Source organism: Rhinolophus sinicus, chromosome 14 (assembly GCF_057876585.1).
Source record: "Rhinolophus sinicus isolate RSI-liver-muscle chromosome 14, RSI-T2T, whole genome shotgun sequence".
Classification (NCBI taxonomy): Eukaryota; Metazoa; Chordata; class Mammalia; order Chiroptera; family Rhinolophidae; genus Rhinolophus; species Rhinolophus sinicus.
This window is the reverse complement of record NC_142514.1, coordinates 122,815,887-122,887,975: the sequence shown is the minus strand read 5'-3', so window position 1 is coordinate 122,887,975 and position 72,089 is coordinate 122,815,887. Positions and strand designations below refer to the sequence as shown.

Sequence of the window (72,089 nt, the reverse complement as noted above, 5' to 3'; positions counted from 1 at the left end):
CTATATATGGCAAGGACAGAAGAATGTGTTTTGTATTATAACACTGGCCAAGCAAGATTTAAATAATGTGTCATTTTGTGGAGCGACACAAGTTAAAAACAATAGAACCTATGGCAAGGTGTGGACGTAAAACGTCTCATTAATGTAACAGTTAAGTTTAACTATAAAGAAAGAGCAGGATGCTGTATGTGGGAAATGTAAATATCCAATATGCCCTGGAGGAGGGGAAAACAGGATGGGAGAGCACGAGAAATCGCTATGATAGATGCTCAATCACTGTGGGAAGTATTTCTGGAAAGAGCTTGACCGTGATGTGAGGCAATCAGTTTCACTAGGGTATGGACATAATCTCGGATTTTTATTAGTAGTATTTCTCCCTCTCACTCTTTCTCTCCCCTTCCATCTTTTTACAGACCTTATTTCTTTTTCTCTTTTTGGATAATACTTAATTCTTTTTTTTGTTATACTGATGTTTTGTGTCTAGAAGGCTTTATGGTACATGATGCACAACCAAGCACGCAATGTACAGTGGTCGCTTGTCTAACAACTGATCTGAAGACACTTCTAGTTCAGTGTGTACTCCTAGACTAATGCTCAAACTCCTTAACATGGCTTGCAGTACCCTTATTTAGATCTGGTTTACCATTTTCGCATGCTCAAATTTCAGTATGTAAAAGAAACACCTGGAGAGTTTGTGAAATAAATTCCCAGGCCTTGTCCTCAGAGGTTAGGTTTCCTACATCTGGGGTGGGGCCCAGGAATTTGCATTTTAATCACTGACCTCAGGTGATTCTAAACCAGGGTTCTGCAGACCACTTCCTGAGAAGTGCTTCATAGAAAATAGAGCACTGAAGCCTAAGTATTTACTCGTCATGCATTCTTGTGAACAGATTATGTTTTCATCTCTGGATCTTTGCCCATGTGGTTGTCTCACGCTGAATCATTATTATCTGTACCAGTTTTCTACCCCCACTTCGCTATCCCAGCCTAGCTAACTAGCGCTCATTTTTAACTCTCACCGATGTCACTTTCTCTGGGTGACTTCCTAAAGCTTAAGCCTTCAAGTCTGTTGCTAAGTGTACCTCGCAGGTGTTCCCCTAATACTCATGGATAATGCCATTATGATAGCACTGATCTCAGCATATGCTAATTGCCTGGTTACTGGTTCTATCCATTACTGGACTAGAAGACATTTGAGTGCTGGAAATGTGTCTCTCACGTTGATAATTGCACACATTTTCTAGTGTAGTGACTAGAACAAAATAAGTGCTAAAAAAAATGCTCACTGAAAGAAAGGTAAGGGTGGGTAAGGGCAAGAGATCAGAAAGGTTGTGCAGGGAATCGATAGGACTTTCCCAGTTGGCAGCTGGGTGATATTCTTTTAAGTGTAAAGGGTACAATTAAAAGGAATTGGACATTCTATATGGATCCACATTATATTGTTGTTTAATGTCTTTAAACTCATCTGCATCCCAACTGGATCTTCCTATTCATTTTCTACTTCTCTCAGAAACATCACACAAATATAGCAAAGACAACAAGAAATAATAATAAAAATTTTATCTTCAGTGAAATTAAGAGACTGTGTCACACAACTACATAATATCTGAAAACATAGTAGAATGTCATGGACTTTGCAGAGTAGAATAAGCCATGATGGCAAAAGGAAACACCAAAAAATGCAGACTCTGTGGTCCTTAGCATCCTTGGAAAGGCTGAAGAATTAGGTGGAAATAATAACATGGACTAAAAATAGGGGTATTGGTTAGAAATCTGTCAAAGAAGAGTTAGAACAATACTTCCAACCTCACAGTTGGGTGTCAATCTTTCCTCCAAACCAAAAAAAGATGAAAGATTTATTTGTTGGTGAAATTAGACCAAAATGGATCTACTTCAGCAGGCAAAGAGAAAGGGAAAGGTTGCAAACCAAAAAGAAAATTCATATTAAATGGTGACAGTCTTATCATCCCTTCCCCCATTTAGCTCCTGGAATGCCTGAAACCAGCTTTATGCTATTAGGCAAGAGGATGTTGTCTCTTTCTCTGGAAAAAACAGAAAAACCCAAAATTAAGACCCACGGATTTGATATGCAGGACAATCACCAATTAAAAAGCTGACTTAATACCCACTCACTCTACAGCAGAGCTATGCCAATCCACAGGGAAATACATGTCCACTTTTTTAGTCTTAAATATGAGTAGCAAGGATGCCAAGACAATTCAATGGGGAGAAAGAAAAATCTTTTTAAAACAAATAGTTCTGCAACAACTGGACATCTGCAATGAAAAGAAGCTCATTCCATTCACAAAAACAATTTGAGATGGATTGTAGACCTAAATTTAAAAGAAAAACTGTGAAGTTTCTGGGAAAATACCTTTATTACAGATTTCCTTAAGAGGATGCAAAGAAGCACCATTTTAAAAATTTTAGATGAATATCTTTCCAACACATATTGTGATTTCTATTTTAAACAGGATCTAGATTATATTTCACTCTTTGAGCTAGTTCGGGATCCTCATTATAGACCTTAGATATGGTGCCAGCCTCCCAGGTGACATTGCCCTGGGAACCTAGTAGGTATTACAGGACTATTTGTTCATAGTAACCTGAGACTGAGGTGTTTTGTTTTCCTTGTTTATTTTGTTTTACTTTCTATATCTGATTAAAAAAAAGGAAATTCTCTCTACAATTGGGATGCCAGCTGTCATTTCTTATGTCTGTCTTAGGTTCTAAATTCAACCCTGGAAGGCAGGAGCTTGGGAGGTTATAAACTTTTTTCTTATAGCTTTTTGGTTTTTAACTTCTTACAATAAGCATACATTTTTTTTAATAATGAGAAATATTATAAAGAAAACAAAGAATAATACAATTTATACCCTGTTCTTTTCTGTTACGGCATTTATGTTATTTTAAAATTACATATTAGTTTACATGTTTAAAATATTTATGTCTACCTTCCCCCAAGATTACGACCTTCATAAGGGCAAAAACTGTTGTCTTCTTACAGTATTGGATTTCCACTGAGTGCCCAACGTAAGTGCTTAGCATAGGAGCAATTCAATAAATACTTGTGGAATTAATGAGGGAACAGTATCAGGCAGACCTGGAAATCAACTAAACTTCTTAGACGTTCCATAAAGGAAGAATCAGAAAGCTCTGAGTAAAGAGTTTTGCTCTTTGTAATTTGCATGTGTTTTAGAACATGGAATTTGTGACATCTGTTTTGAATGTTCTGGGTTCTTTTTGTCTACCTCTTGGTAGCTACTCTGGTTTCTGGTACGTAACCACTAAAGAAATTTGACAGATACATGGTTCGAAATAGGTCAAGTGTAACACTGTTTGACTTGCGTTGCTCAGTAGTTATCTCAGGCTATATAATCAACACATAATATGCTGAGCGCCAGCTCTACGTTTAGTAGTGTGTAGGTGTTATGTATAGTAGGAAATAAAACGTAGGGTCTCTGCTTTTAGGAAGCTTATAATAGTGGCTGAGAAGAGTGGAGGATTTCAGAGGAGAGTCTGAGACAGAGTTTAAGCTTCTAAGGGGACTTCTTTTATGTCCTCTCACACAATACTTAATTACAGTGCAGTGTGGTTCCTAGGCTCATTTGGTGCACGCGTCACAATAAGGCCTGGTAAGTGCTAACTAAGCACAGTTCTAGGTACTGGGCATACAGGGATGAACAATACGAAATAAGCTTCTATACTCCCGATGCTTATATTCTTGTAGAAGGAGACAGACAATATAGAAATAAATGATATAAGAAAAATGTCAGAGAGTAGTAAGTACTACTTAGAGAAGTAGAGGGATAGTGCAGTGACTATTTTAGTTTGAGTAGTTAAGGAAGTCTTCTTTAAAGAATTGACATTTAAGCTGTGAGTAAGAAGAGGAACCAGTTGTGCAAATACGGGGGTGTAGTAGACAAGACATAGTCCAGACTGAGGAAGGAGCCAGTGCAAAGGCCTTGAGACAGGAGCAAACTTGGCCTGACAGAGGAACTGAAAGGTCAAGCAGTTGAAACTTAGTGGGAGAGGGGGAGAGAGGAATGAAATTAAGTAAGAAAGGTGGGCAGGTCCAAATCACCCAGGCTCTGGAAGCTTGGGGAGCAGTGGAAGAACAGCTTGGTGCCACTTTCTGAGTGTCATGGAAAGCTGCTGAAGCACTTTAAGCAGGGACAAACATGATAAGATTTATGTTTACAAAATACTGCTCTGACTAATGTGTGTAGAATGGACAGGAGCAAAAGCAGAGGCAGAAGAATGAGTCCTAAGCTTACCAGGGAGAGATGCAGGGGGCTTGTATTAGGTCAGTAGTGGTGGAGAGAGGGAGACATGGATGGATTCAGGAAGTGCTTCAAAGTAGAACCAATAGGATTTACTGATGGTTTTGAGGTATGGAGAGAGGAAATTGAAAGAACCATTGATAGTGCTAGATTATTAGCTTGAGCTACCAATAGTGTTATTTTGTCAGGGTGCAGTCACAGCTGCTAAGAGAAGAAAGTGTTTCAAGGAGAAAATAGTGGCTGCTATGTCAAACATTTCTGATATGGAGAAGGAAGTTAAGAATAGACAATCTCTGGGTTCGGGAACGTGGAGTCATTGTTGACCTCAATAAGAACAGGCGTAGCAGTGTGGCTGGGGCAGAAGCCCTATAGCAGTGAACGGAAGAGACAAGGTAAGGGGAAGCATAGGGACAGTGTGACTATAATCAGCATTTTCAAAAAGTTTGCTATTAAGGGAATTATGGGGTTGTTGTGGGAGTTGGAAGGAATATTGGCTTGAGATCTTTTGTTATTTCTTTTAAGATAGAGATATCAGAGCATGCTTGTGTGTTGACTTGGATGAGTTAGCAGAGAGAGAAAGACCCATAATGCAGGAGAAAGAAGGAATAATTACAGGAGCAGATTCTAGGAGAAGGTGAGAAAGTTGAGATGCAGGGCAAAAGCAGAGCTATCAACTTTGCAAGGAATGGAAACCCTTTATTCAAACTGACATGAGGTGAAACAGTACTTCCAGTGCAGACATATTGGGAGTTTAGATATTAGAAGAAAAGGGAGCTTTTTGTTTATAATCTGCTTCTATTTTTTTAGTAAAATATAAGACAAGGTCAAGGGTGGAAGTGTGCATGAAATTTGAGGAGAGAAAAAAATGAGCAACAGTTTTGAAGAGTAGAATATTATAGATTTACTTTAATGCCTATTTGTGGTCACATAGTATATGGTTGTTTTTCTTTTCTTTCTTTTTTTCTTTTCTTTTAATTTAGACATAGCAAGCTGTGAGGATTGCAAGCCCAGAATAAATGATAGCAAGATTTGATCAAGTTGGGACTTACTTGTAGCCTGGTTGGTGCTACAGAAGGAAGGAAAGGCTGGTGGTTTAAGAGTGTTTACAAAGGTATGATTATAATAATAGACCGTGAACTCTTCACTAGGTAAGGAGGGAAGAACATGAATGGGTTGACTGACTGTAGCACCAATAGACAGGTCATTGTGATGAGAGTAAAGAATTTTTGGAGTAAGTATATCGAGAGGAAGTGAATTAGAAGTATAAGAGCTAGTAATCAGAAAACAAGGCACCTGAAATTTCAATATCAGAGAAAACCAGAAGGTTGACGGCATATGTGGGGTTGGATAAATAAGGTGAAATGAAGGGGTAGATTCCTGGAAGTGAAGAAGTTGAAGAATGGGATGGCCAGAGCGATGGATAGATTATCCATGTGAATACTAAAATTTTAAAATATGATGGTGAGAATGGTACTACAACAGACGACTTGGGCTGTAGTTATCCCTGAAGAGGGGAGGACTAAGGGGTTGGTAGTTAATAGTAACGAGGACTAGTGAAGTGGTTAAAGGAGCTGGGGATTTTGAAGGTGAGAGGAAAACGATCTTGAAGTAACAGTGGAAAACAAGGATTAGATGTGAGAGCCAGGACTCAGTAAGGCAACAGGCGGCGGTAGAGCTGCCAACATTCTCTAACTTCAATGGTACCATTTTCATGGGTGATATTGTGAACAGTACCTTTCTGGGCTGTGAGACACAGCCAGAGTGCGAAGGGCAAATTCAGAGAAGTTGAAGACATGGGCATTTTCCAGTGACACAGCACGAGTTTCAGAGGGCCCAGTGGAAAGGGTTAAGAGGTTCAGACCCACAGATATACAGAGATATCAGGGGAGGAGGGCCCAGCAGGTCATAGGTAGACTGGGAGACCCCAGTTCCTGTGTTTTGTGAATACTTCACCCACAGATTGACTTAGATTCCTAAACCATTTGTGCTGTTCAGTATAATTTTCTAGGCCTCTTTTTTTTGTTTTTGTTTTTTTGATAGGATTTTACATCGTGGGATTGGAGACACCTTATCTCCAGAACTCTTATTTTCAGCCAGCAACAGCCTGAAATAATTTGCGTGCAAATGTTTTGGAGTCAGACAATCTCCCCAGAACAGCAAGGTCAGACAAATTGTGTGATTTTTGGCCATTGCTGCTCTTCTGCCTACCTCCAGAAGCAAGTAAAAGATCGTATTACTTGGATCAATGCCCAGCTGCCCGTGGGGGCACAGTTGTCCCAAACATTGTTTTCTTGAGTATTCCTCCTGTTACCAGTCCCTGGGTATTTACATGTGAGCTCACCCTGGGCCTGCATCCCCGAGAAGTGTGTACACAATGTATCACCCAGTATATGGAGCACCTTTCCATTCTTTCCAAAGGTGGTGACTGGTTTCATTTTCCTAGAGCTTTTCAAATCACCAAAGAGCCTGGTAAATGGCATTTGCCTGTTTTCAAAGCCTTTGCAAATGAGGTAGGAGTTGTTGAATTGCTAAGAGACAGAGCCCTGAATCTAAAATCCTTCATAATCCGAATCTCACGGTACCATGCCACTCACTTATCACAATTATAATTCCACAGTTGTTGTAGGATTTTACAAATAACACATGTATCTACACTCTTGATTGTGAGTTTCATGGAGCAGAGACCGTGTCTTCCCCTCCCACTCAACCACTATTTCCAGTACCTGGGACATTGTGGACAACGTTTGTGGATTACAACAATGGAGGAATGCCTGAACCTCCTCTTCCGACGCCATGGCCTGCCCGGTAGCTTCTCACCCTCTCCCTGTGCTCAGGGTCCTCAACTTGTCTCCTAGTTGCCACATAGATCTGTCTCACTCAGGGTGCCCTGGGCTCTGAACCACTCTCCACTGCCTTCCTATGAAAATTAAGTTCACACCAAGCTAGCAAGGGCCTCAGGTATATTCTGCCCACTCAAAGAAGACCTGTCAGTGAGCACATCCAGGCACCATCCAGTCAAAGAACCCTATCCTGCATTCAAATCCTCCTTCCAGCATTTAACTAGCTGTGAACTTGGGTGGGTGACTTAACCTCTCTGAGCTTCAGTTTAGTTTCTGGCCAAATGATGATAATAGTATCACTAACGTCATAGAGCACTTGGGACAACTCAGTGAGATAGAGTATATACAGTTGTTTAACCCCAGGCCAGGGGTTGAGTAAACTCCCAATGATTAACTGTTATGATTATTGTTACCATGATACTCTGGCAGTGAACAGCATTTCTAGACAAGGCTAAGGGTTTTGGGGGAAGATGCAAATAGCCCCAGACAGGGTTCTCCTGATTCCAGAGTTTTAGCAGCCTCTCAGCACCTGTTTGAGGACCGGAGAAGGGATGATCTCATCCCTCTGTGTCTTTGGGAACACGTGGTGATGAAAACTGCAGAGAATCTCTCTCAGGGTATCAGATGGGCTCCAAAGGGCAAAAAGATAAATCTAATAACTGAATTGTTGATAATTTTCCCTTAGCAAGAAGTTTAAAGGGACCACCATTCTTTTATCCTTTGCTGATATAAAAGTGAGGAGAAAGCATTTTCTCTATCAGACTTCTTTTGTCAAGCACAGAGAAGGTGGTGTCTGGCTCCCATTTTTCATAGAAGAAAAGTGACATGAGATAAACCATGGTAAAATCCTAAATTCCATGCAATATCCTCCTTTCCGTCCCTGCCCTTCACTTCATTATCTTTATTTTGCCTTTATTGAGTGTACACTCATTCAAATACCACCAAGCTCCCGTTAGATGTCAGAGGTATCAAGCTTGGTGTGTAGATACCAAGATGAACCAGGCAAAGACTGTCCTTGTGGCTTCCTAATCTGCCATGAAAGATGGCAGCCAGTGGTATGTGAGGTTCAGGGTAAACGACAGGACTGGTCCTCAACCAAGAGGGGAGGTGAAAGGGGAAAGGAAACGGAGAAAACACGGACTGAGCGCCTACAGCGTGCCACGCACTGTGCTATACACTGTCCCATTTGATCCTCATGGCGACCATATGAAGTAGGCAATGTGATTTTGATTTTACAGACATATAGAAAGAGAAATGAAAAAGTGGAATTTAGTGGCAGCACTGTGACAACAAGGGGGACGACAAGACTTAATAGTGCTTTTTCTGAATACCGTCCTTATCTTGATTTCAATTCATTTTCCTATAGTAATAATAATAACAACAAACACCCATTTATCTTTTAGTATGTGCCAGGTACTAATTTTTATACATACAAACTCACTCAATGTAGCTGAGGTGGGTTTAACAATCCCCATTCTACAGGTGGTCTAATTAAAGCACAGAAATGTCGAATTATTTGCTCAAAGTTGTGCAACTAACAAGGGAAGGGAGCAGGGCTGAAACAAACTCTTGGAATCCAAGCTCTTCACCACTTTCTATAGTACCTGTTTTCCCAATGATTTTCTTGTCACTCTCATTACCTGATTTTTTAAGTTCCTTGGTGGTCTAGTGGTTAGGACTAGGCGCTCTCATTACCTGATTTTTAGAAATTGTTTTTATGTCTGTCTGTAGATCTCAATTCGCTTTTTTTTAAAGGAAAAATACAAAGAATAATAATTATATATGTAGTGTAAATGCTTTTTTTCTTAATATACAACATGAAGGAAAGGAACACAAACTGGGAAAGAGTTCTCCATTTTATTTTCCACTCACTTCTATCCTTCCAAGTAAGGATGAGTACCTTGACAAACATGTACACGAATACACTCAGAATTCTAGACCAAACTGGGAAAACCAAGCAGAGAGCTTACACTTAGTATACACTGGAGCCCTGGCAGCTGAATTAACCTAGTGCTTCCATGGCTCTTTGGCTTTGCTTCTTGAATCCATTTTTTTTTTTTTTTTTCACCTCTTAAGGGCTCGCTGTGCATATGTGTGTGCATGTGTGCGTATGTGTGTATTGGGGTGTGAGTTTTGTTGACTAGACTGTACATTCTCTGAGTTAAGGAATGCATAAATCATTTTAGTGTGAAACATACTCACACTCCACACACACACACACACACACACCCTTTCCCCAAACAGAAATGTGAACAAAGAAGGTGTTTATGGCAATCACTACTGGTGTCCACCCAATGACCCTTTTCCCTTTGTGTTAAGTGAATAAGCCCAACATTTATTTCAGGTGGCGATGTGCTGTTTCAAGACTCTTTCCCAGCCTCTCTCACAGCTCAGGATGGTCAATGAGACCAAGGCAGAGGTGTTGGGTGGGAATTCTAGGACATCTTCGAAGAAGTCCATATCCGGCATTTCCCTTTCCTTCTTCCTCCTTTTTGCCAAGAATGTGAATATGATGAATAAAGCTTTGGCAGTCAACTTGGGGTATGAGGGAAATTTGAAGATGAATGCCCTGAGCTGTGGTTAGAGAAAAACAAAAACAGGAAGAGCTGTCACATCAGCCCCAGGCTGCCCAACCCAGGAGTTCTTTTTACATGACAGTAGGATAAAGTTTTATCTCCTTCAACCCACTATCCTTTCTGGTCTCTGTGGCTCGAAGCCAAACACAATTTCTAGCTGATAGAGGATTCAATAGTTTGCTAAATTGAAACAAAGCAATGGATTTTCCAAAAAGAATTTAAATATTGCATCTTCATTTTTTTTGAATCAAATAGTGAACCCCAAAATTATAAGTCAAGAAGAAGATAATAATGTATGGTCAGAGATATTAACTGGATTTATTGTGGTGATCATTTTGCAGTGTATTTAAATATGGAATTATTATGTTGTACACATGAAACTAAAATAATGTTATGTCAATTATACCTCAATTAAAAAAGGAAGAGTATTTTATTCTACAAAAAGATAATTACAACTTTAATGTTCTGCCATCAGGAAGAAGAAAATCTACCAGATTTCCAGTCTGAAATGTCCGTTCAGCTTACCTAAGTGTTTTTCCCTCACTAATTCTTTTTTTCTCTTGGGTTTATTAGCAGAACCTATCAGTTTTACATAGCATGTTTAGAAATTCCATTTGCTTTCATCTGGCTGGAGGCTTCCTGGGGCTCTTGGCATTTTGGTAACTCATGAGCACTTAAGGAAATCCTTGATTCCTCCTTGTGAAAACCAAATGCTTTTCAACATAACTGGTGTTCACTGAGTGGGTAACGAAGTGGAGCCTGAAAATACAACAGTGGCTAAGTGGATGTGTGAAATTTAAAGGTCTTATTGTTGAGACTTCCCTGGGAGACCATGTTTTCCTCTCTCAGGATTCCTCCTGGTACATCATTAATTCCTCACAGTGGGAAACTGGAAACAGGGAGAGCCAAGGAAGCAAGAAGAGTGAGGGAGTGAAAGCACTTACAGTGCCGTGGTGTGCCGGCAAACTTGAACAACCAGCTTGGGAGAGTGGGGAAGGCTAATCTGTAGTGTTTGCCAATTTCTGCGGTGTAAGGATGCTCACTGAGGCTGATTTCAAGACACCGGCGATTTAAGAGCTGGCTTGTAAATTTCCTGAGAATTTAACAATTGGCTCTCAGAAGACGTTGGAGCTTGCTCAGCAATCCACTCAGCAATCCACTGTCGAGCCACCGTCTCTCTCAACCTTCCCACCAGCTCTGGGAGGAGATTTTCGCAGGGTGACGTTAAAGGTGTTGGAACTGAGGCTCAGAGGCAGTAAGTAAATTGCTTGGAGTCCCTAAACCAGTTGGGAGTGGGGCCAGGATTTATACCCAGGCCTGTCTGATTGCACACTTTAAGTTCTTAACTCCCATACTGAAGGGACGTGGATGAAATGAAAGGAAAGGAAAAAGAAGAAAAGTAGAAGAAAGGAAACAAGAAGGGGCCGTTTTGAGCTCAGGCTAAGCACAAGCAACATACTAGACTGGGGGCCATGGGGTCAAACCTGGTCCAATAAACTGTTTTCAGATTGTTTGATGGTTTTTACATTTTTAAAGCGTTGAAAACAAATGAATAAAATAAGACAAAAAAAGAACATATGAGCAAGACCAAATATGGCCTCTAAAGCCTAGAATATTTACTTTTAGGCCCTTTACCCCTGCACAGGCCTGACATGACTCTTAGGCCTCACTAGCCTAGGTCAGCTGTAGGAGAAAAAGAAAAGGAAAGGAGACCAACCCCTGTAAGGATCTCCTACAGCCACCAGCCCAGGACATGGCTTATCTAATCCAATCCTTAAAATGACCCTAAGACATGGTTTGTACTTGCTGTCCCCATTTCAACCAGAGGAAAAACTGAGGCTCAAAATAAATTTGCTTCCCTAAATTCACAGCTAAGAAGTGGCAGAGCTCAGACTGGGACTTAGGTCTCTTGAGTTCTAGACCCAAGCCCCGCAAGCAAAGAGCCTTTGCCCCCAGAAATCAGTCTCCAGATTCCGTGTTTGTGAGCTGCTGACCAAGAGACGATGGCTGGCAGGGGAAGAGGTTGTATACCTTGTGAACCAATATAAGATCAGATAATCCCTACAGTAATTTTAGGAACCAAGGGCACATCAGGTGGCACAGAGGAGGAAGTGATTAGTTCTCTGAGTGAGCTGGACGTGAGGTTTCCAAGAGGAGGTGACAACAAGCTGATCCTGAAATGAAGACGTTCCCTGCACGGGACAGTATGAACCATCTCAGGGACTCATGAAAGGCTGGGCACTCTGGGAACTGGTAGGCAGTCCTTTGTGCGTGTAGCATACAGGTCACTGTGGAGAGCTGGCAGGGCATTTCCCTGTGCAGCGAGGCTGGAGCTTGATGAGAAAGGGCTGAGCGCTGAACCCAAGGTCCTGGCACCTCTCAGTTGCTAGGGGCAAAGACCATTGAGCAGATAGGAAGGGGAATGGAAAACAACATAACTTATTTGGAATTAAGTGAGATTACATATGTGAAATATATATTGGACATTTGACTCAGGGTGTCTAATATAGTAAGATCTGCCACTAATTGAACCGTGTTATAACTAACTGAGCATTAAGTTATTTTGTACAAAATATTGATTAAATAGCCAGGATTTCCCATAAAATTGATATTAATCTTTAATTGACATTAATCGCAGTGGAGTGCTTCCTCTCCCCCCATCCCCAGTGGGAACACAAAGCAAAGGCAGCCAGACAGCTCTCACCAGGACTGGCCCATGATGGAGCCCCGATCTTGGACTTCCAGTCACCAGAACCCGAGAAAATTAATTTCTGTTGTTTAAACCACATAGTCAATGGTATTTTTTCTTTTTTATGGCAGTCCAAGCAGACTAAGATAACCTACTAGAGTAGAAAAATAAGAGAAAGATGACAACACTCTGAGTATTGAAACCTGAGACTTTGAACCAAGAAATTAATGACACAAGTGTTTGAAAAGCTGAAAAGCCAGCAGGGGACAATGAGGTAACTCAGAGTTTTACGACAGCAGAAGCTCCTGCCATCCCAAAACTACAGGGACAAAGGGAAGTGGGGTTCTGAGGGCCCAGGGGCCAGGGCACCCATTGGAAGCTGAGACATAGTGAGCTGTGTGGAAGAAGCAGGGACTTTGGAGGAGATAAAGCTGTTGCTGCAAACAGAGAATGAGGAAAACAACCTCACCTCTGCCTCTCTCCTCCCGCCAAACTCCTCCCAGTACCTCTCAGTGGCTGAATCCAACTGAGTCCAGGGGACACTGGCACCCAGGAAACACATGGTGATAACCCCTTAAGTTACACAGCACAACAGGGAGGTGAGGGTTGGGTTTGAGAGCAAGTGGGCTAAAGGCTGACGTATGGGTGGAGTCCCGCAGGGTCTCTTCTTATAAGGACACGAATTCCACCATGACAGCCCCACCCTCAGGACCTCAGCCAACCCAAGTTATCTCCCAAAGGCCCTACCTCCAACTAACATCACATTGGGGGTTAGGATTTCAACATATAAGTTTTGTGGGGACACAATGTTCAGCTTATAACATAGATATTATTTGTCTTATTTAATGCTGCTTTGCAGATTGGGAAACTGAGACTAGGAGACGTAGAGTAGCTTTCCCCAAATCCTAGCTTATGAAAGTGTGATTCAAATCCAGGTCTAGCTGCCTCTAATGCTGTACTATTAACTATTACAGCCGATTGCTTCCCAGTGCGTCTGCATAAGGAGCCGGTAATCAGATATATACTTGATGTGCTAACACAATTCAGACAAATTCCTATGACTTGAATTAGCTTGGGGGAAATGGCCTGTGCTAATAAAATCATAATCTGATTGATGGGGTACTTTAAAATAGAGAACTAACATCTGTATATCTGTTTACAGTTCACAAAGAGCTCGCCTACCCATTATCTCATTTCCTCATTTGATCTTCGCAATATTCTTATCAGGATAGAAGGACAGATCTAGAAAGAAACTAAAGGTCAGAGAGAGCAGGTGAATTGCTACAAGTCACACAGCTAGGAAGTGACAGAGGGAAGGGGCACTTAAACCCAGACCTCCCGATGCTCTCCATCACACCAGGTAGAACTGCAATGCTCTTTAGAGATCAACCCGAGTGGCAAAGGCCCATTGCATGGGAACGGCTACTACTATTGTTAGATGTTCTGTGTGTGGTCAGATTCATTTACTGGCTTTTCAGATAAGGGATCTGAGGACTTGCCAGTGTACGGTGCTGCCTCTTTGAAGTTACCTACTTCAAGGGACTCTCTGTTAGCCAGAAAAGGGGTAAGTATGGTGGGTGAGAAGGGTTTGCAGTGAGCCCGTCTATCTGAGGCACTTACTTGGTGGCAGCTGGCTCCACTGATATTTCAGTGATCCTGTCTGTGTAAAAATAGATTCCTCTGAAGCACTTGAAAGCATTTTGTTCTCTTAAAATAGGTTAAAAAACATGCCTCGCTTTTGTTTAGCACTCCTAATTTGCTTAGCAAGACCCCTTTCTTTTTAGATTCTAGGGTCTGCAGCAGACAGTGAATTTAAAAGTCTTTAAAATGTATTGGGAAAACTGAGGAATTGTGAAGTTCAAACGTCTTGTTGGGCCATAGATTATTTGATTAACTGATATGTTAGTTATTTGTACAACAGCAACAACAAAATAAGAATGGACTTTTTCTCTGTGCATGTCACTGTATGGGGCAGTTTTAGGAAAGATGGATTAACGAAAAAAGGGAGTTTTGTCCTCAAAAAGAGTACCATCTGACATAGAGGATTAGACATGTGTACCACTTCTTGTATCTCAAAATTAACGGTGATAATGTAATGAAAGACATATCACGGGTGATAGCGGTAATTGAAGGCGTGCCTTTGGCAGTGGTCATCTATCTTGACTTAGAACTAAAATAGTGTGGTTTTAAAACATAAAAAATAAATGAAGGCTCTGGTGACAAGCTCTAGTCCAGACCATCTCGGGCCTTTGTCCTTATCCATCTGGCTGGCGGGAAGTTTCCTAAATCAAGTATTGGAGACCTCCTCCCTTAAGGAAAACAAATACAGAGCCTCCCAGGTCTGAAGGAGAATTCTGGGCCTCCTCCTGCTGGATGCCCTGTGTTTCTGTTTCACTGAGAGATTCATTCTTTTGAGGCCACAGCAGGTGGTTGGTTAGGAAGGGGTTGGACCCTGGCCTTCTTGGTCAATGTTATGCACTGAATGTTTGTGTCCCCCCAAAAGTCGTATGTTGAAGCCCTAACCCCCAGTGTGACTGTATTTGGAGGTGGTGCCTCTAAGGTTAAATGAGATCATAAGGGTAGAACTCTGATCCCATAGATTCGTATCTTTATAAGAAGAAGCACCAGAGAACTCACACTCTCTCACACACATACACACAGAGAAAAAGCCATGTGAGGACATAGTGAGAAGCTAGGCAGAGAGATCTCCCCAGCAAGCTAATGGGTTGGCATTCTAATCTTAAATAGTTCTAGCTTCTAGAACTGTGAGAAAATACATTTTTATTGTTTAAGTCATCCAGCCTATGGCATTTTGTTACAGAAGGCCAAGAGGACAGTTTGGGAGGAGAGCTCACCTGCAGTGTATGAGGTGTGCTTTGTGGGAATTAAGGCATCGGTCTGAGTGCGCTACACGGGCCTGGTAATTTGACCAGCCTGGGTCAAAGTGGGGATGGGACTCGAACGAGACCTGGAGCATGGGGTACAGACATAGGGGAAGCAAACCAGGCTGAATGAGTGTTTTTAGGGTCAGCTTGAGGGAGGCATTAATTTCAAGGTTCTTTGTGGTGGGGGTCAGTGTCAGAGCTAAGGATCAGGGGAATCCCTGAGCACAACCAGGGGGTGTGGTGGGATGGGGACCTGACTGAGCAGTGCTCTCCTGGCTTCTTTCTGCTGGGAACTGCATCTTCCTCCCTCCTTCTAGCAGGTGCCCTCTTCCTCGCTGAGCAACCTCTACCTCCTCTCTTCTCTTTGATCTAAACTAAGTGACTTGCCTCTCTCCCTCCTCTTACAATCTTACTGGCCCCCTTAAAACACAAACACATACAAATGCAAACATATGTATATGCAAGTCTTCTTAGTGAAAAATTATTAGTCTTCAGTTAGATTTTGTGCAGTAGTGTTAACTTACAAAATTTTGTGGAAAAGTTATGCTATCACCAGGGATTGATCTATCTATCTATCTATCTATCTATCTATCTATCTATCTATCTATCTATCTATCTATCTATCTATCTATCTATCATCTATCTATCTATCTATCTATCATCTATCTTTCTATCATCTATCTATCAATCTCTCACCCTTGTTTTAGAGGGTTGTGATGGATAGACTCTAAGGCAGCCCATGATCTGATATTCATGTCTTAGTACAAGCCCTTGCCCTTGAGTGTTGGCAGGACCATGACTTACTTCTAACCAATGGAATGTGGCAAACATAATGGACATAACTGATTATGGGCAGGTGATTACATAAGAGTGTAGTGTCTGTCTTGCTAGAGTCTCTCTCTCTTTCTCTCTCTCCCTTGCTCCCTCCCTCCTTTGGTTGCTGACTTTGAAAAAAAGAAGCTGCCATGAAACCTACAGATTCAAGGAAATAAATCCTATGAACAACCTGAGGGAGGAGTTGGGAAGCAAATCTTTCCCCCAGTCAAGAACCACAGCACTGCCCGTCACCTTAATTGCAGTCTTAGGGGACCCTAAGCAAAGGATCCAACTAAGCTGTGCTGGACTCCTGGCCCACAGAAACTGTACAGTAATAAACCTGTGCTGTTTTAAGCCACTGTGCTTTTGATAATTTGTCCGACAGCACAGAAAACTAATACAGAGATTCCTAGAAAGAAAGAGAAACAAAAACACCGAAGTGACAAGAGAAATAACAGATATACTTCCATACTGGCAATGTTTTATATCTATTGTCAAGCATTTACTAGCAAACTGGCACCCACCCCTCTCTTTCCTCAAGTTTTTGTGAGGGCTTTATCAACATCCATCCATCTATTTATTCATTCAATGAACATTGATGATGTATCCATCACCGTAAGGGTTTCTGCCACAATTGGGTTTACAGTCCTGCCAGGTGCTTCCACATATATGCAAACAATTCCGTGACACGGCACATCAGCGAAGTGTCCTGAGAGCAGTAGAATGCGTGTGTATACAGCGTCTGTTCTTTCTGGTCATTTGCTCATTGAGCTTACTTAGGTTCTGTTGGAGAACATATGCAATACATTAAAATTATAAAAATAATTGTACAATCACCTTTATGATAAAGGGTATAAAAGAAAAGTACAGGGTTATCTGAAAGCATTTAGTGGGGCAGTTATACTAATGAGAGGCATCAGGGAAGGTTTTCTGCAGAAAGTAGCACATAAACTGAGTCGTGACACATAAGTAAGAAGCTTGCCAACAGCAGGTGAGGGAAGAGTGGGTTGTGGTGTGAGATGCTGTCAGAGGAAATGGCATGTCAAAGAGTATGAGACAAAAGAGAGAATTTGGTGTTTTCTAACGAACTGAGCAGAGACCAGTATGGCCAGAGCATGGCAGAATAGTGCGGCAAGTGGGTGAGGAGGTTGGCAGTTGCAAGCCCTGGTGAAATCATCTGTGACTTTATCTTTATGTGGAGAACTTTTAGGTGTGTGGCTAAAGGATCATTTTATGTCTCCATCAGGGTATTAGATTTCTGGCAGAGTGTGAGGGAGAGCACAGAAAAGGGTAAACTGACTTCATTGCTGTGGGAATTAGGACAGAAGACAGACTCCTTAGGTACCGTATTTCCCCAAAAATAAGACCTAGCCGGATAATCAGCTCTAATGCATCATTTGGAGCAAAAATTAATATAAGACCCGGTCTTATTTTACTATGATATAAGACCTGGTCTTACATCCTATCCTATCCTATCCTATCCTATCCTATCCTATCCTATCCTATCCTATCCTATCCTATCCTATCCTATCCTATCCTATCCTATCCTATCCTATCCTACTGGGTCTTACATTAATTTTTGCTCCAAAAGACATATTAGCGCTGATTGTCCGGCTAGGTCTTATTTTCGGGGAAACAGGGTAGGTGGCAAATAAGTGCAGCTCACATGGAGAGAAGTGGGAAATTATAGAACCCAGGCCCGTGGGAGAAATTGAGGGAGGGAAAGAGCTATCGTTCACCGTTGAGAGAGACACCACTAACCTCTCAGGCATCCAGCAAGTAGCACTGCAGGGAGCCTTTGACTGAGGCATTTTGGTAGGTTTTGTGTTTTACGAGAAATAGAGTAGACTCTATAACCATTTCATGCACCTGGAGTTGCACAGCCAAGTATAGTATAACAGAGACACTTTCCAAACTTGAAGGCTAGAGACCTGGGTGTCCTGGCTCCCCCAACAAGCAGTGTGACCTTGGGCCAGTCATTTAACCAGTTTGGTCCCAGTTGACTCACTGGGTATAGGAGTCGATGAGCTCAAAGACCTGTTCACATCTTCATAGGCCATCATGCCAGTGGCTGGCAATCTCATGGAGAGTGGTCTGAGAGAGAGTATATGACAGGGTGAATGACAACCTGGGAAGGAAGAGCTGAGGCTGTAGGCATGAGAAAGAATTCAGTCTGGCTAGTGTAGGGAAGGCAGGGCACTGGCATCCCACAGGATCTGGGACTCTACACTATGCTTCTATGACCACTGTAGCTTACATAATAAAAGACGCTATATTTGTTTGTCTTGTTTTTTTGGTTGTTTTCAGTTTTATATACCACATATCAGTGAAATCATATGTTCTCTAAACAAATGAAGGAACAAAACTCATAGACATAGACAGTAGTTTAGGGGTTAACAGAGGGGAAGGGGGCCCTAGAAGAAGGTAAACGGGGTCTAATATATGGTGATGGAAAGAGAACTGACTCTGAGTGGGGAACCCACAATGTGAGATACAGATAATGTATTACAGAATTGTACACCTGAAATCTATTTAACTTTACTAACAATTGTAAACTTTAATTAAAACAAACTTTAATTAAAAAAAAAAGATGCTGTAAAGACAAATGCCCTAAAGATTCATAAACCACTGTTGTTTTCTTTCATCTGTCAATCTGACCAAGTCTTCAGATGCATTATTGTTATTCTCATGAATTATTTTATTTTATTTTATTTATTTATTTATTTTTTTAATAGTGTAGCAGTCCTAATTAGCTTTAGGTCTGATTTTCTTCCTTTAGGGACCAATCTGATGGCACCTGCATGCATAGTGAGGGTGGGATAAAGGAACAAACTCTGTGAGCTCACAGCTTGGGAAAAGGGTGGCCTGATCAGGGAAGGGGTGAGGCTGGGAGAGGAAAGAAGACAGCCCAGCCAATAAACCTGCTCTGGCTGTTGCTTCCACATTGGCACCCAGTGACCCAGCCATGAATAATGCTGTTGGCCTGGAAAGACCATCCCCTACTTGAGTCTGGACCATTTCCCTAGACTTGCATCAGCCTTGTTATTTATCTGATTCTTTGTTTCCTGGATGATTTTGGCTGGGAGAACTTCTTCAAGAATTGATGTGCCAATCCAATTATAATGCATAAGGCCAGCAACTCCTGAATGCTCTTGATTTTCCTACCTTGCAGATGGAATCAGGCCTGTCTGACCTTGGTGACCTCAGTGCCAAACACGTTGGGATGTGCTACAGGAAAGTGGACTGTTGCATTTTTTTTAGGATTCGACTTTCTTTTTTTTTTTTCCCCTTCAATTTCAGAGAAAGATCTTCCAAAGTTCCAGGCCAAAGAGCAAGATACAGTATTCAATGTGCCTCTCATTAGCTGTATGTTCTTGGCCAAGCTCTATAACCTATCTAATTTCAGTTTCCTCCCCAGTGAAGTGGAGCTAATCATACCTACCACATGGGAGGGGAACGAGAAATAGATAAGATAATGCAAGTTTGGGGACCAAATGGCTACATGTCACTAGCAGTTTAAATCCAGGATAGCCAAAATCAGCGCTGAAGATCTGTGTGGCAGGAAGGAAGAGGGAAGAATAGGGCAACATAACAGAACTTCAATTAGGACAAAGTAATTTGTCCTACTTGCATAATTAAAGATGCTGTAATTTAATGGGTCTAGAATACACATTTTAGAGTCAGACCTATTTCTATGTGGACAGTACTCTCTTCTCTGAGCCTCAGTTTGCTCGTCTGCAAAATTGGAATAAAAATAGTATTTGCTTCATTGAGTTGTCTTGAGAATTAAATGAGATAATGCATTGTGGCAGAGACTTGCTAGATACGCAACAATTCTGTTTCCTCTCCTTCTGGGGTCATCAATAGACTACATTTCTCAGCCTCGTTTTACCTAGGTGAAGCTGTGAGACTAAGCTCTTGTCAGTGGAATGTAGATGGAAGTGATACATGCTACATAGGCTAAGCCTCACCCCTAAAACTTTCTGGTGATCTTTTGCACACATTCTCTCCTCATCTGCTGGGTGAATACAGAGGATTCAGGGCTCAAGGAAGGCGGAGCTTCTCTGTGGAAGGAACCTTGGTGTCTGAATGACGGGGCATATCACTCCTCTCTCTGCTCCGGCCGACCTGTAGTGGATCATGGGTTGAGCTACTGAGATTTTTAGAGATTTTTCTTAAAATGTTTGTTCTGATTTATTCATTCTCATAAAGCACATAGTAATTCCTTAATAAATATTAGCTATTATTATTAGTAGTAGTAGTATTTTCTCCCTGGCTGGAATGGATGAATGGACAAGTTCCAAGCCCACCATCCTTACACAAGACTTAATACTACAAGTGCATTTTTGTTCTCTCCCCTCCCCAGAAGATTGACTCCTAAATCTCTGGATTCCGCCCCTCCCCCCAATGAAATTAAATGATTCATTCCTTCATTCATGTCTCCAGTCAATAAGCATTCACCTGCATGCCTAACCTGTACAGTTTGATTAGGTGCTAGGAAATGCAGAGATGACAGCGCCATCTTCATGGATTCTTCAATTTCATACAGAGAGACTCACACACAACCCAGCGCATTAGCATGCAGAGTAAAATGTGCCTTAACTCCCGCCTAATCATAGTAAGCTGTGGCTTATGACACTTGACTTTGTAAGAAATCAATAATATCCCTTCAGAATTCAAGCCAGGTAGGTCTATGGAAAAGTTTTGCCATTTTCCTGGGAGCTTTCCCCTTGACTTTACAGTAAGCTCAGGGAAAGAGAAGGGAGGAAGGTAAAACAGGAACTCTTGTTTCATTGAAAAGCAAATGTGGGTTTGTGTGGGGCTGCTGGGCAGTGTCTTGAGGCTTTCCCAGCCCCTCCCTTCCGCTCTCTCCCCCGTCCCCAGAATTGGGCCCCTGTGCGCCATTGGATGCCTGCTCCTTCCTCACTGTGCTCCTGTGTCCTGCTTTCCAAGGCAGGCTCAACAATTGTGACAGTCTAGTGCTGGTTCTGTTCAACTTTGCCACCTCCCCTTCCTGGAGCTCAGCTTTCATATTTGTAAAATAGGCTGCTAGACTGGAACTCAGTTATCAAATACGCAGCATTCTCTTCCAGCCATGACAAACCACACTGATAGATCAAGGCACTCATTTTTGCTGAGCCTGTACCCACACAAGCCATCATCACAAACGTCCTCAGTACAGACTTCCAGGCAGCTCTGTGGATCAATCATTGTTGGCCCAAGAGCCAGATGATCTCCAGGCATCTTTGGTAACAATAATAATTATCTCTTACCCCTTAAACTTATTTTTAAAGCTCTTTTAAATACATATAATCTGATAAGACTCTTAAGGGTGGCATTATGTCTGTTATTTTTGTACCCTTCCTTCACCGTGCTTGGCTCTCAAGGAGAGTTGAACAAATATTTGAGGCTCGAGAAGGATGCCCCCACTCCTGCTTCCCTCTTTCGATCTTTGCTTCTGCTCCCCTACCAATAGATTCTTTCTCCTTCACAGGTACCAGTCTTGTTAGCACTGCCTGTTTGACCTGAATGGTATGACCTCCTAAGTTCATCTAGTCCATCCTTCTGCTCCCTAATAGGTGACTTTCAGTCATTCCAGCGCTGCCAAGTGCTGAGTCTGTTGGAGAAGCACAGCTGTCAGGGCCAAGAGTCCTTTCTCGAAATGCCTGCTGGTAAAACCAATGCAAGATCTTTGGATTCCAAATCCTGACCTTGGATTTTTCCTTCTGAATATATCGTTAGGTCTGACTAGGGGCCAGCCCAGCTCAGAGGCAAGGCTTTGTAACTATGCCTTTATATTCATTATTATTTTTAGGGCAGATCTGTTTCTCATTGACTGGGGCTTGTTGGGCCCCTCCCTTGCCTTGTCATGGTCAGGGCAGTCCACTTGGCAGCTCTCCAAGGACCATGCTTGCCTGGAGGTGCTGTCGCCTGCCTCTCCTGACTGGTGGGGACAGGCCTGAGCTAAGGACGCCTTTGTTCTTTCACAGTAGGTTGCTTTTTCTTGGGCTTGGATGGCTCAGCAAAAGTTATTTGATGCTCTGCAGGGTCGGAGCCCTGAGCTGCACAGTTTATGTTGGAAACTGTGTACATTGTTCTGGGTTAATCTCACGGTGCCTGCATTTCTCCTTTTTGTCTGACAGGGTGAATGGTATGGCATGGGAGTGGGGTGGGGAAGGGGTCATGCACAAGTCAAGACAGTCTGCGCTGTATCATGCCGGGCTTGTTCCCAGCCCCACGGGAGAGGGAGCCAGTGAGGGTGTTGGTGAGACAACTGTTTATAATAGATTCAATCCTTAAAACTGTAAAGCCACCCTCAAGCACAGGCAGGGGAAGGGGAAAAGAGGGAGACACAATACAAGGAAAACAAATAGATCGGGGAGATAGGAAAGAAGGTAAAAAATGGGAGATAATGTTTCTTCAATAAATCTCTCCTAGATGACTTCAGCCATATCATTTGAGGTTCTATGGAATCTATTACACACACCAAATAATTCCCCTTACATTGTACACAGGTTTGTGATCTAAATGCTGCTCTAGGCTTGCTTTCCCTTCAGAGATTGTCCTACTCTTTGGCCTGAATTCTACTCCATAGCAAATGACCAAAGGCATTTTGTTGTGTTGTCTGCATCTCCCCCCTTACATCCTTAGGCTTCTCAATGTCTCCACTCCAGAGACTGCGGCCTCACCTCTCCCACATCATCTACCTCAAAGCTGCAGATTTCTTTGGGGGGTGGAAGAAAACCCACCTATGACAAAAGTCTCACAAATGCATAAATTTCACTAAGAGTTGGGGGATAATAGTGTTATCCAATTATAACTTCTGGCCGCCATCTTGCCATTAGTTTTCTTTTTGCGTTGCCACCTTTCTCATAGGTCTACGCTCTCCCTTTTCTCACATTTGCCTCAGTGTGAAGCTGTCTTTTGACTCTCTCTTTTCCCCTCTGACACTATTTGACAGTGAGTATTTCCTCAGTTAGTTCTCTGGAAAATAAGTTTCCTTATATTTGGATAGTACTTTACAGTTTACACGGTGTTTTCACCAGCCTCAGTAAAAAGAAATTTTCACAATAATCCCTATGAAACTCAGATATTAATTTAGTACCTGATAGAACTGGGCCTTACATCTAGGTTATGTGACCTCGTGCTCAGTGTCCATGTACCTCTCAGGAAGAACCAGGGACTTTTGTAGAGGGAGGGAGGAGAAGAAGGATCTCTGAGGGTGGAGTAGAGGATGAAACGATGTGAGGAGGTAGAGACCAGGGCTCTGCTCAGTGCAAATCTCACAGGAAACGTCCTGGGTCAAGTCAGCCATGTTTTTCTTTCTCAGGCTCCTCCAGGATTTGCCTTTTCACTTTCATTTTCTCATTCACTGACTGTAGTTTCTGACCACAGTTACTCTTCATTTATTCATCTGTTCCCTCATTCCTTCACTCACTCTTTACTCAACATTTCTTGGTATCTACAACATTCTGGGCAGTGGTGCTTCTCTTTCCTCAGCTTTCTGTGGAGGTACGTGCACCCCTGCACAGCCAAAGGGCCGATGTTCCTGTCCTGGGAGCCAGAGACAGCCTCTTAGAGAACTCTAGCAACAGCTGAACCTCGCCATTTTTACTGATACCCTCCGGCAAAGACTAAGTCCACATGTTTTTCTATTAATAAACATACGATTGAGGAAAGACATTTTTTCATTCCAGAGAAACACTCCAAAGCCCTCGATCTTCCAAGAACTTCTCCCATGGGAGCTGGATGTAGTGGTGACACAGCTGGTCCACTCGCCCCTTCTTTATGTGCTTTCTACACATTTACTGTGTTCCCTGGTTTTCCTTCCACCTCACTAGTTGTAGCTTCTCAGGCTCCTGTGAGGTTTTCTCCTCTTCATGCTGGAGACGCCAAGGCTCAGTCCTTTGTCTTCCCTTCCCTAACTACACTCACTCCCTTAGTGATCTCATCCAATCTCGTGCCTTTAAATACCACCTCTATGCCAACACCCCCCACATTTATTTCTCCACACCAAATCCAGGCTGGTGTAACCAACGTTGCCACTTTGATATTTAATAGATACACTAAGCTTAATAGTTCAACAGAAACTCCTAACCTTTCTTCACAAACCTGCTTTGCCTATAGCTCTCGCCACTCCAGTTGATGGCAACTCCACTTTTCCAGCTGCTCAGGCCAACAACCTTGGAGCCATCCTGGACACCTCTCTTTCTCTAATTCACATCTAATCCACTGGTTGGACATTAATCTAATCCAGAATCTCCCACTTCTCATAACTCCACTGCTAGTATCATTTCCCAGGTCACCATTATCCCTCCTCAGTTTGTTACAACACTTTCTAACTGGTTTCCCTGGCTCTCTTCCCTGTGCCCCCTACAATATATTCTCAGCACAGCTGCCAGAGGGATCACTTTAAAACATAAGTTGAATCATGGGACATCCCTCTTCCCCTTAATGGCAAACCTTAATGGCATTCCTTGGTACTCAGAGTCAAAGTCAAAGTCTACAATGGTGTAGTAAATTGATTACATAAATGGCTGCAATTCTCTACCCCTCCCTGTATCTGCCTCCTTTGCAAAGCAACACTAACAGGTCCTCCTAGCAAGAGGTGGAGTCTATTTCCCCACCCCTTGAATCTGGGCTGGCGCTGTAATTTGCTGTGGCAGAATGCAGTGTAAAGGAAAGTGTGCCACCTCTGAGCCGGGACTTTTCTTGGAACCCTGCAGTGCCCATGTAAACAAGCACAGGCTAGACCGCCGTATAGTAAGAGATATGTGGTCTTGTCCCCTTCTTGCCCCAGCTGGCAGCCAGTCAACGGTAGACCTGGGAATGAGGCTGTCGTAGAACAGCCAGCCTTGGGCCTCGCTACACCTGACCCTCAATGAGCAAGTCCAGCTGCAATGAGCTCAGCCTGGCAAAGATCATCAGAGCCCAGCTGAACTATGGACTCGGGAGCAGTAAAAGAAGCTTATTGATCTAAACCACTGGGTTTTGTGGTTGTTTTTTATGCCCCATTTTTGTGGCAATAAAAACCGATACAAATGACTTATAAGGCCCTCTGTGATCCACAACTTCCCTTATGTCTCTGATTTCATCTTCTACTACTTTCTGGAAGCCTTGTTCACCAGGCTCTAGCCACAGTGACCTTGTTTTTCCTGGACTACACCAAGTAGGGTCCAGCCTCAGGGCCTTTGCACTTGCTATTTTCTCTGTCTGAAATACTTTGTTCCACATATCTCCATGCCTACTCCCATTGTTTCTTCTGAAACATGCTTAAATAACACTTCTGCAAGGGTGATATTCCAAAGGTTTATGTAAACACTGTGGCTTTAGGACTGACCAACCAGAATAGTAAAGGGCACAGAGCAGAATCAGGGTCCTGGTTGAAGCTAGGAATTCATCTTTTAATTGCTGTATTGTGGAGAATGTTCCAAAAGAGGGGCCAGGACAGACAGTTTGGTAGAGAAGTCAACAGTAGAGGGGCTCCAGGCTGTGCCTTTTAAACAATTATTAAGGACATATTTGAACATTTAACAGAGAGAACATCTCTGATTATCAAGAAGATGTTCTTCCACCACCCTGTCTGCCATCTCCTTACCTTGTTTTAATTGATATTTGTCCAGGCACTTGTATGACCATCCGATCTGCAATGTATATTGTTTATGGACTTGTTTATTCTATGTTTATTTTTCTCCTCCCTCAAGAACAGTGCCATCCAATAGAAGTTTCTGCAATGATGGAAATGTTCTCTTTCTAAGCTGTCCAATAACAGTAGCCATGTGGCTATCAAGCACACTGCTATATTCTCGGTCCTCAGAACAGAATCTGGCCTACAGGCCTTGCTGAATGAATGAATGAATGAATGAATGGGCAAACAAATGAATATGGCAGTTGGGGAGAGCAGTAGATTATAAGAGGAGGTGTCTACACAAAATGTTTTAAGGCCCGTTGGAAATTGTGGCCATGCTGGGGGATGGTTTGGGGACATAGAAGATGAGCGTCTCACCGACTCTCCATCTCAACCTCTTAATTAGGCAGGATGTGCCAAGTAGGGGAAGATGTCTTCTTTGCATTTTTTTTTTTTTTTTACCCTCCCCACATCAGTTGGCAAATAGGCTGAGCAGAATAAAAGGTGTTTTTTGGCCTGTCCCTGTGGAATGTCAATGGGAGAAAGAGGGACCCTGTGACACTGAGGCCCCAGGGTGAGCCGTGGTCTTTAGCGGTTCCTTGCTAGAACTCCGATGCTGCAGGATGACTCCCCTACTACAACAGAGAGAGCTGGCACTTGGGAACTGTCCTTCCCTGGCTCTCTGGAACTGAGAAGATCAGTGGGGACAGGTACCTCCACCCAACCCTCCAGCAGTGTCAGTGACCCCAGTGACCTAGTGAGCCAGCCCCAGGCACACCCATAGTACCTGAGTCCCAGCCACTAGTGTCTGCATACCCAGCCCTGTGACCAATACTAGCTAATATCACACCCTTACTGCACTGTCCATTCTGGTTTGCTTGTGACAGTCCTGGTTATACCTGTTGCTCCAACACCTGGTCACTCTCAAAAATGTCCAGATAAATTATAGAAGATGATAAATGATATGGTCATCCTACATCTAGTGAGATTTTACTATTCATCAGGCATTGTTCTAAGCATTTCACACATGTTTCCTTTTACATTTACACCTTGTAGCTCATGGGGCAAATATTACCTCCACTCACCCTAGAGCCCGAGATGTTGAAGGATTGGTCTCTGTTCTGGGAAGCAACACGTTTAGACCTTGGCAGTGACAGAGTAAATAAGTGCGAGGAGCTTCATTCCTGGGCCTTTCAGGAATGTAACGTGCACTGAGTACCTCCTCCCTCCACTTGAGTGTTTCCATTGGAGAGGACGCCCTGCCAGGGAAGTCTTTCCCATGGCAGATAATTGCTTCTCTCTCAAGCAATCAGTAGCATGGCAGTTGCCAGGGCACCATGTCTGCTCTTGTGGGACCATTTCCCACATCCAGTAGAACAATGCTCATTCACACTCTGGTCTTGCTTCATGAGAGCTGGTCTTTCTCCCATGGGAGGATTCGAAACTCTTGGGAGGAGATGAAGCCTTCCAGGGTGAGGTCCAAAGGCAGCAAGGAGAGGCTCCAGCTCATTCCAAACCTGGTGTCTTCTCCACTGACTCTGAGCATGTTAAGTCAAGGCTGAGGAAGAGATGAGCAAACCAGAACGCGCCAACCTCACTTCTGCGAATCAAAGGGGAATCAAGTTAACTCGTGGAGTTGGATGATTTCCAGATCTCTTATAAATGTCGTAGAAAGGCAGCAGCAACACCATGGCTCTCTTCCCTCTTTTTTCACTTTTCTTTGGTGTCTTTTTAAAAGAGGCTTTCTGCTCAGCACATTATTGAAAACAATAACAATAGCTTACCATTGAATACATCTTTATAATACATAAAATGTTTTTCACATCTATTATCTCAATGGGTGTGACACCAACCTTATAAAGTAGAGGAGTCTGTAATAATAACTTCATTTTAAAAACCAGGGCATTAAGGTTCAGTGGGGTTAAGTGATTTGCTCAAATTCACCTGTGTTATGATAATAAGTATCATTTACAGGGTATTTAAGTGCTTTCCATAAATTATATCATTTAATGCTGACAGCTCTGTTAAGAGGTGGAGATGATATTCTCCCCAGGAACACTGAAGCTGGGAGGCAGACCCTGCCCACAGTCAAATCACCCAGCTGGGAAGAGGTAGAGCTGGTACAGGGAATGAGTTCCCACTCAGAACCCAAGCTGATTGAGATCCTGTGCGTTTTCCAATATGCACTGGTAGGCTTATGTTTCCAAAACATTATTTAAAATGGGAAGAATTGTCTTATTAAGAAGGCTGAGATTTTATTGGGCCAAGAAAAGTGGTTTAGAAGGAATCCCAGAGGGCAGATAGAAAGAGGAAGGTCGGGTCTGAGAGGTGCAGCAAGGGAGCAGATGACACTGTGGAAACTGGTCAGCATGGGTCCTCAGGGGCATTGTGGAACCTCATGAGGCCTGGCACACAGCACACTCCATGAAACAGGGACCACATTCCACTTATTGCCCTAGAACATTCTGGATGCTCAATAAATAGTTGCTAAATGAGTAGAATAATGAATGGGTTTTAAATTCATGAAATAAAATAAAACTCATTTTAATGGTTCCTCAATACCTGGATAAATATGGACATCAGCCACTTAACCAGGAGCTTGGTTAAGGACTTACCAAGCATTATCTCTTTTTCCTTATGCAACTATCTCATCTCCCCTCAGTAGGCTGTACACATGAAATGAATTTATGTATAAATCACTATTTCCAACAGAGCTATGCTAACCAAATCTTCCAATTCCTTAATTCTTTAATGACATGCTGGACACAAGCTATGTTTTAGGGTCACCTTTTTTATTATTAAAAGCTCTATCTAGTTTGAAACTTCAAGCTCAGACTTAAACCCCAAAATGTTCTCTTCTCCCCTCAGCATAGTCTGCATGGAGTGAAGGTGGCAGCTGGCAAGTCATGCCCAGGCTTTGAAATGTTTTCTCCCTCCCTGTACTTCAAGTCCTAATGCTCCTGGTGAGGATAGGGGCAGATGAGGAGAGTAGAGGTAGAAGCTTCTTCAATACCTAGCCATTTGGTGGTGACCAAGTGTCCCAGGTGCTATGGTGGTTTGGTCTGGTTCTGTCTGCTCCTGGACACTCTGCAAGGTTGGTGGAGCAAACACATGTAGTTTTCCTGAGGGGGAGATGGGTGGTGTAAACACTTCACCTTGACTCCCTTCATCAGCAAGGACCCCTCCGAGAGGTGGCCTGTGCTCCTATCTTTGCTACCAGTGCGTCACACTCCTACCCCTTTCCATGTAGAGCTTTGCCTCGTTTGGCCACTGTGTAGCTTTTGCTCCTTGTTCTAACCTATGGACTCCTTCCAGTGGATCCTGAGAACCATCAGGGTTATCTTTCTCACTCTAATGGTTGTGAGAGCTGGAGAGATTGGTGGCCTCCTCCATCTTATTCCCAGGCACTATCAACCAGGGTCCCTTCTCACCTTACTGAAGTTCTCCAATAAGACTTTGTCCTTCAGACATATCCAGAAATAAGTGGCACCAGGCTCAATGTTTACTTACATCTCAAAACTCCAGGATATGCGTGGCAGACTCTCCCAAGAACTACCTCATCGTGCCCCACTTAGCGCCTGTGGCAATCCCGAGTGGGCTTGCAGATTCTACATCTCAGCAAGAATCCAGCAGGGCAACAAGATACCAAGTTCCCCTTCTTACAGGAACTCCTAGATCTATGAGTGATTCTCTTAGAACTTCAATGTTTCCCTAGGCTTTGCGGGGAGGACACCTCTCTACCCTTGCCTGCCCCTTACCGCTGAATGTACATGAGGCTACAGACTTCCCCCCAGGCCTGAACCTTCCTCTCCTCCCTCCTCCTTCCCCCCATCTTTTCTGTGTGTAGTCCAAAGAGGATGCTAAGAGGCAGTGCTATCCTTAAGCTGATTCTGCCTCCTCTTAACAAGCCCTGGAGGGGGGTGGAGGGCAATTGTTCTAATTATTCAAGACACACTCTCAAGTTTTGCCAACTTTATCTAGGAGTAACTTTATATGCAATCAACGAACCTATTTAAGTGGACATTTGGAAACACATATGCCTGTGTAAACACCACCACAATCAAGATATAGAACATTTCTATCATTCCCCCAAAGTTCCCTATACTCCATCATAAGCTCCTTTTTTAGTATTCCCCCCCGCCCCATGGCCACTAGTTCCCCTACAGGGACATTCAAAGTCCTGTGACATTTTTTAACAATCTTGTGATATTAATTGGTAATATTTTTATTTTCCACCAGACAAAAAAATGAGGCTTGCACTAAATTACTTTTCCAAGGAAAGAGAGGAATAAAGCATTAACCTGGAAAGAAGATTAAAGTAAGAGATTATAAGACTATGTTGGAAAGGGCTAGTGATATAAAGTGAATCTGGCCTTCCTGTGGCAGAGGCAGGCGGGGGCCCAATCACGCAGGTCCTCGTAGGCCATGCTAAGCAAATCTTTATAGTGCTAGAAATTAAAGTAACGACCTATGTCAAGTCATTAAAGTTTCGTTTCTCTGTGTCAAAATGGTGTGTTGACACAGAGAAGCCACCACTCTGTGCGTGAGTGTGTGTGTGTGTGTGTGTGTGTGTGTGTGAGAGAGAGAGAGAGAGAGAGAGAGAGAGAGAGAGAGAGAGAGAGAGAGAGATTACATAGGGGTGGGATGACCATATATCCGTTATCCAAAAATATCTCTTATTGGCCTGTCAGCTGCCTAAAACTTTTATTTACCATCAGTGAATTTGTCCTTCATGAATAACTTAATGTGTTTATTTTTTCTTAAATGAATGCAGGACTAGGAATCAGGAAAATTGAATCCTTGCCTTGATTCTCTCACGAAGAGCTGCTAATTGTGTCCATGTCTTTTCCCTTCTCTCATAAACCTCATGGTAAAATATGTGTAAGAACAGTTGCCCTTTTGGTGTAAAAGCTCTTGAAAAGTAACAGGCATTTTATCACCTATTCTGTCTGTTCTTGTGTCCTCTTGGTTGAGACTTGATCCTTCTCTTTGCAATCTGCTTTCTTATAGTTCAGAGAAAGGCCAAATAGTTACTGCTGATTTATCATTTAAATAAAGAGCAAACAAGTCTCAAATATGGAGGTGGTAGCTAGAATGGTCCCTGGTTTTCCCTAAAGGACATTTATTTTATGCTTTGTCGAAGCAAGCAAGGAGATGAAAAGAAATGTTTAATTACAGAGAGATATGCAGAAAGGAACATTCTTTTTTGTTGTGAAACTATGGGGCAGGGGTTAGGTGACTTCTCTCCCATCTTTTAGCATTTCATTAGCATAGAAAATCAGAGAATTTTTAAAAACACTTAAATTAAATATTTACACATACAAAAGAATATTTATAGCGTATGAGTAAATTATTAAAAAAAAAGACAAAAACGAACATCTGCACACTCACCACTGCAGTGTCAGAAAGAGATTATTACCAGGAGGGCATGTGAAGCCCCATGAAGCCCTCACTGATGCAATCCCTCTCCCTCCCCAGACTTAACCACTATAGTGAATATTGTGTTTACTTATCCCAGGGTTTGTTTTAAAACCACATATAATAATATCCCTTAATGCGTTCTAACTGGACTCACACTGAGTTTATTCTGCAACATGAGTGTTATGTTCACTTTGACATTTGTGAGGTTTATCTATATGGATGCATGTAAACTAACTCCAGATATTTTCAATCGTGTGTGTGTGTGTGTGTGTGTGTGTGTGTGTGTGTGTGTGTCATATTCATCAGAAGACTTGGGCAAGCATGTTCAGAACAGCATTGTTTACAATGATAAAAATTTGAAACAACCCACAGTTTCACCATATATAGTGCTGCATATATTTTTGGATGAGGGCTATATGGTCATTTCAGACATATATAGCACTATATATAGTGCTGCTTTATATGAATATACTGCAGTTTGGTTACCATTTTCCTGTCGGTGAAAATGTGGGTTGTTTCAAATTTTTATCATTGTAAACAATGCTGTTCTGAACATTTTTGTCCATGTCTTCTGAGGAATATGAGCAGAGTTTTTCTAGATTTTCGTCCTAGTAACGAAACTGCCAGGTCTCAGTATATGACATAATCAACTTTAGTAGATAATGCTACATGGTGTTTCAGGGTGATAGTGCCAATTTAAATTCCTACTGACAATGTATAAGGGTTGCCATTGTTCTTACCAGCGGAATATTCTCAGGCTTCTAAATATTTTTCAAACTGATAGGTATAAAATGGTACCTCACTGCAGTTTTACTAATGAGGCCAGGCATATTTTCATACGTTTATTTGTCATTTGTGCTTCCTCATCTGTTATATACTTATCCATTTTTCATTAGGTTATCGGTTTTATTCTGATATGAGGAATATAGGAGCATCTTATATCTTTTATACATTGTAATTCTTTATTGGTTATATGTGCAGACATTTATTCCGGTTTCTGGATTCTCTTTTCATTTCCTTTATGCTGCCTTTTCACAAACAGAATGATATTACGTTCATCAAGGCTCAATATTCTTAACCTTACTATAGTTGAATTTATCAGCCTTCTCTTATGGTTGGTGTGTAGTATGGCAAATTCTTTCCTGAACTGAAGTCATAAATGTATTCTCCTATATATCACTTTAAAATTTTATATTTTGCCTTTCACCTTTGTGTCTCAAGCCAGTCAGAATTGATTAGGTTTTGTAAGAATCCAGTTTTATTCTTTTCCATGAGAATAACTCATTGTTCCTGCAGTATTTATTGACTAGTCTCTTCTTTCCCACTGATTCACAATGACCCCTCTGTTATATGTAAGGAGAATCTACCTGTACATGCAGGTCTGCTTCTAGGCTTTCTCCTTTGAACTGTTTGTCTCTCCTTTAGCCAGTATCACTCTGCTTGATTTTATTATCTTTATAATAACTCTTGATATATGGTAGGCCAATCCCTCTCTATCCTGTGTTCTTCTTCTTCTAAAGGACTTTTGGGTGTTTCTTGGCCCTTTGTTTTTCCCTTTAAATTTTGTAATTATCTGATCAAGGTCCACAAAAATCCGAATAGGATTTTAATTGGAGTTGCATTAAATCTATAGATCTACTAAGGAGAATTGACATCTTTGTGATAGCAAGGCTTCTTTGTTCATTTATTTAGCTCATCTTTTAATAAGTTTATAATTTTCTCCATAAAGTTTTCACATCATTTATTAGGCGTATCTGTGGATATTTTATATTTTTGAAAATATTACAAATAGCATTTTAAGTTATGTATTTTGATCTGTATAGCTGGTATATAAAAACCAACTGATTTTTTTACAATTGATTTTTTATGTCAGTTTTTAATCCATAAAGTCACTTATTAATTATAATATTTCCCCTAGTTTCCCTTAGGTTTTTTATGTTGCCAATCATATCATACATGAAAAATGCCAGTTAAGATTTATTGGAAACTTGAGACAACAGACACTGAATGTGCTTTTATAAAGTGTAGATTTTCGATTTTCACTCATTTGTAAATCACTTTATAGAGCTCCGACAGTTTTTACATTTACAGAACTCTTCAAAGTTTCCGTCTATACTATAAACTTATTATATATAGAATCTAATTTAAAGCAAGATAGGAAAACTTTGCCTATGGTACTCTTGGAAGGGCCCTAGGGGTGATCTCATTTCATTCCATCACTTCAGAGCTGAATATACTAACACCTAGAAGGGCTGAGTGACTTGTGAAAGTCACACAGCCAGCTAGGGGCTGAGCTTACATGAGAACTATGTCTCTTGATTCTTGAGCAGGATTCTTTCTGTTATGTCATGTATTTTCACCTTTCTCTTCCACTTTTAGCTCTTATTTGCCCAATAGGACCATCGTATCCCCATCTTGTCCTATCACAATGTCCTATTGACTCCGCCCCTCCATTATCAAAGCCCTGCATCTTTCAAATCATAGTGTCCCACTCTTTTTCCTCTGTACCCTGTTCCTACATGTCCTACCAGGGCTTGGTATTGAATCTAAAGAGTTATTGTTGAAATGAGTATTAATAATTGTTCACGGCTCAGTATGTTGCTGCTTGTCTAAAGTGGCTTGAATGCCTCAACTCATATGAACAACTATTCATAATGTTTCTAAGAGTTAAATTTATTGACATCTCACTATGTGCCAGACACTGTGCTTAGGGATTTTATATAAATTATGTCATGGATATTGTGTGCATTATGTCATTATCTCATTTGAATAATGAGTTATAAGGGACAAGCTCAGTGAGTGATATATTTAGAGACAGATGGGGTTATTCTGCCCCCTTCTTAGTGATATCACTCAGGCAGTAGCCTGATGCCCTGGGCATGAGGCCAACAGATGAGAGAAGCATGCCTCCTCTTTCAGCTTCTTCAGCTTTCTGCCTAGTGAGTCCTCTGTGCATGCCACTGAATGCCTAAGCAATGGGAACGGCTGCCTGGGTGGGATTACCAGAGCTGCCATTGTGGACAAGATTCTCAGAGCTGGGACTGCTAACATGCCCAAGGTATTCCAGGGTTCTGAAATCACAGTTTGCCAATGAACTGGGAAGCAATAGCCAGGCTACTGGACACTACATATGGTTTAAGTGAACAAGTGCCCAGAAAAGAGGCCCTTGATGTACAATTTATTACGGTTTTCTACCCATCAGCATATTGCCTTAGTACCCATTCCCCTGCTTGTCAGAACAAAAGCAAAACAAAGGAGAGCAACTATCAAATAACAATTGTAAAAACAATAAATAAAAATGTCATGAACTCTCTGTAGTGTCATTATTATAGCTCTAGTTTGAAACGATTATCTTAGGGTTTATTTATATCTACATTAAAAAATCCAATATGGAAACACCATCATCTGCACAACAATTTTTGGATTAAAAATCAGTGCGGTATAGCAATTTTGACTTTCAAAGCCAGATGTTCTGGGGGTTTGTCTCTCAGTGCAGGTCATAAAATTTGGGTGCCAGATGTGGGTTTCAAACCCTTCATTCCTCAGGGAGAAGCTTGGGGTTGTGAGTTCCCTCCCAATTGTGGGTCTTCATGCTGAGGTGGGGTTTATGGCAAGATTGTGTCTTAGCCTCTCCTATCCACTTTGATGTGGGGTTTTTGTTTATTTGTTTAGATTTTTTTCATTCTCCCAATGTGTAAGTGTTGCTCAGCTAGTTTTTAATTTTCTTTTTCAGAGGAAACTGTTCCATATGTAGCTGTAGATTGGGTGTGTCCATGGGAGGAGGTAAGTTCAGGATCCTTCTTTATTGACATCCTGAACCCGTCTCCTATAGCAACATTAAGAAGAGGAATATAGAGAAACTGAGACTGTAAACAAGTAAGTAAATTACTGAAGGTAGATGTTTGGGTAAAATCCAAATACAGTGATCTCTTCTTACTTACCAAATATTGCCATTACATTGGGAAAATCAGTCATGAATATAGAAATATAGAATACTTATGGCCCACTAGTAGTGGATGATTTTATATTAAAACTAACTTATTTAGTGCCCTTTGAGTGTGTGTTCAAAATTCTCAGATTAGTCTGCAATGTCTTATTTGAAACGGTTACTAATAGGTAGGTTTCCAAGGGGGAATTCCTGCTCATTCTCAGGAATTTTTTTTGCTTTCCCATTCCCGAATCCCGAGATATAAATTGTTTTCTGTTCTCCACGATGAATAGTTTCCACAAAGTGACGGCCAATACTACCAACTACCTGGGTTCAAGGAGCTGATTTTCCCAATTTCCTGACCAACTTTTCTTGGAATTCAGGAATGGGAAAGCGAAAAAAATTCCTGAGAACAAATGGGAATTCCCGCCCGGAAACCCTACTAACAGGACCTATTAGACAATGACCAATCTCCTACATATGAGAATGTGTACTAATTTCTGCTGTCCAGCCTTTTATTATCTGATTCATCTATCATTATATTGGAAGTATAATATGTAGACTTCTGCAAAACCACTTCTTTTTGTATGTGTGTGCGGCTTGGTGGAGTGAAACTGTAAAGAAGGATTCACTGGGAGAGATATAAGATGGTGGAGTAGTTAAACACTGTGCCTTCATTCTTCCATGAACACATTAAAATTGCAACTAAATTATAGAACAATCAACCCAAAGGACCATCTGCAGTGTAGCCAAACAGAAGTCTTACAACTAAAAATATAAAGAAGAAACCAGGTCGACACTGGTAGGAGGGGCGGAGATGTGGAATGGGCCTCACACCTGCATGTGGCAGTTGCAAATGTGGAGGGATATCTAGGCTGCCTTTGTTTTTCCCAGGAGAGCAAGGAACCCCAGCCCCCCACACCAGGCTCCCCATACAGGAGTACTGGTGCTGATAAGAGGTGCCCCAAAACATCTGGCTGTCAAAAACAGTGGGGATTCCAACCATTTTGGTAGGCTGGAAAGCTGTGGGAAACCCAGACATCCTCTTAAATGGTCTGCTCACAAACTGACTCATTTGCAAGCACCCACCTTGGACTCCAGCAGAGAGAATGACTCAGGGAGCCTCCAAAACATACAGGGGGCAGACTGAGGTGTGTGGCTTTGAGAGGAGACTGGAGGACAGTCAGCATTTTTCTGGTGGGTCCACGTTCATGCAGCCCCCAGGTGGGCACTATATTTCCTGTGTTGAGCCCACCCCTTCCAGCCAAATCTGAATCTGATTGGCCTAAGGAGCTCAGCTACTCCACCCTGCTGACTCACTGGGAACCCACCCCACCCTACTCATGCACCACTGGAGACACTTTCCCAGCCAGTTCCACCTCCATTGCACTCTTTTTTAGAAAACTATCAGAGTCCTGCAGGCCCTAGGTGGGTGGCAATTGGCCTTGGTGTTCTCTGAGTCTTGCTGATTTGCTCCAGGCTCAGCACTGGCACCAAACCAGAATTTCCATTATCCTGATGACCATAATTCTTTCCATTCTAGTGACTCTCTGACATACTGCCTTATCCAACTTGTATACCACACAAGGTGTTATCAGTGGCTGAATCTTAAGGGAGCCAGCAGATGACAGCAGGCCTTAGGGTGTCCTGGCTTTTTTCAGAGCTACCCGAGGTCTAGTACTGGTGGCAGCTGTCCTCAGTTCAAAACGTGGCCTCTCCCATGTGCCTTCATGTCCAGCACTGGCAACAACCAAATGCAGATTGCTTTGTAGCTCCTACCAGGTAGCCCCCAGCTGTTCACAGGCAGTGGCTGACTTGGGTGTGCACTGGAGCCCCTCGCAAGAGGCCCCAGAATGAACATATTTGGAGGTTATCTTCAGACCACAGCAGAGTGCTGCCCAATTAACCCCACAAGTAGCACACCCAAAGGGCAGTCTCAACAGGGACCAGAGCCTGCTGGGGTGAATCTTGCTCAGTGGGGTAAGGCCCCCCCCCTACCATCTCAGCCTATAAACTGTGAATGTGGCCAAACCCCACAGCAAGTCAGCCTCAGGGTCAATCTCTCACAAAACACACACAAGGGACATTCCTGGAGCACCTGAAATAGGTGACAAGGAAGACTATGCCACTGGGCCCCACAGGACACCTAATACGTAAGGCCACCTGGTTAAGACTGGGAGACATAGCAGATCTACCTAATACATAGAAACAAATACAGAGAGGCAGTCAAAATAGGACACAAAGAAATACATTGCAAATGAAATCCAAAAAAAGAACTAAACAAAATGGAGGTAAGCAACCTACCAGAGACAGAATTCAAAATAATAATTATAAGAATGCTCAAGAAACTTAGTGAGAACTTCAACAAAGAGATAGCAAGCATAATAAAAAAGGACATAGAAACCATAAAAAAGAACCAGTTGGAAGTGAAGAATACAATAACTGAAATGCAGTGGAAGGAATCACCAGCAGATTAGATAAAGCAGAGGATCAAATCAGCAATTTGGAAGACAAGGTAGCATAAAACACCCGAATTTTCAAAAAAGAGAATAGTTTGAGAGACCTCTGAGACAACCTCAAGCATAACAACATTTACATCATAAGGGTACCAGAAGGAGAAGAGAGAAAGCAAGAGATTGAGAACCTATTTGAAGAAATAATGACTGAAAACTTTCCTAACCTAGTGAAGGAAATAGACATACAAATCCAGGAAATGCAGAGAGTCCCAAACTGGATAAGCCCAAACCGACACCTAGACATATTATAATTAAAATGGCAAAGTTTAAAGACAATGAGAGAATCCTAAAAGCAACAATGAGAAGGCAACTACCATGTTTCCCTGAAAATAAGACTAGGTCATATATTAATTCTTGCTCCAAAAGATGCATTAGGGCTTATGTTCAGGGGATGTCATCCTGAAAAATCCTATTAGGGCTTATTTTCCAGTTAGGTCTTATTTTTGGGGAAACACGGTAGGAACTTATGAAGGAGCTCCCATAAGACTGTCAGCTGATTTCTCAACAGAAACTTTTCGGGCCAGAAAACATCAGTACAACATATCCAACATGATAAAAAGCGGGGACCTACAACCAAGAGTACTCTACCCAGCAAGGCTATCATTTAAAATTGAAGGGCGTATAAAGAGCTTCCCAGACAAGAAAAAGCTACAGGAGTTCATCACCATCAAACCAGTATTACAAGGAATGTTAGAGAAACTTATTTAAAATGGAGAAAAGAATCAAAATTATGAATAATAAAATGGCAATAACTACATATCTGTCAACAATATTTTCCATGTAAACAGAATAAATGCTCCAATCAAAAGACATAGGAGGGATGAATGAATAAGAAAACAAAACTCTTGTATATGCTGTCTACAAGAGACTTACTTCAGATTGAAAGACACACACAGACAGAAAGTAAGAGGATGGAAAAAGATATTTCATGAAAATGGAAATAAAAAAACAACAAAAAAAGTTAGGGTAGCAATACTTATACTAGACAAAATAGACGTTAAAACAAAGGCTATAAGAAGGGACAATGAAGGACCAGTAATCCCACTTCAGGGTATTTTTCTGAAGAAACCCAAAATGCTACTTCGAGGGGACATGTGCATCCATATGTTCATTGCAGCATTGTTTACAGTGGCCAAGATGTGCAGGCAGCCTGGGAGTCTGTAGATGGATAAAGAGTAGGTGGTGCATGTATACAATGGAATATTGCTTGGTCATGAAAGAGAAAGTGTTCTTGCCATCTGCAGCAGCGTGGAGGGTCTTGTGCTGAATAGAACATGTCAGACAGAGAAAGACAGATGCAATGTGATTTCACTTATATGTGGAATATAAGCACAAAATTAACAAACATAACAGAAACAACTCCTATATACAGAAAACACTTTGATGGTTGCCAGATGGGAGGGGTTTGAAGTGTGGGTGAAAAAAGGGGAATGGATTAAGAAGTACAAATTGGTTGTTACAAAGCAGTTATGGGGATATAAAGTAAAGCATAAGGAATATAGTCAATGATATGGTAATAACTATGTATGGTGTCAGATGGGTACTAGACTTGTTGGGGTGATAGATGGGAGGGAGTTGGGGGGCAAGGTGATAAAGGTCAAGGGATTAAAAAATACAAATTGGTAGTTACTAAATAGTCATGGGGATGTAAAGTAAAGCATAAGGAATATAGTCAATGATATGGTAATAACTACGTATAGTGCTAGGTGGGTACTAGACTAGTCAGGGGGATCACTTCTTAAATTATATAAATGTCCAACCACTATGCTGTACACCTGAAATTAATATAAATTAATACTGAATGTTAACTCTAATTGATACATTTAAAAAGGGGAAGGGTAACAAGTGGTCAAAATTTCCAGGTATAAAACAAATAAGTCATGGGGATGTAATGTATAGCATGGGGAATATAGTCAATAATATTGTGATAGCATCATACAGTGTCAGATGGTTGCTGGATTTATCATGGTGATCACTTCTTTTATCTTTCTTTTAAATTTAATTATTTTTTTATTGGGGAATATTGGGACATAGTGTGTTTCTCCAGGGCCAATCCACTCCAAGTCCTTGTCCTTCAATCCAGCCGTGGAGGGCGCAGCAACCATGTCATTGACAGCCCACGCTCCAATCAACTGAGACATCTGGCTGCCCCTCCGGAAGCTCAGTGGCAGTTCGTTGTCTTCAATTTGGTTGTGGAGGGCACAGCTCACTGGCCCATGTGGGAATCAAACTGGCAACCCTGCCATTCAGAGCTTGGGCTCCAACAAATTGACCCATGTGGCCGCCCCGGTGATCACTTCTTTAAGTATGTAACTGTTGGATAACTATGGTGTATCCCTGAAACTAATACAATATTGTATGCTAGCTATATTTTTTAATAAAAATCTTTTTAAAAAGAAAAATAAAAGGATTCATTAATTAAGTCATTCAACAGATAGACAGTGGACCTGATAATCTGAGCAAATAAAGCTTAAATCATCCACTGGGGCTCAAAGGTGTTAATCATCACCTCACTTAGTGTCAAGGATGAGCTAAACTTGCTACTCAGACTAGAAAACAGAACTGAGTGGGAGGGTCCAAGTGGGTGAGCAATGTTTTTCTTAAACAGAGTATTTAAGTTTTGGGTGTTCTTACAAAGAGGACAAGATTTTAGTTAGATCAGTTCCCAGATATGGGATAGATGACACTGGAAGATGTACAAGAAGCCAGAAGGAAAGGATCACTGAAGAATTGCCTGGATATTTATGTCAATCTGTCTAGATTGGATCATAGTTAGTTATCTTAGAATCTTAGTTGTTATCTTACTATTGTGATACTTGAGACATTATAACTTTCTTTGCTTCATTTGCTGAAATCCTTAGGGATCAGAAAATTGTATTTTTAAGTGATAACTTTTATGCTTTTTGCATATTTCTATTTATTTTCTTTAGTTTTCTCTGAGAGGGAAAATGATAAAAAGAGATTTCCTTTCCCCACAAGTTTGTTTGATATCTTATTGTGGTCCAATTATAATGAAACATTTTCTTAGGAACCCTCCTCTGCTCAAAACTGGATGACTTTCATTTCAATAAAGGGCTTATTTCCCTAAGTTCTCTCCCCAAAATTATAGCTAGAGAATTTAGAGTGGAGAATTTTTAGTCTAGGATAAGTAACTATGTGGTATAAATGCCTCCAGTCCCCCCTCCCTTGCCCATGGTGGACATCACCAAATGAGCGTGTTTTCCCACTGAGCCTGGATGTGTGTAGATAGTAATATAATTCCAATTTTACAGACAAAGAAACAGAAATGTAAAAGTTAAATAACTTTCTTAAGTCTCTATGACTCTGAAACCATTATTCTTAATTCACTAGAAATTGATCAGAGTTGGTGACTAATATGAAATTTATTTGCCATCCTTGATCTAGTTCAATTTCATTGTTTTTCATGAAAGGTAATGAGTCTAGAGAGTTTGAATAATGTAGGCGAAAGTACTTTGCAAATTTGTAAAGAATGCCGAAGATATTGTTTTCATCAAGGACATAAGCCCAGTTAGTTTATAGGAATTCTCAAACTTCAGTGCATCAGAATCATTGGGAGAGTTTATTAAAACACAGATTGCTGGGCCCCACCATGGAGATTCTGATTCAGTAGGTTTAAGGGCCCACCCAAGAATTTGCAGTTCTAACACATTCTCATGTAATGTTGATGCTACTGGTCCATGAGCCACACTGGTTTACAGTATACCTGAACTCAAAATTGATTACAGTGAAATTTCACTTTGTTCTCTTTTGCATTGTTTCTAAGACTCAAAAATATTTGTAAAATACAGTTTTTCTCCATTATCTCTAGTTAACACACTTTAAGACAGGAGAAGAGAATCCAACTGGTTTTTGTGATGCTTTTCTGCTGCTGTCAAGCCTCCCTCCTCAATATTCAATAAAATGTTCAGGTTGATAAATGTAGATGTACAGTCATTGGACAAGAGCCAGCATGGAGTTTAATGCTAATTGGAAGAAAAATCAAACCTAAGTATATGAGAAAAGCACCAGTCAGAGGACAGGAAGCTAGAAAATAGGCACCATTTGCAAAGTGATATATTAAAGAAAGCTTGATGTTCGGGAAGAAAGAGGAAAGAGTTGGGCACTCCAAAATAAGAAAATACATCAAGTGTTGATGACTTGATCTGTAGTGGACCCATTTACTGTGCATGGAAAACAATCAAATGAACTTTAGCGTAAATATTTGTAGGGCCACCATGTGAAATGGGAATTAGACTTTTCTAAGGAGGCTTCAGAGAGCAGAACTGGCAGGACAAGTGGGCCAAGCTTTGGGAAGGCAAATTGTGAAAAAGCTTTCTAACAACAATTGCATCTGAAGAGGGGCTGGGCTACCTCCAGAGCAGAAACTTTCCAAAGGCTGAAATTGTTTAAGCAGAGTGAGAAAAGGAATTCAAGCAACTAATGTGGAAGTTAGACCTGGAGACTTGGAAATTATATTAGTCTGAATTTTCCTGGGATAAGGGGAACTCAAGAACACTCTAACTTAAATAAGAATAAAAATGAGGTGGCAGACAAGGTGAGAATGACTTCACTAATGTCTAGAAAGAGGCTGGGCGTTGGGCTCACATGGGACCCAGCTCAACCCGCAGCTCCACTTTCTTGCTGCTCTCTACCCTCTGAGGCAGTCTGTCATCTGTAGAGCCAGTGCAGAAACAGCTGCCTCAGAGTGTCCTACATAGCGAGCATTAAATAGTGTGTCACATGGACATTGTCCTTGAAACACAGTAGGAGTTTAATAAATATTCATTATCTTCCCCTCCTTCCCCTTTAGTAAGGTAGAGAAAACATGACCCAGGGAAAAGCTGAATTTAGAAAATCCAAAACTATGAGGTCTCTAAGATCCATTCTGAGGAGTACTTTCCTAAAGGAGATGATGTTGAACTTTGTATCTTCAACTGTTTGTTTATATTTCCTTCCCTGGAATTGAGATCCCAGGAAGAGCAGTTTCATGAATTATGACAATGGCCTGAGTTTAAACCTGTAAGAATCAGTACTGATGAGTCATACAGAAGAGGATTCGGGCTTCAAGATCCTCCTTCCAAAAGGATAGTCCCTCCCCTCAGGCTCGGGCAGCAACAGTGAGTGTTTATGGCAGCACAGAACTTCCCAGCACTGGTTAATGCAGACAGAAATCAGAGTAAAAGCTGAAGCAAACAGGATAGTCGCATCACAAGCTTATACATATGATGGATTTGGGTTTGGGATGGAGAGTGTCTTATTCAGCTTTTACCCAAAAATCTACACATAATTGAGCTTGTCTTAGAAACTTTGTTAATATAAGTACTTTCTGAAATTGTGTGTCAAGGGGTTATGATATTCATCACATGTTATCAGGCTAGGAAAGAGGGCATCATGAAAACATTGTTTTCAAAAGGGCATTGGATCTGATAAAGTAGACTTATTGATCTGGACAAACAGTGCCTGAATTGGCTACTTTTAGTCATGGTAGGGAAGAGGGGTCTCATCGAACTGAAGAAAAGAACATCTGTTTCTTAATTAAGGAGACAATCTTTTAGTTCCCTGCTCTAAACAGGTGGAGCTTGTAGCTATCTTGTTACTATGAGAGAACAAAGCTACACACTGAGAATTCCTGAGTAGTGGGGTCCCAATTCTGAGACACACATCTGGAGCCTGCTCTGTGCATGGACTTCAGTATGTGAGATAAAATATTTCTTAAATATTTAAGCCAATTTTAATTGTTTCTTAGATTTAAAACCAAATGCACTTTAACGCTAAAGAGTGAGATGGGAGACTACTGGTTGTCATTATAATCTTCTCTAAACCATTTAAAAAACAAAACAAAACACACCATGTACTTGTATTATTTTGAGTTTTTAAATCAAATTTTAAGAGATCCTTGATTTTTTTCTGAGGGTTCAGGACCACTGATATAGATATTAATCTTTGTTCTGTGCTTCACGAGAACTGAGGAGAGCTTGGTTTCTTGACATTTCAAAGCCTAAATCAATCAGTTCCTTTAATCAATTTAGATTTTTAAAAAGTTAATTCTGTAAAAATTTAGACCTGTTAAATCTTTTCACTGTCACAAGGGTAAGCAATAGTTTAAATGGCTTCATTATTTCACCACTTGTGTGTCATCATGCAAATAGGGCATTATAACATGAGAATTTAGTAACTAGTAATACTGTACCCAAATGTGATTAATACATTGTGTGGCCAGAACCCAATGAAGCACTTTTTAATGCCTATAAATAGCAAGACTCTGCAAAAAAGAGGGTCATATTCCTGGCAAACATGTCAGAGCTAATGTCTATCAAACTGACTAATGTTCATTAACATTCAACACATTAATAGACTTTCTTTCTGTGGGCACTTCTGTTCTTAATATATAGGTCTTTGTGGTGTAGTAGAAACAGCATGTTCTTTGAGGCCAAACTCGGGCTGATACTTACTAACCTGGTAACTTTGGTCAAGTTACTTGATATTTATAAGCTTTAGTTTCTTTATCTATTAAATAGGAATAGAAAAGCAAACTCTTTCATTAGATTGTTGTAGATAGAATTTATATGTAAAGAAACTAACCATGTGCCTATTAAGTAAAAAGATATTATGTAATTAATACATGTTATTTTCCTTTCTTTTCTTTCCCCTAATTTTCCTCTTCAGAGGTTCTTAGAACTTCAATGTTCAGACTAGAAGAATGAACCAAAGTATGACCCGAGTGAAAGGATATTCAGAAAAGTCTGTGAGACTGACCATCAGCCATCTCTTTGCATGGCTCTGTGGGAGCCTCCTGGGAAAGAAAGCAAGCTTTGTGCCACTGGGATCAGGAACAACAGAGCATGTCTGGGATGGGACTGGACACCAGCAGCCAGGAGCTGAGACACATCTGGTGAGGGGTTTGAGGGGCTGGGGGACGCCCTCCCCCACCTTCACCACACACACTGAGCTCATTACCAGAGGGGAAGGGTGATACAGTAAATGTTAATCACAGTTTTGTTTTGTTCTGTTTTCCTAGTCATTGTCTGAATCCTACAACAAAGAGCCTGTAAATGGACAAAAACAGTTTTTACTAAATTCTGTAACTCATTTGGAGATGAGCATGCCACTCGGGCTCACCTTAAACAAAATGCCTCACAAGGAGATTGAAGTCATTCTCTCTCCGCTGAGTTCCCCCTCAAACTCCCCCACAAGACAGGTCTGTGGGCACCTGAAGAGCTCAGAGTTGGTAGTGGGGCGAGGGGAGCTCTGGGGCCCACCAGACATGGAGGACCAGCAGTGGTTGGCCTACTGGGGTACTGCCAGCTTGGAAAAGCAGCAGAAGTGACCATAGTACACAGAGTAGAGGGAGCAGCCACTTCTGGGAGCAGGAATGAGGCCCACGTGTTCAGCTACATATGTGAAACTACAGCTGGGTGAGGCTTGAAATTATTTTATCACTTTTTTGGGCCTGGAGATAGCCACAGAATAGTATTTAGAAATCAGTGCAAGTCATAATTAAAAAGAATTATGTATGGGAGCATATATATGATAGAGCAATATAATATACCCCTGAAGCTCATTTATTTTATGACTGCACGCACTTTTTACCATCTGGAAATTCGGAAAAGCAGTGTTCAACATTCATATCACCGAACTAAAAGGAAAAATGAGATGAGCAGTCATTAGTTTGGAGGTGAGGTGTCAGCTCAGGTAGACAGCGTGGACAAGGACCCCAAGTCACCTCTTGTCCATCATAACCATGTTTAGACACAGGATGATACTCGCAAGTCATGTATTGAGCCCTTGCTCTATGCCAAGCTCTGAGTTGTGCACTTGGAATACAATATGTCGTTTATACATTTCTGTGTACAACACCAGCCCTCTAAGGTGGGCACGGTTATCCCTGGGTTACAGACGGGGCTCCAAGGGGTGCAGTGAATTCAGTCACTTGGTTGTTGAGTAGATGAGGTGAGATTGAAACCCAGGTCTTTCCAACTATAAAGCTGTGCTCCAAGCCACTCGCCGGTGTTTCTCACCTGTTTCATAATCACGTTTGATTCTAGCTGAGACGTTGATAACTGGGCCCACGTCTAGGGTTTTAGACTGGCGGCATCGGCCCTACCTGGGAATGTGTTTGAAATAAAGCAGCCCAGGTCCCACCCCAAGCCCCGTGAGTCAGAATCTGCATTTTAATAAGATCCCCAGGCTATTTGTATATGTATTAAGGTCTGGGAAGTATTGCCCCGCACTATACTCACCTTCTCTACCCAGGTACTTTTCCAATATATCCATTTAATGTCAAAGGAACATGAGTCCATGGTCTAAGATCACCTCACAGTTTTCAGGAAGGACTAGCTACTTCAAAATTTATTCATTTACCTCTCTGACTGGATTTATATGATATCAAAACAATTGGTTGAAAAGTGCATAATTCAGGCAGGCCAATTACATGATACCCTGGCTACACCCAAGACTCTTTTAAGAAAAAGTCTAGATTTCCATAGAAATAACCTCATTCACAGTTGTGTGAATAACTACAGCCAGCATCTGTTTTGAAGACAGGCCAGAAAGATCAATCTTGCCCTCCACCGCCGTAAAGTGAACTCAGCATGAAGTCAGGCTGGCATCAACTGGTTGCTGCCTATTTGTCTAAGAAAAGAATTCCAGGATAGATCATATTCATAAGAGACTCTGTATTTTCAAAGGCTCCAGAAATGTTAAGCTTTGAATTACCTCCTTACAAAATTCAGAACAAAAAGCTGTGCGTTACTGAGCAATTAAAGAGTTTGTGGTAGTTACGGAAGAAGTCATTTTTTTCATTGTTGTTCCTGGCACCTGGGACTCTTATTACCTGAGAACACTGTAAGGGAAAATGTGAGTTAATTTGCTTCTAAGATGACAATTCACATGACATCTATGGTATGTGCTTTGCAAAAGAGTTCAAAGGTTTGGTTTAAAACCTATTCCTGGATGAGAGGGAAGGAAACCAATTACCAGAGAGTGGTAGTAATAATTAAGACAATGTTATGATTCACTAAGAAAAGCCTGGGTTATGAGCAAGGAACAGTGTGGCATATAAATTACCTGAGAGCACAGTTTAATGATGTGTTCCTTCTTATAAATTGCTCGTTTGGTGACATGGTCTGTAAAAGTTCTTTTTCAAAAGCAACAAAAGAAGTCCACTGTCTCATCGTCGCCTTGGCAAATGTTACACATTGCTAAATTTTATGACCTCGGAGTGTCTTTACCTAACCCAGCATTTATCAGCATGAACTGTAATTTGGTTTTATATATTTGTATGATAATTATGAGATATGATTCCTTATGGAATTTCCATAACTCTAAATAGTCTCCTATTAAATAACGTAAATTGAACTTTTACAATTTAGCACACTGATTATGTTCACTCATTCATGTAAAATGTTCCCATCTTTGATATTATCTCTTCTAAATCAAACCCCAGATAAAATTTATTTTGTCTGGATTAGTATATTTTGGGCTGTGGACTGGGTTTACACGCGGCTGCTGAAGCAGACTGCAGTGTGCTAGATATGATCGTTTTGGCCATCTTCCCAAAGAATCCCAATCACAGAGTCTAAATGCCAGATGGAATGGTACTGTGGCCACAATGATAGGATCACAGCTCAATCAATCAGGAGTATAACTGACATCTATCCAGCTTCACCAGCTGGTGGGTGAGAAAAAGCATTAACATTTACAATAATGTTTCCTATCTTTCAATAGCTCTGCACCTCCCCCACCTGTTCACATAGGTCTTCCAGTTCTTTCTAGAGATGCCCACCCTTACACATTTCCAAGACTTTTTAGGAGGGTTTACAGGTATAGCCTGAAAGCTCCCTGGCCCCCACCAGTTTTTAGGTCTGGGAAAATCCTTTCTTTCTTCAAGAGACTTTCGGAGAAAGTTTAAGGCTTTTGTTTCAAAGAGGAGTTAGGGAAAAAACAGTCTGCTTTTTTTTATAGTAGCTGTTTCCCTGCCCCAAACTTTTACCACAAGGGAGCTTTCCTCTTGTCTCTTGCCTTGACCCCCATCTCTCCTGTGCACACTCGTGAGGTCTATGGGGAAAAACTTGCTATTGTATCTGCAGCTACTAGGGGTTCTATAATCTAAAGCTAGCCCATACTTGGCCTTTCACAACCTGTTAACAATTTCAAACTACCAGTTTTTTCTTCCTAACTTATGTGGTATTCAGCATCTACTCTAGGTAAGCAAGAACTTAAATTCCATCTCTCCTTGGAGGCACCTGTCTTTTCTTAGATTTCAGGTTAGTTGGTTGCTTTGGGACTTCAGCAGTTTGATGGGTTCTGATTCTGTCTATTATCCAGTTTTTTCTTGTAAGTGCAGGAGTGACTGTCCCGTTTTCTACATCTTAAATAAAAAGAAGTTTATATGTAATCCCCAATGCAGTAGAAATCTATACAAAGGGCATAAGTCTAAAGGATCGGTTAGACTGGATTTATAATTTTAAAAGATCACGTTTAATATTTATTGGCCATCTGCTATATGCCAAGAACCAGAGTTTCCAAGATAAATTTTAAAATAGCAAGAACAATGTCCTCAAATAGCTCATAATCATGCAGATAAGTCTTACTGACTCTAACACGTAGCTACACAATGTTTCAATGCAGTGCTCTAAGTAAATGTCCAAGCAGAGGGCTCTGGGAGAATCAAGACGGGAGAATCTAATTTTGACTCATAGGGGTAGTTATGGTAGACGATGACATTTGAATTGTATCTTGAAATGTAAGTAAGATATGGTTTTAGAAGAGCCTTGAATAAGATGAATGTCCAAGGTTTTCTTGTAAATTTCTTTCTAAATAACACATTTTAATTTCTTATCATTTATTTCTAGGCAACCAATGAATTGCTAAGAAAGGAAGGAAAACATTCAGGATTACCAACCAACCCCCATTACTACCACCACCAAGTAACACTTTTCTTTTGATCAAAAAGGAGTTTCTAGTCCATGCCATCTGCAAAGGAAAGCTAGTTTGCAGATATAGAACAACAGAAGTAATTGAAAACCACCTTTGGAAGTTTATGATTGCGTATTGTTGTACTTCCTCAGCTGTCTTACTGTTAGAATTCCCTTGAATGCTTTTATGAATGGAGATCTCTGGGCTTAGCAGCATCCAAGGCTCAGCTTCACGCTGGAAGTCAGGGTTATGTACTTTTTTGTAAAGCTCTCAAGATGAATCTGAAGACCAGTTAATGGATGACAAGTGGATTGTGTCTCATACGTACAAGTTTTTTAAAAAGTCTTAGTTTGGGTTCCTCCAAAAGCACATTCTTAGAGAAAGACTCGATTGCTGACTATTTGTTCGGGAGGTGATCCCAGGAAGCCTACATGAGGAAATGGGGAAAATAAAACAGAAAAGTGAGAAACCAATACAGCATGATTAATGAGCTCTTTACCACTTTGGGCATGTGGGTCTCAGTCCCACTGGGCACTTTCTGAAGAGCCTAAACAGTCCTTTCTGTAAAGGATAGCCATATTTGGACCATGCAACTCAGTTTGCTTGCCATATTTTAACAGCCATGTATCGCTGTTTTCAGGGATGAGCATCTGACCTAAAGGCCTCCAATCTATAACCTATGTAGTGTCCCATGGGATAAAAGATGAGCCCATTTGATCAAATTCTCTCAGAAGAACAAGGCACTTGGTAGGGATGTTTGAAACTGGGTGAGATGCCATAAATTATAGATGATGAGTACATTGAAGCATGAGAGAATAAAGATAGCACTGGAGAGAGGTGGAAAGAATAGTCAGTATCTAAAGCTTGCGAGGGTAATGATGATTTCTCTGTTCCTGTTCCCATGAGGCCCAACTGAATAGCTGTACCTATTCATCTTGAGACTAAGTTGTCACCTGTTCTTGGGGGCCCATGCAGATGTATTTCTATAACAAAAAGAACAAAAAACCTCCCATCACTTGTGGTAACTTAAATGGGTCGAAAGAGCTTTGACTTAAACAATTAAGGAAAGTAGCCACAGAGCTACAAATGAAAAACAGGACATGAAACAATCTCATAGTCCACAACTTGAAAAATCTGGGAGCAGATAATCAAATTTGATTTTAATATAATTATAATGATTAGTTCTAAGTGAGAGCATTTTTTTCCCATAGAACTGTTAACTCTGTGGTCAACATAAGCTTATTATAAAAATTTTACGTTTAAATACAGACTGTATAGAGAACAGAGCTTATTTTTGTGGAATTCTTCTAATGTATTTCCAGAAACCTGAGCCAGTCATATGGATTGTTCTTTATGTATGTATATTTTCTGATTCCTCAGACAAGCAATTCAAGGGGGAAAATATTACATTCAAATGGCTGTTTTTTTCAGGATACAAGTGAGTAGGAGTGCAGTGTATTTATTAGACTGGGCCTAGTAGTCCATTTCTCACAGCCCATCATTGATTCCCAGGTAATCTTCTGGTCACAGCTCATCTTGGGAGCAGAGAGTTTGGCCCACTGCAACCATCTCAGGGCAAATTCTGCCTTTGAATTAACTTGCTGCTTTTGCTGAAGCCAGTGGGAAAGATACCCATCTATGCAAATGGAAACTAGGTTTGCTGGGTAATTTTTTTTTTTTTTTAAGGATTTTATTGGGGAAGAGGAACAGGACTTTATTGGGGAACAGTGAGTACTTCCAGGACTTTTTTCCAAGTCAAGTTGTTGTCCTTTCAATCTTAGTTGCGGAAGGCGCAGCTCAGCTACAGGTCCAGTTGCCGTTACTAGTTGCAGGGGGCGCAGCCCACCATCGCTTGCGGGAGTCGAACCGGCAACCCTGTGGTTGAGCGCCCACTGGCCCATGTGGGAATTGAACTGGCAACCTTCGGAGTTAGGAGCATGGAGCTCTAACCACCTGAGCCACCCGGTCGGCCTGGTAATTCCCCTCCCCCCCACCCCCCCAAAGAGTAGCTCTCTAAAGCCAAGAGCAGTGGAAAATGGGATTGACAGAAATGAGAGGGCGTTTTTATGACTTGTAGTCTGGACTTTGATTATATATATTTTAACAAATATGTATCACTTTGTGGTTAGCCTTGTTCTCAGCATTATTCACTGATAAAGAGAAATGTAAGACCATAGTTTTCCACAGAAAGGCTACACGTGTAGATATGAATGATTAATTATGAAATAAATTAATGTTTTTATAGCACTACATAATTTACAAATTGTTTATATGTGTGAGTGTATTATATATATATGAATATATATTATAGATAATACACATAATATATCTGCATATACACCTATGTTTGTATGCATTCTTCTCTTACTTAATTCTCACAACAACCCTCTAAGGTAAGTAGTATCATCCTTGTTCCATTTTACAGGCATAGAAAAAAGTCAGGCAAACTGGCTGAAAACCCCCTGCATGTTCTTATTCTATCACTATGCTCGCCACTCTGTGTAATCAGTCTGTACATGTGTTCGTCTTCCCCAGTGGACCAGGAGCTGTTGAACATGGACAGAGTCCTCTTCACCTTTATATTGCCAGCATGTGTTGACCATTATTGAATCTCAGCTCCTTATCTTCAGGTGACCCACATTGGCACAGAATAAATGTTCTCCAGGCCTCCTGAGGCCACTTGTCAGTCTTCACTCCTGGAGATCCCGATGCCCCTAGCTGTGCTGCATTTCTCAGATCCTAGATCAGTGTGCCCTGCCCGGGTTTTCTCACTATCCCCCACCATTGTTCCCTTAACCCACTGCCTGCGAACTACCTGCTAGATGCAGGTGGCTTCCGCTTTCTCAAAGGCTATGGGCAGGTTTCTTAAAGGCCCAGCTCATTAGAGCTGAGGAACACAGAACAACAGTAACTAACCATTCTGAGGTTCTTCTGTGGGTCAGTCCATATACTCATCTTTTTATGTACATTCTTTCATTTACACCTCACAAGAACCTACGTATTATTACAGATGAGAAAATAGGTTGCAAGAAGTGCTGATTTGCCCAAGATCACACAACCAGCAAGGGACAGAACTGGGACTTGAAGCCAGATCTCTCTGACTGCTGTGTCCTTAACTGTTAAGCATAAATGGACTGCTTACCTTCCTGGACGCCCTTGTTAAAGGGTCTGCCTTGCTTTGGAGTGTTGAACAGGATGTTTAAAGGATGTCAATAAGTCTGTCCAAGAGCAAGGTGGTGGAGAGGACTTTGCAATTATTCATTTTATTTCTGGTTTCTTCGCCCCCCACCCCTCCTTTCAGACTGCATTCCTTAAAGCTGGGACTGGGCTTTATTTGTTTGTGCCTTAGGCTGAGCACATTGCCAGGAACAGGGTAGGTGCTCTAAAAATGCTCGATGAATAAATGAATAAAGGAATTGCTTTGCCCATATGCAGTTCGATCTCAAGCTTTTGGCCTTTAAGTGCTGATGCCCCATTCAACCTTCTATGTAACATATTAACCACTATGATTCCTTCTATGATAAGGTCTCATTTCCTCAGTCACGGGGTATAGAGCTTTTTACCAATTGAAAATAATTTCAAAAATAGCTATTACACATCTGAAAATGATAAAGGAGGAACTACACTTTTGAGGGCAGCACTTGGAATGATTTTGGTGACATCCACGTAGCCCCTACCAGGACTTGAAACAAAATATCAACGGAGGGAAGGTTGATTTTGAGGCCCCTTCCATCTCTTTGAGGCCCCCTATCCTGTGCCCTGAGTCATCCTCTCCTTTGTCTTCTAAGGAACTGATGATGCTTTTTACGGTTCAAAGTCCTACCTGTCCTCGCTAGTTGATCCGTGTTTCAAAGTTTCTCTCTTCCTCCACCCCCTGAACATATCTATGTCCCCACTGGCTTATGTGTCCCGGGGGTATACTTAGTTTACTGTGTAATTTATATTGATTTATGAATGACTGACAAACATTAATCCCTTGGTTTTCTTTCTAGTTAAGAAAAAGATATTTAACCCAAATGATTATTAAATAGTAAAATAAGAGGAGGGGAGATAATGAATAGGGTTAGAGTGGATGAGGGTGGAAATACTGTTTATAGCAAGAGCAGATCTGGCTGCTTATAATGGAAAGTCCAATACAATGGCTTAAAGGAAACAGGTTTATTTCTTATGCTAAGGAGATGCAAGACAGCCATCCAGGGAGAAATGGGAGCACCACAATACCCAGGGCCACGCATCTATAATTTTGCTCCACCCTCCTCAATGTGTATATTCCCTTTTCATGTTCTACTCATGTTCCACGATGGCTACTGAAAGGTTAGTCCAAAAGTAGAAAGGAGGGAGGAATAGCAAACTTAAAGTTCCTGCCCACTGTCTTTCCCCTTTTAAGGCACTTTCTAGGGAATCCCACTTCATAATGTTCACTTCTATCACACTGGTCACCCTTAGCTGCAAGAAAGGATAAATATAGACATTTAGTTAGGCATATTTTTACCTGGAATAAACTCAGGCTTCTTTTTGTAAAACAAAGGAAGAGAATGGATAAGGAGATGAGATTTGGTACCAGTGCCCAGCTATTTGAGTCAGTAATCAAGCTTCACTGGGCTTCCGAATTCTCCAGAGCACATTTGAGGTTTGAAGTCAGGAGTAGAGCACAGAGTAAGGTATCTTTTCCACTGTAATTTCCAACTCCTATTCTTTCTCTGGATCCCTGGATACAATTATTCTAGAAAATTAACTAACAAATAAGCATCAGTGTGAATCTAAAAGTCAGCTTCAAGTAGGGAATGAGAGTTCCCGAGAATTTTGGTAGATGAAATCCTGCCTAACCACAGTGGGTACACAGAAAAGTTTTTGAGCTGACTGAAATTAAATGAAGAGAGGGAAAGTGGCATGTTTTTTTTTTCCAAGGTCAGGAATATTTAGTTCACCAATCCTTGATTGAATGTCTGCTATAGTCAATCCCTTCTGTTTCCAGACTCAATTGCAGTACTCTGCTCAATAAACACCTTTACCTCCCCTTTCATTACTATCACCTGGGTATTTAGTGGTTTCCATCCAAGAGGTCAAACATGTGCAGGGATGGATGCAAAAACAAATACACCAACACTGTTTCATCTTAGGATAAGTCATGGTAAGAGCCAATTTTAAAGAACATTTTTGCATTAAAATAAAGAGACACTCCATATTTGCTTAGTCCTTTACCAAGTTATTTATATAACGCATAGAAGAACAAAATCTGATATGGTCCTTTCTTTTAATCTCATTGGGAAGATAAAACATAAAACAGTGAAATAGGGATGAAACAAACAAATCAGATAAGTTAGTGGTGCGGTATAGGCGACTCCCAGAACAGGGGAGGCCTGGAGAAAAGGAGACTGATGAACTATGGTGGGTAGTCCACCGTGCAAAAAGAGGATAGATAGATAAGAACAGCATTGTTCAGCCTGACAGTGAAAGGATCCATCACGAGGTATCAAGCCAAAATGGAGAGGTAGGGAAAGCTTGGAGTTGAAGTAGGTGACAGGAATTGGTGTCTTGATATATCCAACCCAGGCAAGAGGGTATAAGTAGGAGTTTAGTTATTAAGTCAAATGTTGGGTTATAAAGGTCACTCCAGGCATGAATAATAGTCGGAAAATATGATACAGACTAAAGTACCTATTTTAGACTTACACACAAACAAGTCTGCTCGACAGGGACAGAGATGAGATTGATAATCATGGGACAGGGATCGTTACTCCCTCCATTCTGATTCTAACCCCCTACTATGGGAGAGCAGATATGTTCTGGGAGTTATGAGCAGCGACCAAGAGAGCAAGGGTCTATGACACCTTGGAGTATGACTGCAGCCAAGCAGAAGATGTTGTCAGGTGATTCTAATGTTCTACATCAAACTATGTAATGTCTGATGCCAGGTTAATTTAATTTCTTCTACTGACAATACCTATAATTTTTGCTCACTTCACTAGAGATGGTAACTTTGACATTGTACCTAGAGAATCTCTGATTTCAGAGGAGAATTTTCAGACAACAGGAGGAAAGACCTTGTTGAAGGACAAGGCTTCAAGCTCTTTACCTCTGGAAAGGAAGCTCTGTGATGCAGAGGGACTCATGCCTGTATATATAGTTAGGCAATATAAGCTCCATGTGGTCTGCACAGACACCAACAATATGTTTTATTTTCAGTGCCTACGTCAGAACTATATGGCCTCTGGAGAACAAGAGATAAATCTTATAACCCAAGTAACAAGGTGAGATGAGATGCCTTGCAAAAGATTAAAGTAACGCTTTATATTTCTGTAGAAGCAGGTATGTGTGGAGCATTAACATTTACAGTGTGCCTACTATGTGCTCTGCACAGCATTAAGTGCATTCAGTATAGGTACCTACCATGTTTTGAGTGTTTACTATGTGCCAAGCAGGGTGCTAAGTGCAGCAAGAATATGTCTTCCACTTACCTACTTAGGAGAGCATGCCTGAGCCTGAGCCTTATATATCTCGTCATAACCCTGCAGGTCACCTAGTATTGTTTTATGTTTTGTACATAAAACAAAACAAAACAACAACAACAAACAACAACAAAAAACTAGGGCTCAGAGTGGTCAAATAACTTGCCCAGAATGTCAAAACCAATTAAGTGACAAAGTTAGAATTCCGTCCCGGAGCAGTAAGTCTGTGATCTTTCCATGATTCCCACTATAATTTGCTTGAGAACAAAAGCCACATCTTTTTTAAATCTTTATGCACCAGGTGTTAGAAAAATAGCAACTTGTGTTTCTGCCATAATGATGATGAGCGTGATGAAGAACGGGGTGTGGAACTCTTTGCAAACAACGAAACTTTTCTTTCAAGATGGCTTCCTCAGCTCCAGCCACATCTTCATTGGCACGCTGGATTTCCTGTCAGATCCAGAGCTTAGCTTGTTGATTCTGTTTGCCTTACTTTCTCTTACAGTAGCCACCTTTCAGGAATCTGATTAGAGTCACACTAGGACTTAGACAGCTTGTGGTCTTGAGGTTTGAAATTCCCTGAGCAGCCAATGTGGGGACAGTTCTTGAAGGTAATTAGCTCAGTTAACTTCCTTCTTCTCTCAAAGTCCCAAGAGCTTGGCAGGAGAAGCTGTGGAAAGTGTGAGGCAAGGAACTGAATTCATCCTGCTTGACAATCATCCGTCAACAGGACGAAGTGCTTTCTAACAGAGTGAGCTGGCTACCCTATGTGTACAGAATAGCACTGTTGCCTGGGGGTGTCAGGAAGCCTGGTGTGCTGTTCTAGCCATTACCTCACTGCCCCTCAAGAGATTCATGGGCCCTAGAAAGAGCCCAGGAGCTGGTGGAAGGGCTCCAGCCCAGCCTACCTGCCCCAAGGTCAAGGAGCCAGGAGACAGTCTTGGGAGCTCTGACAGCTGTGTCACAAATCAGGAGACCTGGCTGCCTTGTGGGGAGACGGACACTCCAGCCTGGTGCCTAGACAGCCATCTTTATGAACTGGTGAAGACAGGCAGGCACATCTCCCCTGTGGCAATCACACATATTTATTGATGTGGAAGCACTGATCTCATTGTTTTTTAAATAACAGTCTGTCTTGGTAACTCATTAAATCCTAGTCCTTTGCAGCTGGCTCCCAGAAATCAAGAGAAGGAAGCCACCTTCTTCTTAAGGTTCCTAATACGATTTTGACATTACAGAACACCTTCCTGAAAGAAACTCAAAGCCTTAATATAACTCATCTTACCCTCAATTTACAGCTGGTTAAATGGAAGCATGAATTAAGTAACTTGCCTGTGGCACAGAGTAAGATTGGGGGGAAAGATACAACCTACACAGAAGGTCATATGGGAACTCTGTACTTTCTGCTCAGTTTTGCTGTGAACATGAAACCGTTTTAAAAATAAAATTTATTATTTAAAAAAAGAAAAGTAGAGCCTGCACATAGCCACTCTGATTTCTCCCTTGGCAATTCCTTTTTCGTTTGAGTTACAGAAGGTGCCAAGTCTTAGGATAGTCATACCTTTCAAGAAGTCTCTATTCCCCCAACCCTGCTAACAAACCTAATTGATTTACATTCATTTAAAAAAACAATATAGTAACTTTCTTTCAGCGACAACTAGAAAGACCCAAGGTAGCTTTATATACAGACTGCCTGGAACTGTGCTGGGTTGCAGGGTGAGGTGTGAAGCATGTAATTTTAAAAGTATTTATATAATATGCTAGGCTTATAGTTTATCCATTGCATCACATTATTTTCCTCAAAGTAAAGAATAATCTCCAATTTAGCTCTGATTTTTCAATCCAGATTGCTACATAATGTGTTGAATTAAAATGCGACATATGTACAAACTACATTAGCTCAGTTTTCTCTTACTTCACTGACTGCTCCTTCTCAGTCTCCTTGTTTAGATTCTCCTTCTCTTAGACCTCTTAACATAGGAGTGCTGAGGGCCCATTCCTTGCTCCTTTCCCTGTAACTGAACTCACGGCCTTGGTGATTCCACCCAGTCTCGTGTCTTTATGTGTCTTTCCAAACACATGCTTTCATTCCAGAACTCTCTCTTGAACTCCAGACTTTCCCAGTTGATAGCTTCAACTCAGCATATGAGAGACAGAACTCCTGCTTACCTTCCGCAAACCTGTTCTACTCACAGCCATCCCACATCTTTGATGGAAATGTTATCTTTCAGCTTTCAGACCAATGACCTTGGAGTCATTCTGGATTCCTGTCTTTCTCTCTCACTCTCTATACCACCAGTCAGGACATCCTGTTGGCTCTCGCATCAAAGTACATCCACAATCTAACCATTTCCCCCACTGCCGTTGCTACCACCATGGTCTGAGCCAGCAACAGCTCCAACGTAGATTTCTGCACTAACATCCTCATTCTTCTCCCTTGAGTCTGTTTTCAACATGGCTGTCAGATTTATTATCTTAAAATATTAAGTTAGATTATCTTACTACTCAGCTCAAAATTCTCTAATGCCTTCCAGTCTTCCTCAGAGTAAAGTTCATACAAATTCCAAATCACACAGACCTTCTTCTATCCCACTGTTCCCTTCCTTCTTTGAGCTCATCTTCTACTATTTTATCCCTTTAGGACTCTGCTCCAGCCAAGACCCAGCCATCTTGGGTTCTTGCCTATTCTTGCCAGGCTCACTTCCACGTCAGGGCCTTTGCACCAGCTATTTCTTCTGATTGGAATACTCTTCCTTTAAATATCTGCATAGTTACACCCCTCACTTCCTTCCAGTTTTTCTCTATTCTCAAGAGGGCAAATTCTCCTTTCTATGCTAATTCATAGAAATGAGAGAAGAGATACTTTTTTAGGTTAATAAAACATATGTACAGTTGGTCTCAAAAATAGAAGGGGAACTCTCAGCACAAGGGAAATAGGGAGCATTTCCCAAAGGATGGAATGCCATGGGATTGGATTAGAGCAGGAAACTGCAGCCCAGGAGGTGAGTGATGGTAAATACAGAGCATTGCCACAGAAGGTGGAGATGGTAAAAACCTAAGGAAGGTGAGAGGGATAACTATGCAGAATCCAAAGGAACAGCATTCCAGACAGAAGAAACAGCTGGTGCCAACCCCTGAGGTGAAAGTGTGTTTGATGGGAGTAGGCAGGGTCTCTACAGCCAGAGACAGTGGAGGTGTGGACCAGAGGAGGAGCCCAAGGCACCCAAAACTTTACAGCTCTGCCTCTGTCTTCCCATACCCCAGATATTGTGGGGCCCAGACTCCAATATGACAGGAGTCAAGGAGAATAAGGAATGGGAAAAGGTAGGTCACGGCATTTAGGAAGAAGAAGGTCACTGGGAACCTTAAACAGAATGGTGTAGCAGCATGGTTAGAATGCAAGTTAAATTGTAGGATTCACCAAAAGAAACTGGAAGGTCAGGATTAGGGTCAGTGGGTTTAATGTTTAGACTCTAAACTACTAATGCAGGAGGCTTGGAAGTCTAGGAAAAGGAAGATGGTGTGCATGGGAAACAAAGATAGTCCGTGATGTTGAGGCTAATGTAAGCTGCCTTCTGATGCATGCCCCTCCCTGTTAATAAATAAAAAAAATGTTTTCCAAGCAGGAAGGAACTCCTAGGGGAGGGGCATAGGGTATGCCCCTTAGAGAGGAGAGAGCCCTGGATAGGCATGAGGAGGTGGGGCAGTAAGAAGGTAGGAAAGCCCCATGGGGAGACCTCTTCAGAAATGCACTTCACCCCCACAGTCCTGCTCCCCTGGGGTTGGGCAAGGGTATCCCTCTCTTATGTATTCATTCCAGTTCTGTGGTGCTGGCAAAGCAACCAGGAGGGGAGAAGGAAACTTCTTTTATATGAGTGAACTTGTTTACTTATATTAGAAAGAGGCAATGTTATTTGGTGTTCTGCATTAAAATCAGCCCCCAAATTATCTGTCCCATGTAATTATTGGGCAGTGAAGTCACTTCATGACATTTTCCAAAAGGGTGTCTTAGTTACTTGTATTTTCATATAACTTTACTATTTCTTGAAAATATGTGACGTAACACACTTAAATAATCAAATAACACCATATTTAATAAATAGCGTGTATTATAATATATTATAGGAAGTCAAAGATGGGGGAAAATTAGATCATTTCTACATCAACTTGTAAACATAATAGAGGTGTTTATATAATACTTTGACTATAAACAAAAAGTCAGAAATTCCCATGCATGTAAAATTCACTTATATCACTATTTCATAATATTTTCTCACCTACAAGATTTCTGTTAACAAAGCCCTGGCTTCCGGTCCTCAGCTGACTGGTTTTCACAGACACCCCTCACCCACCCCTCCTTTTGGGGAATGTCATAAAGTGCCTTCGCTGCCCAATAATTACATGGCAGGATGGACAGAGATTTGTGGGCTGATTTAATGCAGAACACCTAATAATATCACCTCCTTCTCAACTCCTGACCTTGTGGAATCACCCTCTCCTTTTTCTTTCTTTTTCTTATTTTCAGTTTGAACAGGTCTGGTCCTTGCTTTCTATGTGGCCATTCATTCATTCTGTCATCCACAAACAAGTCCTTTAGTGCCAACACTGAGCTAGGCTCTGAAGCTAAAAGGCAATAAGGCACTACCCATATCTTCAAGAAGCCTGCTGTCTGGTGGGGGAGACAGACTCCTGAGACAATTCCTGGTCAAGGTGATAAATGTCACGATGGCCACTCTTATGAGAGCCTGGAGTAGACATCCTCGTTACCCTAGAATCAGTTAAGGCAGGCCCCTAAACTAACTCTAAATTCAAATAGGAGAAGAGAAGTTCATTTCAAGCAGAGAGTGGGTTGCACAAGAGCTTAAAGACCAAGACAGTATGGTCTAGATCAGGGGTGTCCAAACTTTTTTCAACGTTTTTCACCAAGGGCCATATGCGGTAAAATACACAAACAGCTGGGCCACTCACTCAAGGTGAAGTACGTATTGCCTCACCTGGTTTATTTAAGTAAACTAAATATATTTTTGAATTTGCTGCAGGCCAATTAAAAATGGATTGCGGGTCACAGTTGGCCCGCGGGCCGCAGTTTGGACACCCCTGCTCTAGATGAAGAGTTTCTCTGAAACTCCTGGGCACAGAGAACTTTTCTAAATCTTCTTTGTAGAAGGAAGCAGGGGGCTTTCCCTGGTGTGGAGACCCCATTTCATCATGGAAGCTCAGCAAACCTGTGTTGGGTTCCAAACCTGTATTGGCTTCTCTCCTACTGCGCCCACAAGGAAAGCACATTCCTCTGCAGCTCAGAAATAGATGCAAGGAAGCTGAGTACTGAAAAAACGCAGATGTGAGTATTTGTGATGAGCAGAAGGCAAGCTGTCCATCCTCCCTTCCACATGGGGGAAAGTCTGACACCTGCCAAGCACTAGACAGATGCTGATGTTACTGCTTCTGGAATAAACATAATGGCCACTTAGTAGAGGCTCCAATCAACAAGAGGTCCCCCGTGGGAAGGAAATGAGAAGCAGTCTTCTGGAGTAGACAGGGAAGCTATGTTTCCCACTGTCCCTATGTGTTGTGGTTTGTGGCCCCCTGAAAGACTTGCCTGGATAATATATCTGCTCACTAGTTTCTTGAGTCCTCCTCTGGCTAAGGTTTTGAAGACATCTGTTAGAAAGCACAAATGTTATCATGGTGAGATGATCCATTAAGATGATATCAGATGGTTGCCCTTAGCCTAGATTAAGTGATACCAAGCAGGATCTGAGGAACAGGACACAGAAATACGCAAAATTTAACGGTGAAAAGGAAATTCAAAAAAGTATGGAGCATGGGGTACGGTAGATGAGGGGGAGTAACAAGAGGTTAGCTTTGCCCTTTGGGGGAAGGATTTTGAAAGAGAGAAGAAGATGATCAAAAAAGTTGGGGAACAAAATTTTCCCCTCACAACTTTGCACAGGGCCAATCTTCCTATACTGACCAACTAGAAGCAATACCTTTTGTCATCCATTGGCTGATAGGACAACACATGGATTCTATCTATCTCAAAGAAAGAGGAAACAACTCAGAGGTGACAAGAGCCTCATTCTAGATGGACACCATGGTGCAACAGACATCACAGAAGCCTAACTATTTTTCAATAGTGATGAAATGATTACCTAGTATCATTACTGCTTTGCTGCTTCCAGTTTAGAAGAAATTATCTGACATCATTCTTCATTCCCTTTCACCTATTCCTCCCCCATTATATTTGTTTCCCATTGCTGTGTAACAAATTACTTCAAGTTTTGTGAGGTAATTGAGCAACACACATTTATTATCTCACAATTTCTGTGAGTCAGGAGTTTGGGCATGACTAAGCTGAGTCCTCTTCTGAGGGCCTTACAAGGTGTCAGCTAGGCTGTGTTCTTATCTGGTGTTCAATTGTGGAAGAGTTTACTTCCAAGCTCATTTAGGTTGTTGGCACAATTCGTTTCCTTGTGTAACCGTGTCCCAGCCTTTTGTGGGCTGTGGGCTGGAGGCTGACCTCAGGTCCTAGAACTTCCCCTGTTCCTAGGGGTCACCCAGCATTCCTTGTTACATGGACTTCAACATGGCTGCTTATTTCATCAGGTCAGCACGGACAGTTTCTTGCTCCAGTCTGCTAAAGTGGACTCTTATATAACCTAAAGTTATATAACCTGGGAGTGACGGCCCATCACCTTTCCCATAGTCTGTTGCCTACAATAAAGTCACATGTGGGAGTGTGTCCCACCCACAGAGAGTGGACACAAGGGGGCAGGAATTATGGGGGGGCACCCTAAGGTCTGTCCAGCATACCTACCTTCGGTATTGTGCCTGGGTGGTTGCCCCTAACATCTGTTCTAAATTATATTCTTATCCTCCACTCCTAGGGAAAAGTCTTCAGATCAAGAAGACACTGGTATCACTGAGTCTGTGATTCTGCCCAGTAATTAAGCTTGAATTAATCATGTTAGAATATGAAGGCACTTAGAGCTGAAGCTTTCCTCACCTGAGCGGCTTTCTCCTCACTGAGAAAGTGATACTTAGAGCTGCAACCTGCTTCTCATTCTGAATCCAGGCTTGCTGTTATTCTTTCTGCTCCTTCTGTCCCACAGCATCTATATTTATAGCAGCTCCTCTTTCAGGAAAACAATTTCACCACAATTTCTGGCTTCTTGTTTTCCTTCCTTGACTGAGTGCATGACGAACTGCTCCATCCCAGGGGGCTGTTTTTACCTGCGGTCTTTGAATTATTATATTACTGACCAGCTTCACGTACTTGGTTCCCTCACATTCTTCATTTCTCCACTAATGTGATTTTTCTTGTGAGTCCTTGGTTTTGTCTTCCTGCATCTCACCTGCCTCTAGGGAAATTATCAGCTGTGAGTGAGATAGCGCAGTCTACACCATGCCTTAACTCTGAGGAATGCTTTCTGCATAGTCAGTTGAAAAGGTATCAGGCTAAGAAAAACACCACCAATGGCAACTTAAGCCCCAAACAGCTGCTGGCGCAGACTAATGAATGCAGTGCTCACTGGGATTGTATAGGATTTCTGCATTTCTCAAATAGTGAGCAGGAATCGAATCTTTCCTGCGTTTCCCCCCTCTCTCATACATTTGCTTCAACTTTTTCTTCTTTTCACATTACCTCTAGACTTTAGTTTTTGTCAAATGTTTTAAGTCTCACAGACCTGACTTTTCCTAGTCTCTGCCATGAAGCAAAGACTCTAATCCATTACTTGGTGGCCATCTCCCATGTGAGACCAATTCTTTGTGCTGCAAAGGGACCAATTAGGAAACTATTTTTCTTTCCCTAAAGGAATTTCATTACAGCTCAAAATAATTCAGCCAGCTTCCAGAAGTTTCTTTCTCCCAGCATGTTTAGCAGCAGGAAGAGTCAAATGTTCCTTAGTGCCTATGGCTCACTCCCCATATACACAAACAGGTTTGACGAAATTCAGATTTTAAAAAAAACATTCAGCTGAGATTAGAAAATCCCAAATGTTTTTCAGCTTGAAGTTTCCACTTTTCAACCTACTGTTTTTATATCCTGTTGGCTCAGCCTAAGCCACTGACTATTTGGAAGTTGTGTTGGTAGGAGGCTTGTTTATTTTCCAGGCCACTAGGAGACCTTGTGGGATATGATTTTTATGGCTCTGTATCAAATTCATCAGTAATTATGCATGCACTTCGATACACAGAGGCAAGAATAAACCTTGTTAAGGTATTATGATGTGAGACACACTGCTTGATGAGTTTGTTCTCAATGGGTAATAAATACACAGCCTGCAAACATTACTCTTATACACATACAGATAATATGTATTAACTACATACAGTATTTTATATAATATATAGGTTATATTATATATCGACTACAGTATGTATTGACCATATATAATATGTATAACATGTTCACATATTTATATATCCATCCAAAGTAATACTTGCAGTAAAAAGCCACAATCCCCTCCATGACCCCTCACTCACCTCTGCTAGTCCCTCTTCTCAGAGATAACCAATTTTTAATCATTTCTGTTTTGGGTTCTCTGGCAGCTATAGTAAATAACATGCTTATGTTGTTGTTTCTGTTTTTGTGGACTTTAGACATTTAGCTATTGACTTCATACTATGATCTATGAGAGTTTAGCTGCTGTTTTTCCCTACCTTTCTCCCTGGAAAATTTTAGAATATTCTCTTAATCTTTGATGTTCTAAAATTTCAGTACATTGTATTGAGGGGTATGTACCTTTGTTTATTATGGTGGGCACTGAGTAAGTCCTTTATATTTTAAAAATACTCTCCCCTTTTACTTTGGGAAATTTTTGTGTTGGATTTGTTTTTGATAATTTCCTGCCCTCTGTTATCTCTGTTCTCTCTCTTTCCAGAATTCCTGTGACTGAAATGTCAGATCTCCTAGGACTGATCTTTAATGTTTCTTGCGTTTTGCTCACATTTTCTTCCTAACCATCTTTTGTTCTATTTTCTAGAAGATTTCCTCAACTTGGCCTTACATCCCATCCACTAAATATTCAATGTCAGCATCTTATTTTTAATTTCCAAAATATCCTTTTTTGTGCTTTGATTATGTCATATATACATATCATATTCTGGTTTTATCCATGTTGAATACTCTTGAGTACTTCTGAGTAAACAAAATTCTTTTTTTTTTTTTTCTGCAAGTTCTCTTCTACTCCCTTAGTTTTCTTTTTCCTCTTGGGAACAGCTGATGTCTATTTATCTTGGTGTTTCTCTTTCTTGTTGCAGGCTTTCTCAAATGCCTGGAGATATTTGGCTGTCTTTCTAGATATCAGGATAAGCACTAAGCAGATTGACTAGGAGCTCTATGTGTACTGCAGGATGTGTCAGTGGGCAGGCTTTCTCCAAGTTGAATGCTGCGGGGCCTACAGAGATGGTGGACAGCCCCAGGTAATGCATGAGGAAGGCCTTACTCTGGGTCACTAATACCCATACTGGCTACCCTAGTTCTTCCCCACGCCTTTCATTTTATTCTATAAGAGAAGAGCTTTTGGATTATTTTGCTTATGGGCAGGGACCTGGATTTCTGTTCCAGATGGAGGTGAAGGACAGGTGCAGCTGAGGCCACCTGTTCCATACATGTATATAGACCTTCCACTTCAGTGTTACCTTCCTACTCTCACATTTTAAAATCCACATCCTCTTATTTTGCAGAGCAGGTCAACTGCTTCCTGTGCTGCTGGATCCTATTCACATTCAAGGTTTCTTTTGGATCTTCCTCCCCTCCACTTCATCAACTGAAACTTTTCCTTCTACTTCCTGCTTTCTACAAATTCATTGAAACTCTCATCCTTCTATTCATGTCATTATTTTCAAGTTGTTTTTTTAAAATATCCTGTTAATGGGGCCGCAGTAAAAAGAGGTAATGCGCACGTATGGTCATTGCATAACCCTGAACTGGAAATCACAATGAGAATATTCCAGTTGTTTCTTTCTGGCACTCAGGTAGGTTACTGCCTGCTGGGTTTTTTTGTTTTACTGAACTGTATGATATCAATGAAGCTTTAAATATTAGACTCACATGAGAATGAGTTACTTAAAAAATTATTGTGAATATCCATGTCCTCTATAAATGAGGATTATAGTACCTACCTTACATGGTCATTATGAGAATGCACAGATTCTATATGTATATGCCCAGCACAATGCCTAGATCGTAAAAGAGACTGTATTAAAACTAGTTCTTCCTCTGCTCCATTTTCACCTGCTGAATATTTGTCCTAGCTTAAAATAATTTCTTTTTTAAATTGAATTATTTGATGTGATCTTACCCCCACTCCCGCCTATAGCAGCCGCAGAGTTCATGTGCACTAGGCATAGATTCTTAGTAGGCATAGAGTGCCTACTCTGCCAGTGATTGCAATGTTGGGGTTACTGACTCCTTTTTGGTTACTGTAAATAGTAAACAAAATTGGTCACTAAGTAGGTTTTGGTTATTATCATCTGTTTATTGTTATTTTTCTTACCTCTACTATTTGAACTCCAGTTTGGTAGGTAACAGAAGGAAACACTCTCCAAATTTTGTGCAGCTAATGGATTTTGCAATTACTGGTTTTAGGAATGTCTTTTAATAGACTTCAACTAATTGCTTCATTTGGAAGGAGTCAGTGTGTAGTGAGCCTAAGTGTTGAAAGAAGGAGCAAGGATCGTCTGGTGCCAGAGGTGACTCTAGCCTGGAGGACACAGCACGCAGAGTCAGCTCATGAATCAAGAATGAGCTCCATACTGTAAATAAGCCGAGAAACGTTATACCAAGCCAGGGCTGAGCTGACACATGCTCTGGGCATCATTAGCTAGTTAGGTCTTGCAGAAATATGAGGATCATGGCCGGGTAGAGGCCTTTCTTATGATTCATTTATTCCTAAAGCTGTCTTTGGCTGAGGCACTGCAGCCTGGGGAAGCAGTGTGTTGGGGTAGAATGAGTGATGTTTAGGAGATACCGTAGAGACCTGTATTCAGTCTTGACCTTACCTTAGCTTTTATTTCCTTTGGCTAATTATATCATCCCTCTAAGCCTTAGTTTCCTTATCTGAAAGAAGGGATTAATAATACTTACCACATGGGGTTGTGGGCAGGATTGAAATTTAAGGTGCAAATCAGAGTGCTTGGCACATGGTAGATTTGCAGTATATGTTAGTTGCCACCCCTCTTTACTCCATACCTTTGTAGCTTTTCCCATAAGGAAACAAGACAGTGATAACCAGACTGGCCAGGGCAGCCTGTGAAAACTCGGACGAGCCCAGGCACTGATTGGCTGGATCTGGGCCTTTAAACACTTGCCCTCTCCATGACTGCGTGACTCATGAAAATGATGGGTCTTGGAAGGCAAGGGGCACAAATTTAGAACAACCAGGAGAATAGAAAAGTGGATTAAAGCTATTTACGAAACAGTGGCATTGCTCAATCAGTGATATTTCTAAGGGTTAATTTCTGAATAATATATTGTACCTAAAGTTTCATTTAGGGAATTCACAGTTACTGTACACTGACATCACGGAGATAATAGGTTTTTTCTTTTTTTTTAGGTTGAGGATTTTTCTTGAGGTTGAGGAAATGAGGAGCAAAAGCAGGCATTCTCTGTCTATTAAATCCATAGGGCATTAACGCCTTCTCTTGTTAATGATTTAAAGCCAAACAAATCATAAGAAAAACTAGAAGAAAAAAAAGTATAATAATTTTGTGAGCAAAGGTTTTTAAGCTTAGTTAGTAAAGGCGTTCAGATTAGATTGGAAATGATATTTCATAACTGCCCTTTTTATTTTGTTTCTGAGCTTGAAAGGAGTCCTAACAAATATCGTCCCCCCAAGAAAAATCTTAAAAATCCCCCCCCCCAAATATTAGAATTCTCAGGACACAAGAGATGTAAGTGACTGAGCCATTTTCCCACTCCCTACAGCATGTCTGCAGATGAAATCTGTATGGCAAAGGCCCAGATACTCAAAAGAGCATTTGTTTTTCATGCTTTCCAATAGATTTAAAAGGCTGTTCTAGAAAGGTTGTAGGTCAATACAATACCCAAGTATATCTGAAATATTTTTTCTGCCTTTTTGGCCAAGAAGTCAAGCAATTTCTAAAGTAGGCCCATTGGAAGCTCAGGATGGGTCTACTAATATTTTTTAGAGGTTTCCAATTCATAATGGGTGCATGAAGAACTCACTGATTAAAAAACAACAACAACAACAAAAAAAACAACCATTCTACTCCCCGTATTCCAAGTTGAAAACACTTCAATTGTACTTACTTCAGCCTGAAAATCTGTTGCTATAGATTAATTTGTTGGATTCAAGATTTTGCTCCCTATAGAGATTCCAAATCTCATCATGAGACAACCATTTTATGGTAGCTTGTGTAGTTTGAATGAGTAAATGAAATTCTTACTTGAGAGCCAGTTTTGATGAGAGTCATTAAGATAAAAGTTCTCTATGGGGAGAATCTTTGAAGGATAGAGAAATGCTACCTATTCCCTTCCATGCTGCATCGTTCTGTTGAGGGCCACCCTCATGTCAATCCCCAGTCTTACTAATCCTCCCACAGGAAGGAATAATTCAGGTTAGTAATAGGGAGGCGGTGTACCCCAAAGACCAAGCCTGAATTCCAATTCCAGGCTCATTTACTAGCTTGACACTTTGGACAAGTTATTTAAACTTGTTGAGTCTTGATTTCTTCATCTTTACAATGGGAATAACAACAGCTACCTCATAGGATTATTGTGAGAATTTAATGAAACAACGTATATCGAGTCTTTGGGTAGTGCTCAGTCTAGAGTAAATATTCAAAAACTGTTGACATCGTCATCTGTTCCAGTATGTATAGTCTCTGAGCAGAAATAATTTGTTACTAGTTAGTTGCTGCCCAGCAAGATGCAGGTTTGTGTTTTTTTTTTGTGTGTGTGTGTTTTTGTGTTTTTTTGTTGTTTTTTTATCCTGGATTTTTATTTGTCCTTCCTTGAGTTGTGAAAAATAAGGTGCACATAACACACTGCCCAATTTGATCTTGAGGGTAGGATCAAACGAATAGAGACACGTGTCCATAACTAGAATTTCTACTGGATCTTAAGCACGTCTCAGAAATTGTATCTGTGTCTTATTTAAGATCCCAAAGTCCTGAATAAGAAGATATAAATAACCACAGGGAATTGTAGATGAATTTGGATGGACCTAGACATTGGGGTGGCTCTTCAAGAGGTACTAACTGTTCTCTCCAGTCTGTTTTAAAACTGTGGATGTGCTGGTCTGAGGGAGGAGAAATGGATAAGGAACAAAGTTTGGGGCCTGCTTTCACGTCCTAAGGAATCTGTCGGGATTACTTCTTCCAGATTTACCCAGCGTGTGAACCTGACCCCGTGATAGAACATTTGTGAACAGCTCTGGGCAAACAATGTGATCTTGTTTTTCCCCCTCCTTCCAGTTCCCTGTGGGATTTTCAGGGATGAGCAGAGTCTGTTCATCCTGAGCAAGGAGGACTAAGTTAGACTCTCGCTTTCCTTTCCACTGTCTTTCCTTCCCCACTCTTTTCAAAATCTTCATTTAAACATTTATGGAGTGTACACAACAGGTCCTGTGGTGTGCAGAAGTTCAAAGGAGCCAGAAAGAAAGAGAACCATTCCCAAATCTCAGGAGGTTTGGAAAATGTATTTTAATCAGAGAAATTCATTCAAAGATACATCTTTCCAGTACATATGTAAAATGAACTATTTTTAAAAATCATATTGCTCTTCCAAGAGCCTCCTTGAGATTTATTTATAATAACCAATGACAGTCAATCTGAAAATGCAACTTATGGGCCAGGTACCTGAGAACATTACACATGGGCCTTGTTTGCAGAAAAGATTTGCAACTCAGATAATAACTTAAGAAATGACTTAGGTGACTTAGATATGACTGACTTGATTTCCCCATTTATGTTCTGTGGAAAGTCCAGTGCTGTCTTCAAATTTCTGCAAATCCCCCGGGGACTTACGTGTTCATGATCGCCTTTGAGCTGATCAATTTACACTGAATTTCAGTTCACTCCATGAACACTAATCTGACCCTATTTTGAAACAATTATGGAACACAGCTTCTTTCCCTGATTTTTACAATAATCCACTCCCATGTGCCTTTTGAAGGTTGGTGAAAGCAGGCAAATAAATACAAACCAACATAAACATAAACAACTTAAATTTGCTTATTAGCCATATCTGTCTTTAAAGAAGTCCTTCAGATACCCTCCAATTTGGGCACCAGCCTCTCCCATGCTACTGGCCTCTCCCTTTCTCCTCCTCCATCTTACCCATTCCTAGTGGACACTTTATCAAGTGCACCCTTCCTTCCTTCCTTCCTTCCCTTCCCTTCCCTCCCCTCCCCTCCCCTCCCCTCCCCTCCCCCTTCCCTGCCCCTCCCCCTCCCCTGCCCTCCCCTCCCATCCCCTCCCTCTCCCTCCCTCCCTCCCTCCCTCCCTCCCTCCTTTCTTTCTTTCTTTCTTTCTTTCTTTCTTTCTTTCTTTCTTTCTTTCTTTCTTTCTTTCTTTCTTTCTTTCCCTTCTCCTCCTCTTTCCCCTCCCCCTACCCCCCTTCTTCTGATTTGTCTCCTGCTTATCTATGCCCACAGGTTACCACACTTTCAACTCCAGTGACTTACTAAGGTATTTTTCTATATAAAAGCATTTCCTTCTCAAAGAATTTTGGAGCAAGCTGCTAAGATAATAATGGTTTTGAAACCTTTACAAATATGTTTTGGAGGTGTATGAAAGTTCACTGAAAAGTGACTCCAATCTTAAATTAATTTGAGGAAAGTTCAGTACTGAGATGACTGATATGTTGATTCCACTGGCAATGTGAAAAATATTATTTTGGCTTTCCAGACTATTTTAATAAAAGAATATTCAGTTGTTCTTCCTTCTACTTGGCAAAAGGATGGACAAAAAGGGTTCTGTGATATATATATATATTTGTAATGAGAAGGTTATGGCCAAGATGCATACCTTTTAAGCTATATTATGTTTTCAACCAGTCGTGTCAGGGCCTTGTTTCCACATGGGAATGCACACAGAAACACCTGTCCCCATTACACATCCAGAAGTATCCCTTTCTTATGCATCGGGGGAGAGGCAGACACTTACACTGGTGTAATTTAGAAACATGGAGGAAGAGCCTTTTTCTTCCCAACATAACTCCTCCAGTTTCATTCTGACTCCTGAAATACATTTAATAGAAAATTAAAGTCCTCTTTCTACAATTTGATATAGGGCTTAAAATGCAGTCCAAGAGGGGAAGCACGGGCAGTACATATTCATACCAAGATGTAAATTAATAGCAGGTCTTTCTTTTTTCCTAAGAAATTTTTTCCTTTCTCTTTCTTTTATTTATTTATTTATTTATTTTTTGATAGGGAAAAGAAACCTAAGGGCCTTGAAGTAAGGGGAGTTGAAAAAGTGAACAGGATGGAAATGTGATCTAAAGTCTATTTACAGAAGGGAGAAGACTGGAAAGGAAAGGGAAAACTAATGTTTACTGAGCACCTGCCTGTGCCAGGCAATATTTTGGGATTTTACCAAGTAATTCCAAAACACTCTGAAGGGTAAGAAATATTGCCTTTTTACTGAGCCGCAGCTGCCTAACTCTTAGGCACATTAACTCGTTCCCTAACTGTAAAGCATAATTCATCAAACATCTATGGATCTTCTCTCCTCTCCCCTCCCCCCAAGCACAGGCTGAGGCAAGGAAAAGACTGGGGACCAAAACACAGAGGATTTTAATACTACAGTATGAAGTTTAAAGTTTATTCTGTAGCCTATGATCAATCCTTAACTGTTCGGAGCTGGAAAAATCACATGATTAATTTGTATTTTAACTGAAAGCATTCCAATGGCTCTCTATTGCATAAAACACTTCAAGGGCGTATTACTCATGAGATAAAGACCAAAGTTCTTAGAATGGACTCCAAGGCTTTGCAATGTCTGTCCCCTACCTATTTCTTTAGGCTTATCTTCAATCACTCTCCCCTGCTTGCTGCAAGCGGGCCTCACTTGTCTTCTGTTATCACACTACGCCTCTGCCCCCCTCGAGGGACTGTGTACAGATTGTTTCCTCTTCCAGGAAACCCTTTCCCTTTGCGTAACTAAGTTCTCCTCTAGATCTCAGCTGAGTCACTACTTCTTTGAGAAAGCTTTTCCCCAACCCCCTCTTCCCCCAACTCTTACTAGATCTAAACCCCTAGTAAATACACATGTGTATTTGTGAGTCTTTGATTACTGTAGTGCCCCCTTAACTGCGGTTTTTACTTTCTGCCCCTTCAGTTGTCTATGGTCAAGTGCGGTCTGAAAATATTAAATGGAAAATTCCAGAAATAAACACTTCATAAGTTTTAAATTGCATGCTGTTCTGAGCAGCATGATGAAATCTCACGCCGTTCCACTCCATCCCACCCAAGACGTGAATCATCTCTTTGTCTGCACTGTATCTGGCAATTTGGATATGCCAAAGAGAAGCTGTAAAGTGCTTCCTTTAAGTGAAAATGTACGTATGTATAGGAAACATGTAGTATATATAGGGTTTGGTACTATCTGTGGCTTCAGGCATCCACAGAGTGTCTTGGAACATATTCCCCACAGGCAAAGGGGACAACTGTACTCTCTGTCTCCTTCACTAGGCTATAATCAAGTGTAAGGATTCTGTTTTGTTCATCATTTTCTCTCCAGTCCCTTGCACACTATCGACAGGCAGTACATACACTACAGTGCCTTGCGCTTCGTAGACATGCAGTAAACCTTTATTAAAAGCAAATAAAAAGAGAAAAACATTTTTTCCTGTAACAGTATAGACGATGGTTTTGGGTGGGGGCTGGGTAGCAGGCAGGACAATCATGGAAGAAGCTTGTACCCAGTGGGCTGGCACACAATGCAGTCAAGGATAATCACTGAGGGAATCTCTAACGGAATCTCTTCTTGGGTTCATCAAAGTGATAAGTCTTCCATTAGCAGCTGATTAGGCTGAATTCAGGGGCTGATTAATCCCACTGTCCGGAATTTCAGTTCAACTCCTGGGTGTGAAAAAACCCTGTTGTTTTCCATTGGTTAATTAAATGCAATGGCTGCACATAGATCAGAAAGATGAAGGTGTCCTATTG

The 72,089-nt window shown here is 41.3% G+C and overlaps 2 long non-coding RNA genes across 4 annotated transcripts; both read left to right on the top strand.

Moving 5' to 3' along the window:
* Positions 1 to 4,465: 4,465 nt before the first annotated feature.
* Positions 4,466 to 11,111, top strand: LOC141572430 (uncharacterized). The gene is made up of 3 exons (XR_012497791.2): positions 4,466 to 4,675; positions 5,264 to 5,394; positions 6,324 to 11,111. It is a non-coding gene; the product is annotated as an uncharacterized LOC141572430 (long non-coding RNA).
* A 2,529-nt stretch (positions 11,112 to 13,640) lies between these two features.
* Positions 13,641 to 50,697, top strand: LOC141572200 (uncharacterized). 3 transcript variants are annotated; one of them, XR_016018722.1, is made up of 4 exons: positions 13,641 to 13,952; positions 34,872 to 35,014; positions 44,249 to 44,474; positions 48,436 to 50,697. It is a non-coding gene; the product is annotated as an uncharacterized LOC141572200 (long non-coding RNA). The 3 variants fall into 3 exon arrangements; XR_012497424.2 differs by lacking the exon at positions 48,436 to 50,697 and adding an exon at positions 39,617 to 39,887 and having other exon boundaries at positions 44,249 to 47,054; XR_012497425.2 differs by lacking the exon at positions 48,436 to 50,697 and having other exon boundaries at positions 44,249 to 47,054.
* The last annotated feature ends 21,392 nt before the right edge of the window (positions 50,698 to 72,089 follow it).